The sequence below is a fragment of the Magnolia sinica genome, chromosome 18, assembly GCF_029962835.1.
Source record: "Magnolia sinica isolate HGM2019 chromosome 18, MsV1, whole genome shotgun sequence".
Taxonomy (NCBI): domain Eukaryota; kingdom Viridiplantae; phylum Streptophyta; class Magnoliopsida; order Magnoliales; family Magnoliaceae; genus Magnolia; species Magnolia sinica.
In genome coordinates, this window is record NC_080590.1 from 2,417,882 (window position 1) to 2,489,970 (window position 72,089).

The 72,089-nt window shown below is 43.2% G+C and overlaps 3 protein-coding genes across 4 annotated transcripts; 1 reads left to right on the plus strand and 2 right to left on the minus strand.

The window, feature by feature from the left end:
* Window positions 1-8,347: 8,347 nt before the first annotated feature.
* On the plus strand, window positions 8,348-13,426 carry LOC131232561 (receptor-like protein 56). Its single transcript, XM_058228874.1, has 2 exons — window positions 8,348-8,850; window positions 11,542-13,426. The coding sequence occupies exons 1-2, from the start codon at window positions 8,496-8,498 to the stop codon at window positions 13,353-13,355; spliced, it is 2,169 nt and encodes a 722-aa protein (XP_058084857.1). The 5' UTR covers window positions 8,348-8,495; the 3' UTR covers window positions 13,356-13,426.
* Window positions 13,427-15,587: 2,161 nt separating this feature from the next.
* On the minus strand, window positions 15,588-22,538 carry LOC131232563 (uncharacterized). Its single transcript, XM_058228876.1, has 10 exons — window positions 22,118-22,538; window positions 20,066-20,131; window positions 19,733-19,913; window positions 19,119-19,315; window positions 18,949-18,999; window positions 18,756-18,847; window positions 18,557-18,621; window positions 18,116-18,210; window positions 16,234-16,338; window positions 15,588-16,113 (listed from the first exon to the last, which is right to left on the minus strand). The coding sequence occupies exons 1-10, from the start codon at window positions 22,430-22,432 to the stop codon at window positions 15,976-15,978; spliced, it is 1,305 nt and encodes a 434-aa protein (XP_058084859.1). The 5' UTR covers window positions 22,433-22,538; the 3' UTR covers window positions 15,588-15,975.
* An 8,182-nt stretch (window positions 22,539-30,720) lies between these two features.
* LOC131233136 (altered inheritance rate of mitochondria protein 25) lies at window positions 30,721-43,307 on the minus strand. Of its 2 annotated transcripts, none has more exons than XM_058229741.1 (12): window positions 43,157-43,307; window positions 40,296-40,927; window positions 39,846-39,932; window positions 37,979-38,020; window positions 37,799-37,843; window positions 37,160-37,225; window positions 36,996-37,052; window positions 36,811-36,872; window positions 35,611-35,731; window positions 33,277-33,354; window positions 33,087-33,193; window positions 30,721-31,110 (listed from the first exon to the last, which is right to left on the minus strand). In XM_058229741.1, the coding sequence occupies exons 2-12, from the start codon at window positions 40,896-40,898 to the stop codon at window positions 31,080-31,082; spliced, it is 1,299 nt and encodes a 432-aa protein (XP_058085724.1). In that variant the 5' UTR covers window positions 40,899-40,927; window positions 43,157-43,307; the 3' UTR covers window positions 30,721-31,079. The 2 variants fall into 2 exon arrangements, with proteins under 2 accessions (XP_058085724.1, XP_058085725.1); XM_058229742.1 differs by having other exon boundaries at window positions 43,153-43,285.
* Between the last annotated feature and the right edge of the window lie 28,782 nt (window positions 43,308-72,089).

Consider the following 72,089-nt stretch of genomic DNA (forward strand, 5'->3'; position numbering starts at 1 on the left):
TTACCTCCACGGGTAAGAACGTCATTTAGTTCACATATGTCAGTATACACTAGGTCTAATATTTCATATGATCTCTCAACGCTAGGGAATGGTTTCTTTATTATTTTAGACCGTATGCATACTTCGCATTTATCTTTGTCACTATCATTGTATGATATTAGGCCGTTCTTAGCCATGAGTTTTATGGTACTGTAGCCAATATGGGCTAGTCTATCATGCCATAGCGTTACAGACTTAATCATGTAAGCAGAAGAATTCTTTTCAGTTAAAGAAAGTTTGATCATCCCATTACAAGCATAACCCTTACCCACAAAGTTCTCATTCTTAGACAAGATTAGCTTACCTAATTCAAATACAACCCTAATCCTAGGTTTGCTTAAGAGATCACCTGAGACAAGATTCCTCCTTATGTCTGGGACATGCAATACATTGGTCAGGATTACCTTTTTTACAGAAGTAAAGAGTAATTCCACGGTTCCTTTTCCTGCAACTTTTGATCAACCTTCATTTCTCATTTGAACCTCCTGACCATTGGTCTCATCTTCATAGGTTTTAAAGGCAGATTGATCATTGCATATATAGATTGTGGCACCTGTATCATACCACCAACCAGGAATTTTCTCTTGAACTAGGTTCACTTCTGTGACCATGGCTATGATTTCATCGTCTACTGCATTAGCCTCTTTCTTAGGCTTTTTTCGATCCCCAAAGACTCGAGCAAAATGCTCAGTCTTGCAGCAGACATAGCAAGCTCCCTTAGGTTTGCCGGTTTTCTTCTTTTGGGTTTTTTTGAATTTTCCTTAATCTTTTTTAGGTTTAAGGGAATCAGTTTTCTCATATGCATTATTTTAGGATGGTCATTCTACTGCGTTCACCTTGGATGAGGATGTACCATTAGCGTCATCCTTTTTGTCTCGGTTACGGGATTCTTTTTCAATACGAAGATGCTTTTGGATTTGTTCCAGGGTGAACTCTTCGGATTTATACAGTAGTTTCTTCCTGTAGTCTTTCCAGCTCAGAGGCAACTTTGCGATTATAGCTTCGACATGAAAGGATTTAGGAAGATCGATTTTAATGGCTTTTATTTTATTTACAATAAGCTGTAGTTTTTACATTTGGGCAAGCAGCGGTAGATTGTCTACCATCGTGAAGTCGAAATACCCGGCAATTAGAAATTTCTGTGTATCTTCCTCTTCAGCCTTGTACTTGTATTCCAACGCGCTCCAAATTTCTTTCGCTGATGTGGTCCCCGTGTACAAATCGTACAACCAATCAGAGAGAGCATTGAGGATGTGGTCATGACACAACAGTTCATCTTCTTGTCGCTTAATCCTAGCAGCAATCTGTTCTGGAGTGTCAGTATCCTTTGTTTCAGGCAGAGGCTGAAGAGTCGAATCCAGGATGTAAAAGGTCTTCAGAGCGGTCAGCAGAAATTTCAGTTTGTCCTACCATCTGGTGAAATTTGAACCATCGAATCGGTCCAATCGGATCAGATCCTAGTTCATCAGTTTAACTGATGCAACACTTTCGGTGTCCATGGAATCACGCTTTAAGATTGTTAAGAATTTACATTTGGATACACCGAAAATATAAAAAATGAATTGAAAAATATTTCACTAGGCTGAGTCACGTATAAAATACGCTGTCCTTAAAGCGTGATTCGCCCCCTTATCAACTGTTGATGGGTTACAGGTGAATTGCTTCCAGGATAAGACAAGCCTTATTTAGATCTAGCGTGTAGCAATCACAATAGGTCTACTGTGGAACAATTTTAACATAGTAGATTCCTTTTGGCAGGCTCGGACGGTGGAGATGTTCTAAGTATTTTAGTATGGAGCTATGGATCGTATCTGATTTGATGGGAGAGATGATGTGTTGATATGATGAAATCGGACTGGAATAGTCCAGTTTAAATAGGCATCAGGTATAGTACCGTTTCCGTCTGGGATTAATGGACAATGGCCAGAAACATTTTTCAAACATTCTGGACCATTGAATACCACACAGATCTATATGAAACAACCAGAGCAGTTCGAAGTTAAAAGGGTTGAGAAAAAAGTTTGCAAGAGGTCGTGGTACGACCTGTCGCCTAGGCAGTGGTTTGATTCCTTCACAGTGAGTCAGGTATTGATGTTGATGAAATGTAAATCGTCAATCATGTCATGTCTGGAATCAACGTACTAAAGACCCGGTTAAATGGGACATTCAAGATGAATGATTAGAGGGCTATAAAGATGGTTCTTGGCATTGACACTGAAAGAGGAGTAGGTTTTGGTAATTATAAGTAGAATACCTTGGGTAGGTATTGATCAGGAATGTGATGGACTAAGCAAATCCGGAGAGCGTTCCCTACGTGTTTCTTCTCAAGTTTTCCTCAGGATATGTCCTAAAACAGATGAGGAAAAGCATAATATATTTCATGAATGCGGTTGGCAGTGCATGTCATAGTTAGACCGGTTATTTCATAGGCTATCAATTTTGTGAACAAATACCCTGACAAGCAATATTTAGTAGCGGTGAGATGGAAAGAAGACTACGTCTTTCCTTTTGAGAAGACAGGAGCAAAGGTGGTTGGGCACGTGTTCTAATCCAGCAAACATGCTCATCTAGAACATTCCTGCAGAGAAGTTGAAGTTTTGTGCAACTTCTCTGGGCTTGGTGATGGTGAAAAACAACGGAGTGTACACGAAATGCTATGATGTGATGCAGAGATAAGAGAAGAGGTCAAGAAGCTACACGGTTGAAGATGAAGACATGGTGGAGATTGTCGTAAAACAGTTGTCTTAAATCTGTAATTCACTTCGCTGCTCAACCAGTCGAGGCCCGCTTGACTCGAAGTCCAGCGTGTATATATTTTGGTTGCATGGGACGCTTGACCAGTTGAGGGTCAGGCTTGACCGGTCGAGGGTGCCCTTCGACCAGTCGAAGCCCTAGCTTGATTAGTCGAAGGTTACGCAGATGGTGCACGGATTCTGTGCAAACTACGCAAATATGAAACGGTTTCAAGTAGTTGCGTAAGTGGAGTTTCCTAAACTATAAATAGGGGTCCCTAGGGCTATTCTAAGAGATTTTAAGGCTTCCTAAAGATTTTCTAAAGGTTTCTAAAAGGGTTTTAGTGTTATCAAAGGGCGTAGCAAAGGTGAGATTTGAGGTTGTTCAAATCGGGTAAGTCCTCTCTCTTTGTAATTTCTATTTCATAGTGGATTTCTGTTGCTTTGTGCCGTGTTTTTTTCCTGCAAGGGTTTTCCACGTTAAATCTTTGTGTTCTCTTGTGATTGCTTATTGCTCTTGGATTGCTATCATAGATCTAGATCTGTGTGATTCCGCAGCACAAATCCCCAACAGCGTTCTTAGATTTGGATTTACTTCATTTTTGAGGTATATGATTTAAAATGAGCTGATAAAAGGATAGACAACGTAGATATATACATGCATACATCAAGGTGGGCCCCACGATGAGGGCCCCACATCACTAGCTCAGGGTCGCAACTAAGTTGACGCAGGGAAGGACGTGAGGTCGAACACCATCTTCTTCAGGGGGATAATTGTTTCAAATCCACCGAACTTCTCTGGACTTACAAAGATTTCTCGAATCCACGAGAAAAGAAACAAGAAAATAGAAATAAATTCTAGAAAATTCGTAATAATTTGATTAATAATAAAATTAAAAAAAAAAAAAAAAACAAGATTACACCCTTTTAAATAGGGGTACTAAGCCATAGAAGAAGTTTTGGAATCAAAATACAACTAAAACTCCTATAATTCGCAACTTACATAGTCTTGATATCGTGATGTCTACTAGTGCGTCAGGTTTTTGGCCAAAAATAGTTTCTTATTTGGTTTCACCACATTGTTCTCCTAATTATTCTAAGCACTTTTGATGTTGGGCGCAACTCTTAAATATTAAAAACGAAATTAAAACATGAATTCGACCGTCGATAGGATGATATTTCGCAAAGTCAGCATGGGCAACCCGGCATAGCAGGGTTGGGTGGCTAAAGTAGCTCATCCTACCCCAAAATCATATATGGTATGTCTGATGGCTCGTTCTGGTTTGCGAGATATGTCCGTTTTAAGTTCTGACGGTCTAGATCACTTCTATCGTTGACAAAGCCTTCTTTATCCATCTTGGCCATGAAACTGTCCGTGATCCATTCTACCTCATACCTCATAAGTCGCTTGGACGAGGGAGGTTGCATTCTCTATACGCTTAGATCACTTCTGTCGTTGACAGAGCCTTCTTTATCCATCTTGGCCGAGAAACTGGCCGCGATCCGTTCTACCTCATACCTCATAAGTCGCTTGGACGAGAGAGGTTGCATTCTCTATAGGCTTAGATCACTTCTATTGTTGACAGAGCCTTCTTTATCCATCTTGGCCAGTGAAACTGTCCACGATCCGTTCTACCTCATGCCTCATAAGTCACTTGGACGAGGGAGGTTGCATTCTCTATACGCAAAAAGGAGAGTCTCTCCGTGTAAAGAAGGAAATTCTCTCCACCATTCGACCCGTTCTACCTCATAAGTCGCGTCCACGAGGGAGGTTGAATTCTCTCTACGCAAACAGGAGAGTCTCTCCGTGTAAAAAAGGAAATTCTCTCGACCATTCGACGCTGAAGTAGATGAGAGAGAGATCTCTCTCCTTGTCCTAAATTCTCTGTTAGTCCACATCCGTCAACAACAGAATCAAAATAACGAAATAAAAATTTCAAAGAATCAAATCTAATCACATCCTATCTATGCTTTCAAAGATAATAAAGAGAGGTTAAAACTGTCCAAGCGTATTGACTTATAAGGGGAAGCGGATTGACTGGTGTACCACAAACCACCGTTCGAAGACGAGAGCTGATGCTTCTCCACCTCCTAGTTGTACAAACGGTTCAAATGAAATCAAAGTTAAATTGGCCCCAAAATGTTGTATTTATTATATCCACACCGTTTATCCACTTGACGAGATCATTTTAGAGGATGACACCAAAAATGAATCATATCCAAACCCCAAGTGGACCACACAACAGATAGCAGCGGAAGCAATGATTCTCACTGTTAAAACATTCTTAGGGCCCAACATTTATTTTCCATCCAATCTATTTATAAGGTCCCATATACCTGAATGAAGATGGAAAACAAACATCATATTCATCCAAAACTTCCATAACTCCGCGAGGGTTTCAATGGTTGATGATTTTTTATTTTTTTTACACACGCACACACCTCCCCACACACTCACCCCGTGGTGGGATTTCACCGCCTGTGGATACTCAAACCCTTGACCGGGTGTTGAAACTCCTGAGAGTCTACCACCGGAGCAAGATCCTCCGATTTTTGCATTGTAGTTCACTTGATATTTGGATCTGTCTTATTTTTTTGCCTCAAGCCTTACAAGAATGTAGCCAAATGGGCAGACAGTTTAAATATAAAACATACCTCGTGGTGGACCCATAGAACATGGTGAACTTAGCACACCAGCCAGGTGTGTGTGGTAGACCAGCGAATCCGCTTCCGAATGAATGATACCTACCATCAGACCACTCAACAGTGGGCCCCAGTCCATGTCAAATACGTCTTGGACCTTCTGTCCAGTTACCTGAACGACCAAAACTCCCTAAAGTTCATCCTCATCTAGTTTATTTAAGACCTTTATTTTTATTTTTATTTTTATTTTTATTTTTTATTAATTTTATGTAAGCTCTCTCACTCTCAATATCTAACTCCCTTTCTTACATTAATCTTTAAAATCTTAACACTAACATAGACGTTGGTGGTTAAAAAATAGAATTAGCTAGATTCTGAATCCTTTAATTTCAATTCATTATTTCACTCTATTTGGCTATTTCACTTTTCTTTAGGTCTATGCCGAATAATGTTTTAAAGCATTCATGGAATTTTCATTGCTGTCTGTGTTCTCTGTTATTAATTATGGAAATTTGTTCTTCTGGAAGCTCATGGCCCAGGCTAGCTAGCAAGTTTGAGTCTCGTGCCAACCCCCGTGGATTATCTTTTTAAGCCTGTTTGACTGGCCGGTTCTTGTCTTTTGTTTTGATCCTAGTCCCAACAGTACCTAAGAAAAGAGCATTAAACCATGAAAGGTTAATTTAAGAAAAGAAAACGAAGGCCACCTTCAAAGAGTCATTAGCAGCAGTGATTTTACCAATGGGAACATTTTTAGTGGGACAGCCATCAGTTAGGACCACACCATTGATGCATGCCCCAAATGTCACCTGAACAGAATGGTGCTTACCTTACAACTTTTAGCCCACAGAGAGACAATTGTTTGAATTATTCGTGCATTGTATCCACATCGGCGACCATGCATGATGCATGATACGGTACATATTGTTTCTCCTCGTATGTAACATCCATTTTTTTAAAATAAAATAAATTAAATTTTTCTTGAAATCTCATCTCACATTATTCCAAATCTCCATCGTATCTCGTATTCTCCTGACAAACTCTCTCTCTCTCTCTCTCTCTCTCTCTCTCTCTCTCTCTCTCTCTAAGGACGTGTTTGATTTTTAAGAGCTAGTGTAAATAGCCTTGAAATGGGTAATTATTACTAGAGGTGGGCATCGAGTCGAGCCAGACCAGATTGGGTCCAACTCAACTGGATCTTATTTTTCAAGAACCTGACCCGAACTCGATCCGATCCGGGACTGAATCCAGCAGGCCTGACTCGATCCGATCCGAATCCTTGCTGGCCTAACCCGAACCGAGTCCGACTCGGTCTGGGAAACCGAATCAAGTCGGATCGAGTTGAGTCTAGGGAGAGAGAGGGAGAGAAAGGAGGAGAGAAAGAAGGAGATGTGGGAAGCTAGGAGAGAAAAGAGGAGAGAAAGGAGGAGAGAAAGAAGGAGATGTGGGAAACTAGGAGAGAAAAAAGGAGAGGAAAGAGAGGAAGGAAATCGGGAGAGAAAGAGGAGAGATGGGTGAGTGCGGCGCCTCCTTTGGGTAGAGAAAAAGGGGTTAGGGTTCGTTCAGATTTCGGATCAGATCGGTCCGAATTGACCAAGATCCGAACTCGATCCGATGTACAATCGGATCTGAGTGGTCCTACTCGATCTGCACCGATACAGGCCTTCAGTTCGGTTCAGATCAGGTTGGATTTTACCCAGCTCTAATTATTACCATTTCACCCGTTAGAAAATCCATGGAAGTTTCTACATTGGGAACCGGTCCAAAAGAGCTAGTTTAAATTTGTGCTCCCCAAGGTCGTGTATATGATATATTCATTCCGTCCATCCATTTTACCACAATATTTTAAGGCATTAGCCGAAAAATGAGGATGATCCAACACTCAAATGGGCCACACCAAAAGAAACAGTGGCCCTAAGATGTTTTTAATGGTAAGTGTTCGATTCCCTTTTTCCCGTGGCGTGGTCCACTTAAGCTTTGGATATACCTCATTTTATGGCTCATGGCATAAATTCATTAGGCATAATAGATAAACAGTGTGGATAAGCGACATGCATCATGGTGGGACCCACAAATATACTGTAGTGTTCTTGATTTTTGCATCAAAAAAGCACTGGTGGAATCAAACATTATGAGATGAAATAAGTGTATCAAAGTGAGAGTTCTCTCAAAAATGCAAAAAAAAAAAAAATCGTAAAAAAAATCAATAAGAAAGAAAGTGAAAAGAGTCTTTTGGAATTCATCTATTCAAATTAATACAATGGTATTCCGTTTGTTTTCTTTATACAATCATTTAATTCAGTATTAATGTACACATTGGATATATTGAATCAATCATTCATTCATTGTGTACGTCTAATTCAATAATGTGAAAATGTATATGTATCACAATGCTCTAGAGTTAATGTGCAGAGTGTAGGATTTTTTCATGAATGACAGCTATTGATACAATCTATATATTACGTGGGTTTTCTAAGACTCGAGCATGTAATGATTACAAGAATTAAGCCCATTCAACATCTCAATGGACCGTACCGATAATGAATTTACAAAGTTTTTCTTAATTTAAGAAAATTGAATTAATACCAGAAGAATAATTCTCCGCATAACATACAATTTGGCATAAATAATTATATAACATAATTTAAAACATGTGATTAAATCATCAATGTTCATCATATTTCTAATAACAAAATTAATTAAAATTTTAAATTTAACCTTGGATGTGCCTCGATTTTGATCTCATATCTGAAATGATCTATCAAAATGGATAGACGGCGTTCATAAAACCCATACATCACGGTGGGCCATAAGGAGCCCATGCGTGGACTGAGTCTGTCTGGGCAGGGGCAGGACGCGAGACGGGATTTCTAAAGAACAAAAAAAAACAGCGTGCCGTGTTGATTGAGGTGGATGCTATTGCTGCGGCCGTTCATGGGTATATAAAAGGAGTGTAAAGAGGCATCATTTCTACTACATCATAGGCAACCTCCCTTCCTGAGCTTCATGTGCTTAATCATGCACTAATCTCCCTTGTTAAGCAAGCTTAGTGCAGTTAATCACGTACGAAAAAAGGTTTCTATCATGGCTGCACCTAACTTAGATAATTTTCTAGTGTTGTTTGTGTGTGTTAGCTGGTGGTTTTTTGGATGTGAAGCATGTTTGGAAAAAGAAAGGGTAGCTCTCCTTCAAATCAAAGATTCTATAAACCATCCAAACGGCTCCGCTCTTTCAGGTTGGGCCGGAGACGATTGTTGCCGATGGGAATCGATTGAATGCAATCCCTCCACATCAAATGTCGTCCAAATCAATATTTTTGATACAAGGGATGAGGGATTGGGTACTTGGTATCCCAACGTTTCATTGTTTATGCAATTCGAGGAATTGAAACAAGTCCGTTTGTGTGGGAACCAGATCGGCGGACGGAATTTACTTCAAGGTATTGCTTTTCCTTTCAGATTAAATCTTCTTTCAATTTACTGTTACCTTTTATTGAGAGAGATTTTCTGTCCTTTGTGAATCCATCCATAACAACAACACTTTAAACCTGAGCAAAGAGAAGAGAGGAGAGAGTGAGTTCCATATCTCTGTCCATTTGGGTCAGATTTGATGATCCAGCCGTTGATCGTTGATCATATCCGATGGGTCATTCTAAAAATCAAGCAAAGAGTAGATCCATTAGATCCTACGAGTTTTCCTTGATTGGTCTTTACTAGCGGCCGACATCTCAGTAGTCCAAACTGACGAGGCATGAACAGCCCCTATCTGCGAAAAATCCTGACTCTTCAACTGGTGGGAAGCTAATAAAATGGTTTTAAAAGAAAATTGCATAAACGAATCCACAATTGATGGAGAGCCAAAGTTGTATGGATATGAATGTCGAATAAGGGTGAATTTTAGGGGGGCGTTTTGATCCTAAGTAAGTTACTATGGATGGATCCTTACTCTTGCTCAGGTGGTAGATTCTCGGGAGTTTCAACACCCGGTCAAGGGTTCAAGCATCCATAGGTGGTGAAATTCCACTCGCGTGAGTGTGTGGGGGTGTGTGTGCGTGTTAAAAAAAAAAAGCAAGTTACTTTAGATAAGTTATGTATGAGTTATGACACAAGTAGCTTATCTTGGTTTTTACTCATTCAATAAATAAGTATGTTTGTTAAACAGGACAGTTATAAACTAAAAAGTAGAGAAGCATGAGTTTTGACACAAGTAGTTTATCTTGGTTTTTACTCATTCAATAAATAAGTATGTTTGTTAAACAGGACAGTTATAAACTAAAAAGTAGAGAAGCATGAGTTATGACACAAGTAGTTTATCTTGGTTTCTACTCATTCAAGAAATAAGTATGTTTGTTAAACAGGATAGTTATAAACTAAAAGGTAGAGAAGCATGTTTGATTTTCAAAGCCAGGTGCATTTATCCCTCAAGTCTATTTGGTTTTCAAAGTCACTTGGAATTAAATGATACTCAACTCGAGGGTATGCAAGTATACTCAGAAAATGGTAATATGATTATAGTCGTATACCCTCGAGTCAAGGATCATTCAATTTCATATTGTGCAATGCTCGGATAGTGAGTTCTATAGCAATGGTATTCGCTTTGTGCCAGCTGGATCCATGATCCAGCGATCACGGACGTTGAAATGATGGTGCACAATGTGGATGGTCCCAAAAAAAAAAAAGAAATCCCCGCTTGAAAGATCCGGTACATCAAATACTTGGTCTCTCTCGTGGGTGTAAAACATAGCTTTCTTAATCATCTATTTAATAGGTACAAGTTTGTTGTGCGGATACCTTCGATTCTGTGAGTTTGAGAGATGAAGCAGGACTTTGTCGGTTGCAACCGAACTACGTTTAGTCCAACCTACAGAGTGTAGGATTTCTCAAGAGCAGACCAGAACTTTGTTGGTCCGAGTCAATCCAATGAACAGTGAGTTCGGTCCAACCGAAGGTGAGTTCGGTTTGACCGACAATCATCGACTTTATTACGCAGTTTTACACAAGTTAGATTATTCAAGTCCTAATTCGATTAGGGCATTAAGGAGATGAGTGTTTTCTCTTATGAGGCAGTAGTTTTACAGGTTGAGAGGGTTTTCTATACTTGTAAGAACTTAAGAACGAATTTCTCAAGGGATATGGGTTTTCCTAGGGGATGTGCATTGGACGGGGAGATCCGATTGATTCTCTAATCAAAGAAATAGAGTAGTTTAACTGGAAGGTTTTAATTATGGTGGGGATCTCCGTTGCTTTGTGCTTTGATTTTTCTTGCAAAGATTTTTCATGTAAAATCATGTGTTTGTGACTACTTTATAGGTTATTTCTAATTTAATTGTTCTATTTTCGTTGAATGTGCTTCCGCAAAAGTGAATAATTGATAATAGTATTCGATTTGAATTTTTAATATATAGAGTTTATCCAAGCTTGTTGTGGGCGCAAAATTACAACACAGTTGAAAGGGTAAGATTATTCCATGTAAGATTTGCCGTTGCAAGGGCCATCTAGAATCTTGCTGGCCGTATCAGTGGCTAGGATTGCTATAGAACCTACAAACTTAAAACCCGAACTTGTAGAGATTGTCAAGCTGAGCATTATACCACCTTTCCTACTAGAACAGATGCCACTCACGCCGTGGCAACACATATGTTGCAAAGGAAGACGATTGTACCACAGCACTTGCTTGTCTCTTGACTCCCGACTTTTTACTGAAATTACTGAAAATCTTTGGTCTTTTTCAGTAAATAAGTAACTTACAATTAATAATTAACTAAACTTATTTTAAATAAGTAGCTTTTTAATTATTGAGGTCAGTAAAAAAAAAAAAGTTACTTTTGTAACTGCATCCAAACGGGCCCTTAATGACTTAACCTAACTTTAGAGGATCCAATTTGCAACCCAACCTGTACCGAATTCCCAATCGGCTTCAGGTTGACCTGAACCCAAGTTGTACCCCTAGCTTTAATAAATCTTCATGGATCAGTCTTCAAATTACAGACCATCATGAGCTTGGATGGGCTTAGGCTGGTATAACATTATGTGGGCTTGATGTGGACTGAATCATCCTAGCCTGAGCCCAGCCCATTAACACCCAAAAAAAAAAAAAAAAAACTAACTTTTTTTTATTCACTCTTTTGCAGCATTCTGTGAATTGAAGCAGTTGGAGCATTTGGATCTCTCCACCAACTCCATCGAAGGCAGTATTCCTCCCTGCTTGGGTAACATGAATTCCCTAAGAAGTCTCCTTCTGTCTCAAAACCAATTCCGAGGGAGAATTCCTTCCATTTTCAGGAACCTGACCGCAATCGAGGAGATTGATATCTCATATAACAATTTTGTTGGGGTGCTTCCATTTTCCTTGTTTGCCAACCTCTCCAATCTCAGCTTCCTCAGCATTTCCAACAATAACCAATTAACGGTTGATACCGAGTTCCCAATGTGGGTCCCATCTTTCCAACTCCATAGCCTGTACTTGTCAAATTGCAACCTCAACAAAGGTAGCGGCGGCGGAATCCCAACCTTTCTCTCTACCCAACACTCCTTAATAACCTTGGATTTATCCCACAACTCACTTGTTGGGATGCTTCCATCCTGGCTATTCTACAATGCTACTTCATACCTGCGTCTAAGGGACAACAAGTTAAGTGGTCCATTTCCATGGCCAAACCAGAACACAACTTCAAACCTCATAGAACTCGATATGTCAGTCAATCATGTCTATGGACCACTTCCTGATAACATCGGCACCCTTTTTCCTAGAATACGCCGTTTCAATGTTTCTACCAATGCTTTGCATGGCACCATCCCCTCATCCTTTGCCGACAGAACTGATTTGGAATTACTGAACATGTCCGACAATAAGTTATCAGGAGAAATACCACATGGCTTGATGAAAAATGGCACTTCATTGATATACTTGAATCTGTCAAACAACACCTTAAAAGGGGAGATGATCCAAAGAGATTCCAATATGATGAATTTGAGATTCTTGCGACTTCATAGTAATAACTTCACAGGAACAGTCTCATCGAGCCTATCCAACAGTCCCAAATTACTACTATTGGACATTAGAAATAACCGCTTGTCAGGTGATATTTCAAACTGGTTGCCTATTCTTCCGAGCTTGGGCGCACTCCTCTTAAGCCAAAATCATTTCCAAGGCCAGGTACCAAGGCAATTGTGTCAAATGCAAAATCTCCAGTTCTTGGATCTCTCTGATAACAGACTATCAGGAGACATTCCCACTTGCTTCAAGAATATCACATTTTGGACGAATGAACCAAAAACTTCAAACTATGACAGAGGTACGGGTTTTCAACAATCCGACAGGCTTACGGTCGATTTCACCACAAAAGGTAGATTGTACACTTACGAAGGTGTGCCCCGCTCATTGATGATTGGAATCGATTTGTCATCAAACCAATTAATGGGTAGCATTCCACCTGAAATAGGAGACTTGAGAGTAATACGATCACTCAACTTGTCTAATAACCTTCTAACGAACCCAATTCCGATAACGTTTCGAAACTTGGACAATTTGGAGAGTTTAGATCTTTCACATAACAAGCTGAGTGGGGGAATTCCTCCCGAGATCATTCGATTAAACTTTCTTTCTACTTTCAGTGTCGCATTCAATAATTTATCAGGAGAAATCCCATCAGGTCTTCAATTTCACACATTTGATGAAAGTAGCTATGTGGGCAATCCAGGTCTATGTGGGAAACCACTTGAAAGAAATTGCTCATCAAACATTCCAACAGGGAAAGAAGAAGAAGAAGAAGAAGAAGAAGAAGAATCTAGATTTGTCGATGGTCATTTCTTTTTCTATTTGTTTGTGGCTTGTTCATATGCTGTTGGATTTTGGGGTTTTATCGCCTTTCTTCTATGTAATGAGTCTTGGAGGCAAACATTTTTCAGGACCATCAGTCGCTATATTGTGTACTGCTCTGAATAGATTTTGAGTCTTGACTCTGAAAAGTAGTTATCATTGATTAAATAAACATGAATATATATAGTTGCTTGTTACCCTCTCTAATAACCAACATTTCTTACTACTGTGTTTGCATTTTGAATTGTAAGGGTTGGCGTGGCATACTTCTTCTGGGTTGCCATATGGTAGGGACATCGATGCTAGGGTCCACATGGTGGACGATCCAGATCCAGATCCACCTTTCCTCTAAATGCAAGTGGATTGTGCTAGTAGTGAAAGATGGGTTTGAACCCCTCCCTCCCTTCATCAAAGTGCCGCCTTCCGAGGGATGGGCACTCTACGGTGTGTCCCTTATGTTAGATGGTCCAAATCAATGATATATCCAACCTTCTATTACAATCATATGGACAGTCCTTTATCCCACCCATCGATCAGATGGCTAGGATCATCCCATCAAAGTGACTTCTGAGAGGAACGGGCGATCACAGGTAGGTCCACATAGACAATCCAATGAATGAACCTTCTATAGTATAATCAATATGGGCCATCCACTTTCTTTATCATAGATCGAATGGTTAGGATCATGCAATCAAAATGACTTTTAAGAGCAAAGGACAATTAAAAGTGAGCCCCTCACATGATAGATGGTACAGATCAATGATTATACCTTCTTTATTATAAACCAATGTGGACCATCCTTTTTCCTAGCAATTAATCGATGGCTAGGATCATCCAAACAAGTGACTTTTATGAGTAACGAGCAACCAAGGGTGGGCCCCTTAATCCAAATCAATGAATGAGCCATCTTTAATATAATCAATGTGTACCATTCATTTTCCTAACCAACTATCCAATGAAAGTGGCTTGGGAATTGGGATGACACGCAATCAAGACAGTGGAATTCAACTGTCCAAATATAATAGAAGTGAGCCAGCCATCTTCTTAGTTATTGACAGATGGATAGGATCACTGGATTAAATACGACATTTATGAGCCACCCACATGATGGACAATCCAAATCAATGATTAGACTTTTTATATTGTAATTAATATAGACCATCCATTTTTGGAGTAATTGATCGGATAGTTGGACCATCCCATTAAATTAATGTTTTGAATGGAGTGCAATCAAAGCTATGCCTAATACAATCTAGGACGTCACTAATTAGACCTTTTCTAGTAAAATAAATAGGCAACATCCATTTCTTATCCATTGATCAAATCATTAGGATATCTAATTAATCTTAAGAGTGATCAGCATTAAACGGTAGATAGAGAAGATGGACAACACAGATTCATGATAAGAACTTTTATAGCCAAATAAATATTGGCCATGCACTTCCCATCCATGGTAAAATGGTCAGGATCATCAAATTAGAGTAATTTTTTGGGAGGGTGGACAATAAAAAGTGGGCGCCACACAGCCAATGGTCCAGACCAGAGATGAGCTTTTCTAGTATAATCAATATCAACCGTCCATTTTTTGGTTTCATTTTTTGTCGAGTTCATGGAAAAGAAAAGCAACTTAAGAGGGATGTCTAATCAAAGGTGGGCCTTACATGATAGATGGAACAAATCACTTATCAAACTTCTGCTAGCTATCATAATTATGTACCATCCATATCCTGTCCGATGATAGGATGGTCCAACCTATCATCAGATAACTAGTTGAATGTGTCCTTGATCATTCGTTGCCCGTGATTTTCAACAATAAATTTGGTTTAGTTGTTCGTCCATCTCAACAATCAATTTCGTTGATTTGAAGTATATGATTGAATTTCAAGTAAAAGGGCCGGCCGTTCCAAATTGCTTGAATCAGTCCAATCATTAATTTGAATTGTCCATCACAATAGCCCCCCATTTGATTAACTTTTCCTCTAAATTGCGAAATTGTAATTTTTGCCCAGGATACCAGACATTCACAATGTTAAAAGGTTAATAATAATAATATGATTTAAGATAGGTCAGCCATTCAGTCAATAAAACATTTATTTTATTATTTTTTTTACGACAAATATTTGTTAAATCAAGAATATGTTATATTTCGAATAAATAAAATTAAAATTATCAAAATTTTCATGCTAAATGTACCCTTAGTTTTGTTTATTGGTTTAAATTCAATAAAAGTATATGTATTTTAATCCAGTTTTCTCATTGTGTTTAAGAGGAATGCTGGCTCCGGTCAACCTTTTAGTTGGCTGCAACCATTAGGGAGACATTGGGGATGGCCTATCACATGAAGGGGTTCACGACATAAAAATATCTGGTTACCGCAAATATCCAGTAACAGATTTGTTATATAACAGGTTCGGTTCTGAATATGTTGCACCAAGATTACTCACTGAAGTTACAAACGGTCTCTCCTAATCCTTCCTACCATCACCACCATCCTCATCACCGTTTAGGTTGTCATGTTTCATCAGCATGTGGGCAGTTCCGAAAATTCTCCACAGAAGGATGATACCAATGGCCCATGATTCGATTCAAGTTCCAAGATCTGAATGCTTACAGTCTTCGAAGCTACACTTGTGACGGCTCTTGAGGAAGGGCAGTTGAACATCCAGAATCGATCATGGTAAGTTGTGATTTGAGTATGAGATCAATGCCATATAGTATGTTGCTGACAAGCCGTCAAAAGAAGCTTCTATACCAAACAACCCTTGAAGCCTTTTCTCAACACAGCTTCATCCAAATTCCTCCCTATGAATACAAGCTTGCTCATCCTTTTCTCATCAGGCCCCCATGGTTTGGCCGGGCAGCCATCAAGGGTGGAATGTACGCCCTGAAGGACCAAGGAAAAAATTATGAGATAGAAAACAGCTGTGCATCTGAGTCTATTTAACTTCCCTCACAATAATATATACATATGAAATAGCATGAGGGAGGGGAGCGAAAAGAGGACCTGAAAGACATAACGTTCATTGAAACCTTCTACAGACAAAACTCCCTTCATCCTGTACAAATCATCCCCTTTCTCATCGACCAGCCTCTCTAGCCAGTCATTAACCTGGTTAGCAAGCAAAAAATACACAATTAGTCGAAATTACGTAGTGGTGAGTTCAATAATACTCCATGACAAAACGAAATAAGAAAGAGGTGTTAGCTCCAGTGGTGATGGTAACATACAGTGGCAGCAAGCAGATGTGGGGACCACATGGTGTATGTATCCTATCCAACCCATCCAAAATTCTGGTGGGCCACAGCACAGAGAACAAGGTCGGAAGGGACGCCAAGTCATGATTCTCACTGGGGGCCACCTGAGTTGCAGAACAGCCTAATTTTTGCCCTAAACTTATATCCATGGCAGATTAAGGGTCTGGACAGCCTCGATTCCATATAAACAGCATTGTGGGCCCCCCACACAAATCAAGGGTCCGTCGGAAGAGCCTGATTTTTATCCTAACCCTTCTATCCGTGGAAAATTAAAGGTCTGGACAGTCTGGATTCCGTGTATAAACAACATTGTGGGCCCCCCATGCAAATCAAGGATGGGCATTCCCTTTCAACTTGTCCCATGTTCCGTGGCTGATGGTATAACGGAAGGCAACGTATCTGATGGACGGCTTGGATGTCGTGAATAATCACATGGACTCCTAGTTTACAGTTGTACCGGTACCACTGGACTGCAGCCCAATAAGAAATGGGAAGGACATGTAGCTGCTGACCCGGAGACAAGTGATTTGATTTAATGATGTAGAGAGATTCTATACCCAATCATAGTTATTGCCAAGATAAGTATTTTCATTGTTAGTGGCGTTGGAGTCTGGTAAGGGAGAAAAGACAGGTCTATCAACATCTGGAAGCAGTTACAGAACCCCTAACATCACTCAAGTAGTTGCAAAATGATTCATGACACTAATGTTTGTAATATTGCTTAATTCTGTTTTACAAGCATTTTAAACAAATGGGCTAGGTAGTTTTGAGATGGGAAAGACAGGGCACTGCTACCATTCTTCCTTTATGGGCTCTTGTCAAACAATGAACAACTATTGAAGAGGCAGGAACAACTGCTTCAGTTGAATCTCTGAGAATTATTAATCAGTGGATTCCAATATAGAACAAGCAGGGGGAAACTTTGGATCGATTCCCACCCTCCAACAATGCGAGATAGACTTCTCCAGGAACATCACACTTCTGCAACCTCCTCTGACTTTCATTTTTTAATAGAACCCTTTCATGTGAAACAGAAAAAAGATGCTGAGTACTACTTGTTCTTGGCCTCATTCAATTTTTCACTGAAGAATGCCACACGCTTGCCTCCCTTACTCAACATTGCACCAATTGTCATCCCCGATACAAACCATTTGACTTTGAATGCCTCATCAAATTCTGGCATCTTTGGAACAGGAGAAGGCAAAGGAGTTCTTCCGTCTCCTCCTAGGACTTCCAACACAGCGAGGCGCGGCTGCACTTGGTAAAAGATTATGGTGCATATGGATGCCCAGTTGAACTAAATTGCCAAAATCCAATCCAATATGGATAGAATTGAGCAAAGTGACGGTCACGAGTTTTTAGTAATTACAACCAAAGCCCTAATTGCAATCCGCTACATTTGAAGTTGGACCTGAAATGACCATGGTTTCGGTTTGGAGGCATACAAATATCACCAAAAAAGGAATGTAGGCTGCACACCAATTCTTCTGGGCAATCTCAGCCCCTTCTATACATAGAAATTTCTTTCTTTTTCTTAAATAACAGTGTCAGGCATAAGATCAAAGTGACTCATTGGCATAGGTAAAATAGAAGAAAAGAAATGCTCTTGATGAGAAAAGGGGGGGGGTTACCTCGTCCAGATCCAGAGTACCCTCAGAAACTATGCTGACACTGGAGACAGCAGAATCATGTACATGGCCATGATGATGGTGTCCTTCATGGTGTTCTGGTGTAAGAAAATTCCAGAATCATGTACAGTTTATTGTTATAAATTAAAAAAAAAAAAAAACAGACGGCTCGTTTTTTAATCAATTTAATGCCCTTACTTTAATGGATTATAACACCGCTTTATGCTAAAAGAAAGGCATTATTTTCCTATTTTGCCTGAAGTTTTCAATTTTCCACTTTTGCTGTTTCATAATGGCCATTACCATTATAATTTATATCATGATCACACAGCCAGCTGTTATAAGGCCATAACACCATTATTTAAACCTTGGGTAAACATAACTAGTACTTGGAATCATGAATTAAAAAAATAAAACATAATTACATTAGATATGAAGAATTACCATGACCACCATCTTTATGATGAGTTGTATCATGGGATCCATCTGCATGAACTTCGGTCCCAATTCTGCAAAACCGCAAACATCAAGCTGCTTTAGAAATTGGAGCTCATGTAGTTATACTCGCTGTAATAAACATCATAAGAAGATGCTCTTTGATGAATAACAGATTGAAGTCACTAGATAAAGCCATGTCACGGACCTATCAAGATCGTATCCACCAATTCCTAAAACAAAGTCCATGTCAACAACACCAAATTTAGCTTGTTTAATTTGTGCCATCGCATTGATATGCTGCAATGACAAACATGTATCAGGAGATCAAAGAGAGGAGAGAGCACAGTAGATTCAGCAAAAGATGGTGCGGGCGTCCATCTACGAGAAAATATACTGACCTTAATTTTGTGAGTCATTGCCTCCAAGTCAGCCTCACTTACCAAATCTATCTGCCAAAAAATTCAATAGATGGATTGAAATAGGGGCACATAAGCTCCATGCGTAGGGATGATTCCAGTGGAATCAGACAAAAAGAAGACATGGTACTTTGTAGTGCATGTATGCTCACCTTGTTCAATATGATCCGGTCTGCATATGCAACTTGTTCTACTGCCTCATTCACCACCCATCTCGGTTTCACTTCATTCAAATGCTGCATAGCATGCTTGCAGTCAACCAAAGTAACAACACCGTCAAGTTTCACATACCGTGAAACCAGGTCATCTGTACAGAATGTCTCAATTACAGGAGCTGGTTTTGCAAGGCCTGCAAAGAGGATATCATAGAATTCTATGAATCCATCAAGGTCTCAAAAAGCAGCACCTATTGCAATCCACTACTTTTTACTGGAAACTAGAACACCATTTAATGAATGGAAGAATGTAACATCACATAAAATCTCCAATGGCAATAAGACACAGGGAGGGAAAGTGAAACTCCAAGCTTCTATCACACTGAACAAACATGTATGAAACAATTTTATAATGAAGTATTTGCTAATGAATATAGTGGAGAATCTAGGTGAAATTTCAACAATACAATCATTGATCAGTTTATAAATTTGAGGTGAGAACAGAACCAGATGCTAGCCTAAACTGAACCTATGTTTCCCTGTCAAGAAACAGTTTCAATAACATACTTCCCAAAGTTTATTCCCATTGGTGCATAAAAAGCAATAAATACCTGTTGTTTCTATAACAATATGGTCAAACTTATCCTGCTTTTTCTTGACCAACTCCAAAAGCATTTTAACTAGATCCCCTCTCACAGTACAACATAGGCAACCATTGTTAACCATGACAATATCCTCAGCCACAGATGAATGATTCGCAACCAACGAACTGTCTATGTCCACCTCCCCAAACTGAAATACAAAGAAAATAAGTGTCAACATATGTATCTGTAGAAACAGACCCTATGCCAACTAGACTATAGGTGGTGAATTAAAAATAAAATAAAATAACATTTTGCAAAAGTTGAAGCAAATCTAGAAACGACGACAGGAAACATGGGTACCTCATTCTCTATGACGGCAATCCTTTTTCCATGTTGAGCAGTTAAAATGTGGTTGAGGAGAGTGGTCTGTCATAGACACTTAATAGTCAAATAACTTGATTGCATGGAAACTAGTTTTTAGTGAAACAACAGATGATGAAAATCTTTAGCTTCATGGGTTCATCGAAACAAGCATAAACAAGAAAATAGCAGGATTTATGATCTTAGAGCGAAGCCAGTCAGATTGCAGTTTGTTCAAAAGCAGACCATGGTTAAGTGATCCAGACCATCAGTCAGATGGGCACCATTATGGATGGACCAGGCCCCATAAGAATCCCACATTGGAAAATCTTAGCCTCCGACCTTGGAACATATTTTAGTTGAATGTCGATAATGCTCAGCCATTGATTTACAAGCCACAAATTGCAAGGTTTGGTTGTCCTATCAAGGTGATAATTGATTTATAGGGACGGTCATTCATGGTCAACAGACCACGGCCTAGATCACCATAAGACCCACCTGTACAAAACTGAAATCCCAAACGGACCATGCATATTGTCAGGTCAGAGATCCCATAATTCCGACAGAAAACATTTCCTTTGCAGTGCTCCCTAACACAGACATATCGTAGCTCCCCACATCCGCTATGATAACCCATGAAAGATTAGTGAAGAAAATATAAGATGAAACATCAAAATTCCTGTGGATCATCATTTCTTGCTTATCTTGCTGACTCACCATTACATGTCCACTACTTTCTCAAAATCAGGGGGAAAACATCAGAATGCATTATATCATATCTGGAATCTATCATGATCATAGTTTAGAAACCCGAAAACTTGAATGGGCACAAAAGTGCATTGGGTCAAGTTGACTAAAGACTCGGACAAAGCTCGAAAGTCAAAACTCAAAATTTTATGATTACTTTTAAATATAAAAGTATTTATAATGTATAAATTAATAAAAACATGAAAGGTTTGTCAAAAATCTGAAAACCCTAGCAAAATCCAACTCAACTTGATCCAAAAAAAAACAACAACAACAAAAACGAGTTTCTCATCAACTTGAATGAAAATCCAATCAAGCTTAAAAACTATGATTGCGATAGATTCATCCAGCGATGCAATACAAATGTTCCTCTCGTGATACAGATATGTATTAAAATTTATTGTTGTATTAGTTTGTACCATTGATACATCCTGATACACACAATAGCACCATAGTATAGTCAATATGTTCCTTCCCAGAAAAATTCAAAGCAATTCAATATCATGTCAAGGTTAATAACATCAGGATGTATCATAATGTATTGGAATGTATAGGGTTTTCAATTGGCAGGGCCTGGGGTTGTCCAAGGCCTGGATTTTGAACTGTTTGAGCAGGGCCCATCAGGCTGACCCTATTCAAAATTTTGAATGTGGAAAGTCTGGGCCTGGCCCATTGACAGCCCTTGAAATGTATTTCAATAAATTCATCCAGCAAGGAGATGTTTTTAAATGATTTTTTGAACTTTGTTCAAAATCACTAACTGTCAAATGGGCAACAGCATACATTTAAATTCCAATATGATAAATGAAAAGAGGTATAGTACAATGCTCGGCCGATAGTTTGTATAGCACTTTCAGATTTTCCCTCTGTGTAAAAGTGGGGCCGTGGTTCAGTGATCCAATCCATTGATATGATGGGTTTTATCCTGGATGGGCCGTGCACCAGACATCTCGCAGGCTAGAGATCGTAGCTATAGAATATTTAGCCTTCTTCAATTGAATGTGAACCATAGTGGCATTTTCATTTGCACCACCTATTGAATGGTTAGGAGTTCCAACTCGAAGAGTTTCCATGCATGGGCCATCCACAGTTGGTTCTGTTGTATCAATGGCTAAGTATCACTAAACCATTGGCCCCACTTGTAAAAGCTGAAAACCCAAAACTTTACAGTACAAATATTCAGCCTGAGCATTGTAGAATTTCCCGATGAAAGAAGATTTGAGGAAACCTAACCGTTGTAGTTCCGGAATTTAGAGCATGAATTCAAATTTTCTACAAATAAATGTTAAAGAATAAAACGCTAACCTTTCCGGATCCTAGGAATCCAGTGATTACAGTCGCAGGGACACGATTATCAACGGCTAGTGAGGCTGAGACGGCCTCTGTGGCGGCATCTTGCATCAGGACCGAGCGTGTGGCAACGGCCCTGGAATTAGAGGGCAGGATTCTGCCATGGTTCTGGAAATTGAATCGATCGGAGACGAACGAGTGGAGGCTTCGGAGGCATCGAGAGATTGCGAGAGGAGAAATAGAGAGATGATCGGTTGTTGGAGGAGGAGAAAGTAGGGATCGTGTTAAGGTTTTAGATGCTGTTCTTGAAATCAACAACCCGACAGCCATCGAAATTCCGATAGAGAAATGGGTGCTTAAACCCTAAAAGGGTTTTGAACGGCGGGGTTTATATAGACGGGGTTTGCCCGCTCCACAGTAGGGGAATTTCCTCCAACAGGGAACCCGTGCAGCTAAAAGCTATGTGGAGCCCACCGTCATGTGGTATGACATCCCCTCCGTCCATAATTTGGACCAGCTCATTTTACGACGTGATCAAAAGAATCAGATCAATCCAAAACACGAGCGGACCAAAAGGTGGGGATAGGGATGCCTACCATTAAAACCTTCGTTAGGCTTACCCAAGTTTTGGATCAAGCTCATATTTGGAATTAAACCTAATACTCATGTGAATCACCTTATAAACGGGTTGGATGGCATATAAATACCCTTCGCCCCTGGAAGGTTTCAACGGTAGGGGGTCCTCATCTCTATCGTGTACTTGTGGACCACTTGGGTTTTGGATGCAAATGATGGACGGAGTGATATTGCGCACACACGTGACGGTGGGCCCCACGTAGTTTTTTTTTTTTTTTTTTTTGTACGGCTTTCCCACACTTAAACTTTTCTAGGAAATTTGCGTCCAGCCCCACATGAACACCGTGGACACGCACCTCTACACGTGCCAATCTTCCGGTGCGTCGGATCTCATTGACGCGTGAAGACAGCCATAGGCAAAACGACACGCTATTCTGCTCATCGGATCTCATTCTAAAACCATCTGTTTGATTTGTACACTGTGGCCCACCCGAGGAATGAAAGGGCCTGTATATGGCAAACGTGCTCGCTCGTGGATAGAGAAGGCTGCGTGAGATGGACTGGACGCTTCAGGGCACGGATGCCATGCGTGTGGGAGGTCGAATCCACTTCCCTCGGTTAACATCCCTTGGGCCAATATTCAGACCGGTACAGTCTTCATGCAGGCGACACTTGTCTTAGAAACGTAATGACCAACGATCTGTATTCAATATACATGCATGGCCCACCTGATGATCATCCCTTATGCTTGGAATTTGTCATGTCCATGGGGGACGATCCTGTTGGAAATTATACAGATTAATGTATTTCTGTATAATGTGGAAACCGAAAAGGTAAAATAATCAGAAATCAGGACAGGCTGGAGCACGTCTGAAACGCTGTCCTTAAAGCGTTATCTGCCCCTACTCAAGTGAATTGAGTATGCTGGTAGGTTACAGACAAATAGCTTCTAGGATACGACGAGCCTGGTGTGGGTCTGCGTTCAGCGAACACGAAGGCCCACCAAATGGAACTCATTACACACTTTCTGGCAGTATTACAGTATAAAGGAAAAATCCCAAAAGAAGAAGAAAGGAAGAGAAAAACTTCTGCTCAGGTCAGTTCAAATCTTCAGCTACTGGTTCAGTTGAACCGTTCTAGACCACACCGCTGGTCTGTTCTTCAAGCTAAGGTTTAAGCCTTGCTATGTTGCTGGAAACACTAGAATATATGAGTGGAGAGGGGCTGGCTGTCTCAGTTCGTATGGGTTTGCTGGAGTGAGTTGAGATGGTTAGGAAACCCATCCAGGTCTTCCTTTTATAGGCTATGGTGGCTAGGGGGTTATGGTCCAGAGACTTAAATTCCATTAAGTCATTTCTGGCTATTGGAAAACTAGCCGTTTTCTGACTGTTGAGCATGGACCATTAAGCTGCTACATGCTGACTGTCGTGAGACAACAGCTAGCTGTTTTCTAACTGTTGAGCTAGCCATGCAGCAGTTACAGCTGGACCCTGCACTAATGGGTCAGCTGTTACAGTTTTTGCTGCAATAGCTCTTTTCAGTCCCTCTATTTATACTGAGAGATTTCTCTCCCAGTCCTTTAGTCTCTCTGTTAACCAGCCACCTGCCATAGCCACTTAGTCGCACCACGACTCGCACACGTCTCGCTCCGATTCGCTTAAGGTCACGAAGTGCAAAGTGCGCCACTAGCGCCTCTACAGCCACACTGCCTCACATGCCCATGCCCATGCCCTCGCACCGAGCCCGTGACCGTGACCGTGACAGTGACCGAGACCGAGCCCGAGCCCAAGCGCAGGTGTTCCAGTGCTACGCACTGAAACACGCAAGGTCCATAGTCCACGGACTAAGTAGGTAAATATTATAATACTCCACATCCTTCATATAAACCACAAGTTTTTCTCTTCTCTTTTCCATGTGGGACTATTCCCAAAAAATCCGTAGAAAAGTGTTTTTCAAAACAACTTTTTATATTATATTTTTTTTTATTAAAATATTTTTTTATTAAAATTAATATTTTTGCAACAATCCCCCACTTGATTTTTATAAAAATATTTTCTCGGTTAAACAATACTGCCAGAATAATTTGCTTATATGCATAAAGAAAAATATTTTTCGATTTCAATCTTTCCTTAGTGTAAGTATTTTAAAACTCTGTCGAAATGACTGGTAGCCGCAGCTTTGAACCAGTTATTCCTTGATAACAGAATTGGAAATACCACACACATATTCGCTATGTGTTTGTTAGAGTTCCCAAAATCTTGCTTAGCACAATTAATGACCATGTGCTTATCCTAATTCATGAACGATCCCGAGAGAAAAACTCTTAACTCTCATGAGAGACGGCACCATCTCTGCGTTCATATAGGTGAAATCCTTCCAGTATCTTCGTTACTATAAGATACGTGTCCTTATAGACAGGATTCCATTAAGAGTTCTAAGACTCAACCCTCTATCGTAACGCTCAACACTTATTTATTATGGATGAGGTTTTATAATTTTATTTTTTTTTTGCTGAAAAACTTTCCACATATCAGTGACTTATTCTTACCCATTAAACTCAAAATTAGAGATTTTTTGACTTTAGGTTGGGTTACCATCACTGGTGGAACTTTGGTTGAAGAGTTTCAACCCCATCCCTCTAGATATAGCCTTTACTACCTCTCTCGGTAGAGGTTTAGTGAATGGATCTGCCAGGTTATTGCTTGATTTCACATAAGAAATAACAATAATTCCATCTCGAATCAATTGTCTGACATAATCATGTCGAAGACTAATATGTCTAGACTTACCATTATAAGTCCCGCTATAGACTCTAACTAATGTGGCTTCACTATCACAATGTAGTGACACAGCCGATATAAGCTTTACACAGAAAAAAATTTCTAATAGAAGATCCCTTAGCCACTCAGCCTCTTTGCCTGTTGCAGCCAGGGCTATAAATTCAGACTTCATAGTCGAATGCGTTATGCAAGTCTGTTTCTTAGATCCTCAAGATACAGCTGCACCTCCTAGGGTGAATACTCACCCTGTAGTAGACTTGTTGTCCCCTTCACTCGATATCCACCTCGCATCCGTATATCCTTCCAATACGGCAGGAAACTCTGAATAGAATAATCCTAAGTCTTTGGTTGCTTTTAAGTAACCAATTACTCTACTTATTGCATTCCAATGTTCAGTACTGGGGTTACTAGTAAACCTACTAAGTTTACTCACAGCATATGCGATATCAGGTCTAGTGCATTGCATAGCATACATAAGACTCCCTATAGCACTCGCATATTCTAATTATGCAACTATTCTTCCAGTATTTTCTTTTAGCTTGATACTTGGATCAAATGGGGTCTTTACTTCTTTTATATTTAGATGGTTAAACTTGTTTAGTTTCTCAATATAATGAGATTGACATAAAGCATAACCCTCACAATGTTTTTTAACTTTGATACCAAGAATGGTATCAACTTATCCAAGATCCTTCATTTTAAATACGAAAGATAGAAATCTTTTTGTTTCAGTTACACCTTCCATTTTATTACTAATTATTAACATGTCATCAACATATAGATAAACAATAACGATGTAACTACCATTTACTTTAGAATATATGCATTTGTCAGCTACATTATGCATGAAACCATGAGAAAGTATTTTGGAATCAAACTTCTCATGCCACTGTTTTGGTGCTTGTTTTAATCCATACAATGATTTGACTAATCTACATACTTTGTTTTTATTTCCTGGTAGAACGAATCTTTCAGGTTATTCCATGTATACCTCCTCGTTGAGGTCACCATTCAGGAATGCAGTCTTTACATCCATTTGGTGGATGTGAAGATGATGTATGGAAGCTAGCACAAATAATATCCTAATGGATGTTATCCTATCTAAAGGAGAGTATGTGTCAAAGTAATCTATCCCTTCTTTTTGTCTAAAACTCTTAACTACTAGTCGAGCTTTAAAGGTTTGGATAGTCTCATCAGTGTGATATTTCTTCCTAAATACCCACTTACAACCTATGGGTCTAGAACCTGGAGGTAAGTTAACTAGTTCTCATGTTTGATTTGATAGTATAGATTCCATTTCATCGTTTATAACTTCTTTCCAGAAAGCTGAGTCTCTAGAGGATATGGCCTCTATATATGTTTTAGGATCATCTTCTATAGTCATTACTATAGGTATTTTTCTTATAACATTTTCTCTATCTCCTTCTACAAGATGAAAAATAACACGTTGTGAGTGTATATAGTCATCTCCTAAACTCTTCTCTATTCTTGTCCTTTGACTTTTACGAGGCTCAATAGGAGCTTTCACCATCTGTGGAGCTGTGCTATCTGGTTCTCTATTGGGAGTTTGGATTTCATTATCCTTTGACTCCAAGGATAGTGAGTTCTCAAAAAACTCAACATCTCTTGATTCTATTATTGTATTAGACTTTATGTCTAGAAGTCTATAAGTTTTACTATTTTGTGCATACCCTACGAAGGCGCACTTAATAGCTCTTGGTCCTAACTTAGTTCTTTTTGGATCAGGGGTTCTGCAATATGCAAGACACCCCCACACTTTTAGATATCGTAGGTTAGGTTTTCTACCTCTCAATGTTTCATATGGAGATATTTTATATTTTTTAGATGGAATTTTGTTTATTATATGGCATGCTGCAAGCAGTGCCTCTCCCCATAGACTTAGTGGCAACTTTGCTCTTATCAGCATTGAGTTGACCATTTCTACTAATGTTTTATTCTTCCTTTCAGCTATACCATTTTGTTGAGGTGTGTATGGTACTGTACATTGATGTATCAGTTCATGTTCTTCACAGAAATTATAGAATTCATTGGAGAAGTATTCTCCTCCTCTATTGCTACGGAGAATTTTTATTTTCTTATTTAGTTGATTCTCTACTTCTGCTTTATATATTTTAAACATGTTTAATGCTTCATCTTTACTTTTTAATAGGTACACATACACATACCTAGAGCAATCATCTATAAAGGTTATGAAGTACCGTTTACCTCCACGAGTAAGAATGCCGTTTAACTCACAGATATCACTGTGCATAAAATCCAATATTTGAGACGATCTTTCAACACTTGGAAAAGGTTTCTTTGTCATTTTGGATCTTATGCACACTTCACATTTTTCGATTTTATTATCTGTGTATGAGATTAAACCATTCTTAGCCATGAACTTCAACGTACTATACCCTATATGGGCTAGTCTATCATGTCATAGTCCAGCAGATTCAACCATATACGCAGAAGTACTACTTTCATTCAGAGAAAACTTAACCATTCCGTTACAAGTATATCCATTTTCGACAAAATTCTCATTTTTAGACAGAATTAGTTTACCTGACTCGTACACCACCCGTATGCCTGGTTTTCCCAGAAGATCCCCAAAAACTAAGTTTCGCCTCATGTCTGGGACGTGAAGTACATTAGTTAGAATCACTTTCTTTCCAGAAATGAATATCAGTTCGACAGTTCCTTTGCCGACGACCTTCGATCGGACTTCATTACCTATTTGGACTTCTTGACCATCAGTCAATTCTTCATAGGTTTTGAAGGTTGATTTGTCATAGCACACGTGTACAGTAGCAGCAGTATCATACCACCAACCTGAAACTTTACCTTGGATGGTATTCACCTCAGTGATCATAGCCACGATATCGCTTTCTTCTACTGCATTTGCCTCTTTCTTAGATTTGCGATAGTGGCATACTCGAGCATAGTGCCCAGTTTTTCCACAAATATGGCATGGACCCTTGAACTTTTCGTTCTTCTTTTGGGTGTTCTTCTTGAATTTCCCTTTATTGGGTTTCAGGGAATCGTCCTTCTCGGGATTTTTGTTATTAGTGTTTTCTACAGCATGTACCTTGGACGAGGTATTCTCGTTACCATTTTTTCTATCGCGGTTACGGGATTCTTCCTCAATCCTGAGGTGTTTCTGGATTTGTTCCAGTATGTAGTCCTCGATTTTATGCAGCAACTTCTTTCTATAGTCTTTCCACATCGGTGGCAATTTGGCGATTATTGCCCCGACTTGGAATGATTCAGGAAGATCGATTTTTATCGTTTTGATTTTGTTTACTATTAGCTGCAGTTCTTGGATTTGGGACAGCAGCGGTTTATTATCTACCATGCTAAAGTCAAAATACCTGGCGATGAGAAACTTGTTGGTACCTTCTTCTTCAGCCTTGTATTTGAATTCCAGAGCGGCCCAGATCTCCTTTACTGATGACGTCTGTTGGTACAGATCGTACAGGCGGTCGGAGAGAGCGTTCAGAATGTGTCCTCGACACAAGAGTTCATCTTAGGCTCTTTTGATGCGGGCAGCTACTTGTTCAGGTGTGTCGTTGTCAGATGCTTCAGGTTATGCTTGCAAATTTGGATCTAATATGTAATAGATCTTCAGTGCCGTCAGGAGAAATTTCAGCTTATCTTGCCATCCTGTAAAATTGGTTCCATCGAACCGGTCAAGACGTATTAAGTCCTGATTCATCAACTTGATGGATGAAACACTGTCGGCTTCCATCAGGAAATAACGCTTTAAGATTGTTGAAAATTATACAGATTAATATATTTCTGTATAATGTGGAAACCGAAAAGGCAAAATAATCAGAAATCAGGACAGGCTGAAGCACGTCTGAAACGCTGTCCTAAAGCGTTATCTGTCCCTACTCAAGTGAATTGAGTATGCTGGTAGGTTACAGACAAATAGCTTCTAGGATACGACGAGCCTGGTGTGGGTCTGCGTTCAGCGAACACGAAGGCCCACCAAATGGAACTCATTACACACTTTCTGGCAGTATTACAGTATAAAGGAAAAATCCCAAAAGAAGAAAGGAAGAGAAAAACTTCTGCTCAGGTCAGTTCAAATCTTCAGCTACTGGTTCAGTTGAACCGTTCTAGACCACACCGCTGGTCTGTTCTTCAAGCTAAGGTTTAAGCCTTGCTATGTTGCTGGAAACACTAGAATATATGAGTGGAGAGGGGCTGGCTGTCTCAGTTCGTATGGATTTGCTGGAGTGAGTTGAGATGGTTAGGAAACCCATCCAGGTCCTCCTTTTATAGGCTATGGTGGCTAGGGGGTTATGGTCCAGAGACTTAAATTTCATTAAGCTAGAAGGAGCGACCCTCTGTGACACGATGCGGACGTGCAAAGTGCGTCACTAGTGCTTTTACAGCCACACTGCCTCACATGCCCACGCCCTCGCACCGTGCCCGTGACCAAGCGCGAGCGCACTGGAACACGTAAGGTCCATAGTCCACGGACTAGATAGGTAAATATTATAATACTCCACATCCTTCATATAAACCACAAGTTTTTCTCTTCTCTTTTCCATGTGAGACTATTCCCAAAAAACCCGTAGAAAAGTGTTTTCCAAAACAACTTTTTATATTATATTTTATTTTATTATTAAAATATTTTTTTATTAAAATCAATATTTTTGCAACATAGCCTAATGCATGGCCTTGATTCTCAACGTGTTCTCCACGTCGACAGAAGCCCGCCTTAAATCTCAATAAGGTACAACCCTGATGAGAGAAGACCCGGTTGGCTTGGGCCCGAGTTGGAACAAGTACACAATTTTCCTCCACCAGGTAAGGCCACTGACAGCCCCATCCCTCGCATTTCCGTGATGGGGATGATGTTGCTGCATGATTCGGGTGATCTAAGCCACCCATTTGGTGCCACGGCTACCAAACAGATTCCCATTGTAGAATTACTCTGGCCCACCAATTTTGTACGTTGAATGAAGACTCTGGACCCCTTTTTTTAACCATCCATGGATGGACTATCGCAATAATTATCATCATGCGACAGAAGATTCCAGAATTTGCAACAGCGTGCTACTGAAGAAACACATGCACTTCTGTTAGTAATCACTGTACACATGGCACAAATATAACCAGAATGCTGATCTATTTGGACACTAACAAGAATGGGCCATTCCCTCAAATCACACGGTTTGGATGCTTCTAGCTTGCCTTGGTCGGGCATTTTACAAACCACTCATTTGTGATGCTAAAATGGTTTTCCACTCATTTGTATTTGAAAAATGGCTTCGAATGAATCTCGTTTTCAGCAATAACATTGTTTCTTTGCCGAGATGGTACAAATAACATTATTTCTTTATCCTACAAAAAAAAAAAAAAAAAAAACACTGTTTCTTTGCCGAGATGGTACAAACTACCTTCAAGCATCACATGCTGTAGAGTTATACGCTATTTTGATCATTTTGCTCGCAAGTTGGTTAACAGCATTTGTTACAGCAGCAGCTAAACCAACCCCTATACTCTCTCACAGAACTTACATGGACAAAGGTGAAGGAGATTCTTGGGAAAAACACAAGCAGACAACAGCACAAAGGAATAACTGCAGAAGCAGTGTGCCACGCACCTGTCTATTCGCCGACTGCAATGAAAGGGACTCCCCTGAGAAAATGAAGGACGGGAATTAATACTTTCTTCTAGCTAAAGTAATCAGAATCCAAGTTAAAATAAGGGGGAAGATTTTATCCATAGTGAACATGTGTGAGGCTTCCACTGAGGAAGGGCTATAGCCCAAGTTTTAGAGCAAAAATGGTGGTGACTCATCCACTGTATACATGGATATTGTATGGCAATCCAGACATTCAAATTGCTGACAGCATTGTGAGTGGTGGGTAACCTAAAACTCACATTGAGCAGATGATCATAGCCATCTTATTTTGCAAGCTGAATTTGGACACACTATTCTACTTCAAACCATTCATTTGATAGCTAACAATTGGATGGCTAGGGTTTGCTCAGTTAGTTTGCTTTTCTAGCCATGCTTCATCCACAACATGCATTTGGATAGCTGTACATTGTGCCATTTTTGTGAAGGATGAGTAAACACCATTTTCAAAATGGTGGTGAACTACCACAGAGTCTTGCCCCAAGTTTTTTGGGGACCTGTAAAATAAAGATCTCATGAACCCCACAAAAATGCAAGGAACACAGTCATTTTCGCTGCTTGGTAGAGATTTCAGATTCAAGTGAGCTACATGAGACAAGTGAATGATCAGATATACCCACAAATTACTTTTCTGACCAAAAAAGTGTCAAATGATTAGTTTCACCAAAACCAACTAAACAAATGATGATTAGAGGTAATATATGAATAAGAATAAAAGCAAGTGACCCAAAGAGCAAACTACAGACGACTACACATGTTTTGGACGACTATAAATACAGTTTGTTAATCATCCACTTAACCAAAGATTGGAGTAAAAGAGATTTGACAAAGCCCACATGTTTCTGCAGCACGTGGAATATCTGAGCAATGCACCACATGGACCCTCCGTGTAGATGACCTTGCTCAAAAGCAGGGCAATCAGCTCATAAGTGGATAACAGGCGTGCAATACAATTGAAAGTTAAAAAGAAAAAAAAAAAATCTGCTGACAGTCTGCATTCAACATGCACATTTGGCCAACCTGATGAGTTAAACCACCTGAGGCGGGTCACCTGACCTGAATGGTGAGGTCCCCCCAATGCACGGCTCATATGTCCGAAACATGCGACAAGGCTGGCAAATGTGATCACTCGTGGAGGTGTGACGTGTGGAAACTCATGTTTGGGTCTGAATGGTGGAGCCCACCCAATGCATGGCTCATATGTCCCAAACATGTGACGAGGCTGGCAAATGTGATCACATGTGGAGGTGTGACGTGTGGAATCTCATGTATGGGCACAACGAAACTCTAAATATGAATAATAGAACCCCTACACTAGGGTTCCCAAGACCACCTTTAAGTATGCTTATGAACAAGAAGCAAACTATCACTTGCATACAAATAACAGAAATGCCCTTTTAAGGATGACAACTACAGATAACGTAATCATAAAATTCAAAAAAGGGACAATAGTAGCCCTGGTCCTCTTAACAATGTTTGCCCCTATCTTCCCACTAATCAGATTTTAAGAAGTAAGTTTTGACAGAAATTTTGTTACAGAAAATCTCTGCCATCTGAAATTAATAATATGACCATGAATCTCATGCATGTGGTGGTCCCCGAACCCAACACACCCCCCCCCCCCCCCAAAATAAATAAATAAATAAATAAAAAAATAAAAATAAAAAATAAAATGAAAGGTCTGATACATTCTACATCAAACTAGGCACACATAGAGAATGCTGTCAAGAAAAGTGTAATGTAAGTTCCATATCAAGCAGCTTATTTATCGAAATCAATGGATGAGTCACCAATACATGAATATGTAATAACTATCCCTGTTTCTTCTAAGAATCAAATCATCAGAAACTGGAACAAAAAAATATACAGTGACAAAAGTGAAAATGGTACTACTAACTGAACAGTAGATTATACAAAATTTACAAAAGAGCACTTGTATATAAACTACTATGATTTTGTATACGTGTCTTACCAACCCCCATGCCTAGAGAAATAGTCGTTGTCCAATGACACAGCAAGAGCAACAGCCACAGCCCTTTCTGATAGAGTCAATGGGCGGCTAATTTCTAATTCTTGAATCTGAAGCACAGAGAGCAAGAAGGTTAGTGAAACATTGACTTAAGTTAACATACAACATTAGCATAATTAATATTGATACTTACTGCATGAGCTGGCCCAGTCTTAGAAATTGGATCCGCATGCCCAAACCGGATAACGTACTGACCTGCATCAGTGAAGAGCTGCAAGGTGCAATATCATAGAAATCAGAAATTTAGTGTGGGTATTATCCTGAGAAATCAATGCAACATATGGACTGGACTTTTAAGTCTGGTTGCAAAGAGGATGGATACGGCACTAACTGCAGAAAGTTGTTTCACCAAGCATTTAGCAATCCAATCATCTTCCTTACAGATATGTTTCTGAAGTGTTCTAACCCTGTGATCAACATAAAATTTCAGCGAGTTCACATGTCATCATATATGTATTTTTTGTGCGAAACACTTCGTACTCTTTGCTTTTTGTCCTGCCAAACACTTGAACACTCCTCGACACAAAGCTTCAAACTCTGTACTGAGAAAGTGTTCAAGTGATGTCATCAAAATTTTCATTTGTTAGATACTTTAACTGAGGTGTCTAAGCATATTCTCTGTAAAGTTTTCTTGCATTTTTTTTTTTCTATGCAGATTTCTTTGTCAAGCCAAAGATTTCTTGCTCCTTACCCACAAGTTTCCTCTATTCTCTTCATGTTGAAGAAACTACTCATATGGACTCACTCTTAACTCTCTAGGTTAAGTTCACTCCTATTGGGTGCCCAACCCACATAAAAAAATCACGTTTTGTTGTTTTTTGCTCTTTAATTTCTTTTGCCAGGGTCTCTCTGAGACTTTGAAGGGAGCAAGTGATGTTCCTTGTACTATTCATCATCATCATCATCAATACCTACTATTTCTTGAGGTGATTATTGCATGATTTCCAATGTTTGTTAATTGACTATTTTTTAGTTTAGACTACTATTAATTAGTTTTGATTAAAGTTATATGAATGTTATTTTAAAGTTCCTTTGAGTTTGTCCCCAAAAAAAATCTTTTTTATCTAATTTTTATTTATTTATGAATTTATTATTTTCATTAAAAAAATTATTATGGAAGGGTCTTTTGCCTAGATTCTGGAGTTCTCGACAAGAACACTTTAGAAAAGTTTGAACTTAGCACCCATGGCATGTTTCCTGGTAACACTGCTAACTGGGAGGAAAGCTAATATCAGAACCGACATGGAAGCCAATGTGCATAATGTCCAATCCAGAAGACAATGCAAGGTGAAAATCGATATCATATCTTAGATCATTCCTAGCAGAAGGCTTCTAATCTTCTTACTGCTTCTATTGTCATGCTACTTTTATCTTAGATCATTCAGCTTTTGTTGCCAAATGAGCAGGCGCATACTTTATTTTCAAAGAAATTCAGGACAATTACACAAAATAAGTATCAATTTTTATTTTTATTTTTGTGGAAACAACACAATTTTGAAAGTTACATGAATCCTTAGGCTTACATAGTAAGCACCCGTTTGTGCAAAGGGTAAAATTTCACCATGTCTTGGCGTTTCTATTCAAATATATCCAGGTCTCTAAAGAAGAGAACTCTGATAAGGGTTGCAGCATCTGAAAGGAGGATGAGAGGAAGACATACAAGGATTTCAGATAGAGGTCGTGCAATGGAATCTGAAGGCAATGTTCACTTCTCAAAGTTAGAACCTGGGGAATTTCTGGCGAGACCATATCGTAAAGCTGACCCCAAAATAGCTAGGGCAAAAAATGCAGAGGCGTTTTCACACCAGGCTCGAGTAGGATAGCCCGTAGGATGCAGGGACACACTCCGGGTGGGTGACCCATGTGATTTGGGGCCCACGGGGGAGGTCTCGTGTTCGAGACTCCTCACCGGGGGTGATTAATGCAGGGGCATTTCACACCGGGCTCGAATGAGGTAGCCCGTGGGATGCGGGGACACTCAGGGTGGGCGGCTCATGTGATTTGGGGCCCATGAGCCCATGAGGGGGGTCGGCCGAGGTCATAACCCATGAGATGTAGGGCCTGGGCTATGAGATAAAGGGATTAATTCGCCATACTCTAACAGCTCGAGCTTTTAGAGCAAGTGGTTAATTGTCCTGCATCAGCAAAGCTATGATGACGAGAATTCAAATTTCAAACCACTCCGACTCCAAACAGTTGAGGATGGAATCTCATTAAAAGGATGCCATTTTCCAATCTCTTTCCTTCCATCTCCCTATAAAAACAAAATGGCCAGGGGCCATCCTGTTGGATTGGATCAGAGCAACCCCATTCAACCAACCCCAAAAGACCTCTAAGAGTGCAACCAGAAAGCACAATAACTAGGAATGTAGAAGTGCAACAGGTAGCATTGGCATCACATGTATTTCACAGCCAATACAAATTACCTCACATGCTAAACACTATTCACTGAAGGAAAAGAGACAACCTCAAAGCCGATGCCCCTCCAGTCACGATCAATCTCAGCAAGCACATTCCCATCACTATCCTTTAAAGTAAATGTCCAGTTCCAAAAACCAGGATTTTCAACCACTGCAAACTGCCTCTTCCTGTAAATAATTGTAACAAAGCTTAAATGAAAGAGAGTTCACATAAGAAATATAGATGAAAATGCAGATAAGCCTTCTGAACCTAATTGCAATAAGAACATAGGGTTACATTGGCTTGATTATAAAAAGTTGTATAGAGAATGAAGCTAAGATTCAAAATTCTATGAATGAAAATCATTCTTCCTGCAAAAGTAGGTTGGTGTGTGTTGATGGGGCTTATTATGTGGTTGCCCATTGCCCTTCCAGGTAGCTTTACCTGGGTTTCCCTCTAAGAAACCCTAGCACCAATGGTGATTGATGTTTTCATCCCTCGCTTCACCAACAATAATTTCATTTTGTTTCTCAGGACTTATCTTTTCTTGCATCAAGTGGTATCAGCACAAGTTTTTCTTCAGTGGAGAGTGAGAAAATTGAGTGAATTCACAGTGCCCACAGAATATCTGCAAGACTTCAAAGAATTATGGAATACCATAATTGGGGGAACTTTTAGATTGGAAATCCTTGTATTTAACTTGAGAGCAACAAATCTTTAGTTGGAGTTACCACCAACGTGTAACTAATATCAGGGGATAAAGATTTTATAATTGCCAAAAACTTTTCTGAGTTGCAGATCTTTGATAACAATGACGAACTGCTTGAAAGATTGGTAGAGAAGGAAATCTTTGATTTGCTTGATGAGAAATACGAGGAACCATATTTGAGGTTGCATTAGCTCCCCGATGGTAGAGCTCAAAAATATCAATGAGTCAGAATGAATGCACCAAGGAAGCTTCTTGAATGGAAATAATGAAATTTTATTGAAAAGCTAAGACCAAAATTGGGAATACGAAACCCCTAAAGCCAGGAGAGCAAAAGAACATGACAATGGTCATCAGCCCATAGGGGGCCCCATCGACATTGCTGACTATCCAAAAGGCAAGGAGCAGCAGGAGAATGAGTTCATAGTTGTTTTTGTGATCCAAATATGTCCCCTGCTTATTCCTTAACCTCCCAAAATACGCCACCGAGTCTCTCTTGGCTTGTAGGGACAGAAGTTCTATTGCCAAAATATGAATAGTAATCCAAGAAAGATGTATTACCCCAAATATAAATCATACACTCTCCGCCAAAGATGCCATCGTCTATGAACCACACCAATTTCCTGGAAACAGCAGATGAATATGACATCACTGTAAAGCAAACATCTTTTCCTGCACGCCATGCAACTGTAACAACTCTTGACAAACCATGGAGTGACACCCTTATAATATATTAAATTACATACCTTACCGTCAATCTCTGCATAAATTGTGCTGTTTATAAACCAAATTGGCCTGCGAACCTACAGTTTTCACAAATGAGACATTAAGCTACAAAAGAATAACATCAAAAGCAAAAGAGAAACGATTCATGAGTAACCTTCAAGTACTACATTTTTGCAACACTCACCCTAAATAGCTCGTTACCCATCGCATCAGTTATGTATGCAACAAAAGGGCGCCTTGTACGAAGTAGCTGCAAGTTTTTTTCACAAAGACTCCATGCTTCAGATGCAAGGAGAAAATTGGAAGGGCAAAAAGTATGGGCACTTGGGAAGCATCATAACATCAAGCTGGATTTTGGTTTCTAGTCATAGCAGGTGAAATCATTTTGAAGGTACAAGGATACAACGCAAACATAAATAATCAAATCTCAATTACTTTCATGCATACATTCACAGAGCATAAGCATTTTTCAAATTGAGCAAAGGTTCCACAAATTAATTATAACACATGTTGAGAGTACATTTCACAGCCAGGAAACATTGCTCTGTAAAGATTCTCAAAAGCCAACATGAATGGCATAGCATAAGCCAACAACTGATCTCATATCAGCAAGTTAGATATGAGAATCAAAACATATATTGTAGCATGTCCACGATAACTTTTACTAATGCATTATCATACATTAAAAAAAATCAAAATCAATAAATAAAAATAATAATAATAATAAAATAATAATTTTAAAAAAAAATCTATATTAAAGTTATAAACATCCAAATGATGGAAAGAGAATTTCCCAGGCCAACAATTAAATTCAAAATAATACCTGTCTAAAGATTAGGTTACTTTGCTCACGGATAAAACCCACAGGCTGAAAAGAAAAACCAGATGTCAATGACAGAAGCTTTCTAGATCTTTAAAAAGAAAAAAAAAGTGGATGCTTCACAGTTATCTTTAATAACAGCAAAACTTTGAAACATTCTAAGGGAGTGGAATGGTAACATACTGACTGAGGGTAGCAAGCATCTACCATAGCATATCGGTTCTCCTGCCATTTTAATAAATCCAGTTAAGTCAATTTTGAATTACAACATAGCGGAAACAGCATATAGAAGAAACGTTTTTTTTTTTTTTTAAGTGTGATTGAAACAGGATCTAGAATAGACTGAAACAAATGGGGAACTTCCAAGTTTTTTTTAGTTCTCAGTGTTTTGCCAGTCTTTTTAGTACAGCACGAGGGGGAAAAAAAAAAAAAAAACTCTACTATCTAATCACATAAAATTAGCAAGAAATCAATGGTTTGAGGTACTTGATGCAAGCATGAGGTAGCAATGAATAGGTTCTCATGACCATATAATGCAGGGGCATTTTCACACCGGGTTCAAGTGGGGTGGTTTGTGGGATGTAGGGACACATTCGGGGTGGGCAGCCCATGTGAGGCAGGTGGCTTGTGTAAGGCGGAACCCATGTGATGTGGGGCCCACGATGGAGGTTTGGCCGAGGACCTAACCCATGGGATGTGGGGCTTAGGCTATGAGATAAAGCGATTGATTCACCACGCTCTATCAGTTTGAGCTTTTAGAGTAAGTGGTTAGTTGTCCTATGTCAAAGTGGTATCAGAGCGGGAAGTCTCGTGTTCAAGACTCCTCACCGGGGGTGATTAATGGAATGACACTTTCACACCGGGCCATGTGAGGCGGGTGACGATCTTTAACTTTTGCAGAAAATATCATCTAGGATTTGAACTTTACTTAAAAGCAGTTACGAAGTTTTGGGTTTTAGGGATATTTTTGGTATTTCCATTTAATTAGTTATTAGGATTAAGGGCAATAGTTTAATAGGATCAATGGTTGAGATTAAAAGATATATTAGGGTTTCTTTTAGTCTTAGTTATAACTTATAAGATGCATGGAGAAGAAAATACATAGCTTTTGAAAATTGAATTATATTGCTCTATGCAATTATGAGCTTTAGAGGGAGAATCCAGATCCAATACAAAGTTGTGTATCTTAAGCTTACTAAAGAAAATTCATCTAAGTGCATCATGGTGTGTCGTAAAGGCCGTTACGGGGCCGTAAAGGTAATGGTAACAACCGTTACATGTTATGGGGTCGTAAAGGTCGTTACGGATAAAATGACCAGTAAAGGCCGTTATAGCCCTCGTAACGGCCCGTTACGTCCCCCGTAAAGGCTGTAATGGACCCATAATGGCCCGTTACAGGGCCGATACAGGTTTTTCGGGTTTTTTTAAATAGGAAAAAAAGAGACCATAACGGCCATTACAACCCATATCGTAAAGGTAAGAATGGTGGCCGTTACGGCCACCGTTACCATTACGGAATACCTTGAAGTGCATTTAAGTACATTTTGCAAGTGTTTTTAAAAGTTCATCCAATTGCATAGATTTTGAAAATTGAATTTATATTGCTTCTAGGCAATTTTGGGTTTTGGAGGAAGAATCCGGATCCAATACAAAGCTCTGTATGTTAAGCTTAAAGAATAAAATTCATCTAAGTTCGTCTAAGTGCATATAAGTACCATTTGTGAGTGTTTTTAAAAGTTCATCTAATTGCAATGTACTTAGATGCACTTAGACGCATTCAGACTGCATGCAAACACACATAGATGAATGCCGTACATTCAACCTAACTTATAGATTTCAGTATTAGCTCTAGGTTCTTGAAGGAATTCCAAGCCATATTTTGTTGGTGCGTTCTCCTTTCCTTCTCGTCTTAATTAGACTATGATTTTACACTGGATTAACATCTTAACAGGCATACATCATAGAAACTTAGGAATTTAACCACAATACCATGTGGCTTTCATATTCATGAGCACATACAAATGAAAAGTTACAGTAAAAAATACAGTACCTGCTCAAAACCCAGCATAAGATTTGCCCACTCTATATCTCTAGTTATGAGCAAATTGGCCCTGGCAAGAAGAGGTTCTACCTTGATCTAAAAACACGAGAAAAGAAAATGTGTGTCAATTAACAGCACATCTGGCAGAAATGTAACACCAGCTATGTGATTCTGGAATAAACTTTTACAGAAGATAAACCAAAAACAGAAAGCCACAAATAGGGGGTGAGGGAACACAGTTTGTGTAGAATTGGTGTTATCCTTCCCTGTTCTTTATAAAAGAAAAAAAGAAAAGAAAAGAAAGTGGCACAGTTCATAAGAACTAATAACTAAGAACCAAGTTCTGCAAAATTACAAAGTGTTTTGCAAAATTCCTCTCTTGTGACTAAACTTTCTAATGATCAGATACTTATTGACAGACAGGTTGTTGATAACAGATAATGCTGCTAATTTACTCACCTCTTCTGGAGATGTTGGTTGCAAAAAATCTGTGGACGATTGGCTAAGGGGTGGTTGCTTGATGAGTGGTTTCTCTGAATCGTTAAATCTTTCTCCTGCCACCGTTGGGCTCGCAAACCATCTCCTGAATGGTGACTGGAAAAGGGGCTGATTTTCAAAAGCAGTCTCCCTTCTTTGGACACGTCTCACAACTCTTTGTTTTCTCTTGAATCTAGAATTTCCTGATCTCCTTTCTGCAACCCAAAGCTGCACGAGCCAGTCTCTACTTAAGCAGGGTTCTTGCTGAACAATTTTCCGAAACTGACGGAACATAGGCAAAGGACTTCCTTTATCAGAATGCAGTTCAAACCCCTGCAATGCATTGTTGGCTGTGATTGGCCTCTCCCAAATTCCCATAATCCCTCTCCGAAAGCCAGAATGCTGAAACAGGGACTGAGAAATACAGCCTGTTTGAGGATGTCTTTGAGGACATACATGGTTCATAATCTTTTCAGCATTATGGCAGTTGTCAACTGTGTGATACCAAGGTGAACCGAACTTAGCAATCTCATTTGTGCATTTAATATGCTTCAGGAAGTGATACCACTCTTTTAACCACCTCATCTCATTAATGAGCTAGAACATGAAAACACCTGTCAATTGCCAAACGTAGAGTTAATAATGACGAGGCATAGGTCCAAAAGAAAAAACAAGAAACATGCCACCTACTTGCAGGTTTCAAACAGAACAAACCCCATAAAAAATCACAAGAAATGGAGATTGATAGTTGATACAACAGAATAAACTCAAGAATTTGAAACTGATTTGGATATTTGAATATTAAGTTCTGTAAATGTTAACTCTCAAATTCACACATTAATTATCACTGCCCTAATTTCAACATTCCACTTGAAAAACAATGAATTCCTGAAAGATCAATTATCCGAAATTCAGATCTAATTCACAAAGCTATGAAGAAGAATTATGTGATCATCCAATGCAATGCATGTCCTTGGAACCGAGTTACTCCAAGCAGGACCCATGCTTCAGTGAACTAGGGCGTTAATACAGTGGGTCCCACTATAGATGGGCTCAAAAATCCTCCCAGATTGGAAGATAATAACCAAACCAATGAAACTGAAGGTGAATTTTATAGGATAGCTATAAGACTAAGCATGCTTTATGGAACAGAATGTTGGGCGGTCAAGGAACAACATGTTCCTATGATAAGCATAGCGGAAATGAGGAAGTCGAGATGGATGAGTGGCAAGACGAGGATAGAATTAGGAATGAAATTGGTCGAGGGAACTTAGGAGTAGCGCTAGTAGGTGATAATATGAGGGAAAGTAGACTTAGATGGTTTGGCCATGTGCAATGGAGTCCAAGAATTGAACCAATTAAAAGTGAGTCAGATACAGTTAAAGGCTATAAAAGGGCAAGGGGAAGGCTCAAGGGGATGTGGGTGGTGGTAGTAAGAAAAGACTTGAGGACATATGGTTTAACCAAGGATATGGTCCGTGATAGAGTGGAATGGCATGACAGGATTCATGTAGCTGACACCAATTAGTTGGTATAAAGCCTTGATGATGATGATTGGAAGATCATAACCACCCACATTCTGCTGAAGGTGGATTGTTATTGTATATTTTCCCATAGAATTGCAGAACACTGATAGAAGGGACAAGATTGCCCCACCAAGCAAATTTTTGAGACATCACCTAACGAAGCAGGGCCATAAGATCAATAGTCTAAAATATGAAAACAGGGCCTCATTAGGTGATGACTTAGTGCCCAAGGAAACATGTCATGTAATTCCTATCTGAATAAAACCCAACAGTATACCCAATCAACTAATGACAAAATTTAAAGAATCCTAAGCTAATCAGAAACATCACTGACATATGCAGAGAAATTAGAGATCCAAAAAGCTCGCTCCACTAACTCCAACATAAAGTCTAAAACCCTGAAGAGCAAGAAACACATCTTCTTCTTCTTTTCCTTTTCTTCTTCTTCTTTTTTATTTTGAATGGCAGCAGGGACGGCAACATTTCAACCTGGAAAATAAAGTGGGGGGAAAAGAGGAAAAAAAACGGTGGCAAAAAAAAAAACCCTGAAAAGGTTGTAAAGTACCAATTGAGTTTTTGGTCCACGCAGATGTGGCCCACTGTTCCATGGTCCAGACTAGCCATACACCAGGCCTCACTATGAACAGCCTGTGAGATTGGAAGTTCCTAGCTGTATAATATTTATCCTTTTCTTTGTTGTGAACCATCGCGGTATTTGTCTCCTAACCATCTATTTTTTTACCAACTATTGAAGGGTTATGATTGTTCCAATCTGGGGGGAGTTTTGGTGCATGTGCCATCCAAAGAGGGTCCCACGATACCAACTGCTTAGATTAATGAATCATGGGCATCACTTGCCCCTACTTGCACAAACTGAAAACCCAGTTTGCGTTGTAGAACCTTTTTTATTCACATGAAAAGTTGTCCTCTTTTCCCCCCCAAATATCAAAACCAGTACAGAAATGTTCCAATGCCTGCGTAATCAAGATACGAAAAGATGGACAAGCCCTTTTGTATTACTCCAATTCCCAATATGGAAGACGGAATATGCATGGAAATCAATTATGGCGGGTGGAGATATCAATTCCCTAATAAAAATAAAAATAAAAAATCGTAAAAATGATGAAAATTGCGGAACAGTAGATTGGCAGATTTCTGATGAGTTTTTGCCGCAAAGATCGACATTCTTGCAGGATCATGAATCATAACATTAAAGAACCCTAGAAACCTCATGAATTGAGCAACAAAACCAGCCTTGAACGGATTAAAGAGAATGAGGAAGAATCGCATAAAACAGAGGATTGAGCGCGTACTTACCAATGCGAAATTTGCTGGAGAAGGAAAGATCAGTGAATGCAATGGAGCTTCTGAGAGTCTTTTTTACGAAGGAGAGAGACAGTTCGGAGGGATTTGAGTTTTCGAAATCCAGACACGGAAAATGTCGGCCGATGACGAGAAAAGAGGGGGCTAAACAGACGAGGAAATCGGATTACGTGCTGAGTAACTCAGTTGGGCCCACCTTGAATGCATGTTGTCTATCCACGCCGTCCATCCATTTTTCCATCTAATATAAGGGGTTGAGCCCAAAATTAAAGCATATCCAAAGATCAAGTGGATCATACCACTGAAAACAGTGGGGATAATGATTTCCACCGTTGAAACCTTTCTAGGCCCACAGTGATATCTATTTGTCATCCAACCGGTTCATGAGATTATAAAGACAGGGAGAAAGGGAAAACACACTTATAAACTTGATCCAAAACTTCTGTGCCCCCAAGAAATTTTCAACGTAAGTCAACTGTTTCCTGTGGGGTGGTCCACTTGAATATTAGATATGATTCATTTTTTTTGGCTAAGCCTTAAAATTATCTGGTCAAATGAATGGAAAAAAAGATACGGTGTTTCTCATATAGGAGTGTTTGGCACATGGTATTAGGAAGGATTAGGTGGGATGAGATTTAAAAAACATAATTATTACACATGATAGGGATGGTCCCTTGTTATATTGCGATAAGCTCAATTTCATGCTATAATTGTAATACGGTGGTACATTGAATGGACATACCCATCATCATTTAAAACTATTTAAAGTTTTTGAAAATAACATATAGGTATTATATCCAAATCATTCATCTATTTTGTAAACTCATTTAATGGCATGTGCCTAGAATTGAGGCAAATCTAAAACTTATGTGGCCCTAAAGAAGTTTTCAATAGTAGATATTCAATCCCCGCTACTTTCTATAGTGGGGTCCATTTGAGCTTTAGATCTACTTGATTTTTTGGCGCATGATCTTGAAAAAAAAGAATGGATGGTGTCGATATAGCCCACACATCATGGTGAGACCTACATAACTTGCTAACATTGAGTGGAATTGGCACGGACCCAATGCAATTCCATATAATTTAATTCCTAGCTTTTTCATTCTTCCCAAGTTGAATTGGCACAGGGCCAAATGCAATTTCATCCCACTTAATCTCAGCTAATACCATGCGCCAAACACCATGGGGGTAAACATAATTATTACCCATGGCAGGGATTGTTCCTGTTGCAAGGGGGATAAGCTTAATTCCATGCTTTGTTTGTAATATGGTGGTACATTGAATGAATATACTCACTGTTGGGGGCAAAAATACAAGTCCGAAGACTCGGACTTAATGCCTCGGGACTCGGACTTGATACCTCGGGTCGCCGAAGGATGCGTCAAATCCGAGGCATGGTTCGCTAAACCGAGACAATGGTTGAGTCGGTTCGAACGACTTATCAGCGTTCCGGGCATGTGTCGAGCGGACCGCCTTGCAAGACCGACCGTCGCTAGGTCAGATCTCATCCCGGATATCTTGGGATAAGATCTCCGACCCCGAAGCTCACGGGATCGGATGATGGCTCAAGATGGGCACGATCCTATCTCCGTGATACCAGGAGAAGATCCCGCGCTCAATATCAGGAGGACCCGAGAAGACCCAGCAGCTATAAAAGGAGGACCCTTGTCACCTTGAGAGGTACGAAACGAATCCCTCCTAAAAACCTTCCAATACTTTGAGACCCCGAGTCCAGGCCTGACTTTGGCATCGGAGGGTCCCCTACTCGAGCCAGGGTCTCCTTTGTTTTCTTTCTGTGCAGGCATACAAGGGTCTAGGAGGACGAACCAGATAATCGCATCAACAGTTTGGCGCCGTCTGTGGGAACGTGCAAAAAGCCATCCCGTACCTCTATACTGAGTCCAATGGTGATGACTAGAAGGACGGTCCCAGAAGAAGATTTGAATGAGAACGCGATTACAGGCCACCGGCCCAATCGCTGCTCTCCCCTAACGCACCTAACAACCGCCGACGAGGGGCGACCGGAACAAGCAACAATCAGCGGGGTCGCGACGATGGGCGGTTGGACAAGGAGGTTCAAGAAATCCGTTCCGATATGAATACGATGAAGCAGATGCTGGAACGAATGTATCAGCAGCAAATGCGGCCACTCCCGCATCTTCAAGGGGAGACAGCACGCGTACCAACGGCGGCGGTTGATCCTCAACCTTCTGCGCCGCAGTCTTTCCGGCCGAGCCAACCTCAAGGCGGGTCAGAACCATCTCCAGCGCATTCAGCCAACGCCTCCCTCCCCCCGACTGATCTTCGGCACGAAATAGAGCGAAGAAGGCGCAATCGCCCTTCCATGGAAGGCACGGCAGAAAGCAGTGAACCTTGGAAAGCCGACATTCAAAATTTCAAAAAAGAAGTGCGGGAAGAGATGGCAAAAGAGATGGCGGACATAAAGCACGGCCGGAACGTATATTCAACCGAGTCCGAAGCGAAAGCATCCCCCTTTGTGGACTCGGTATTGAAAGCCCGATTGCCCGAGAGGTTTCGATTACCTCAAATCGCTCCTTTCATCGGCAAGACTGACCCGACCGAGCATATTGAGTGCTTCAGAACCTATATGGAACTCCATGATGCCTCGGATGCAGTAATGTGTCGGGCCTTTTCTCTTACATTGACTGATGTAGCTCGACTGTGGTTCAAACAGCTGAAGCCAAAGTCCATCAGTTCATTCGTTGAGCTGAGCGACGCCTTCCTCACCAACTTCATCGGCGGAAAGAAAAAATTAAAGCCCCCTGCACATCTGAATAACCTAGTCCAGAAGCAGGGAGAGCTATTGAAAGATTACATCAAGCGTTTTAATTTCGAATCCCTTCAAGTTCGAAAACATTCGGAAGAAACGGCCCTCAATGAACTCATGCAATGAGTTTGTGATAAGCCATTCCTGGCATCTCTAGACAAAACTCCGCCCGATACTCTGGCAGAGTTTATGGCACGGTCCGATAAATATGCCAACGCCGAGGAAGCGCGAATCCTGCGTGAAACTAAAACCTCGGCCAAAGAGTCGGCCAAAAAAGAAGCCGACTCGGCCGGGGGAAGGAAACGCAAAGAGGATCAAGCGCGTGACGAGCGAAGGTCAGGAAAACGGCCGGATCGAAAATTTTCCATATACACTCCCCTGAATAAGACTCGGGAAGAGGTACTGATGTAAAAAACGAAGGCTTTGTTAGCTGGCCCAGTAAGCTCAGGAGTAATCCTAATCGGCGGGATAAGGATAAGTACTGCCATTATCACCGCGATCACGGGCATAACACAAGTGATTGCCGTCACTTAAAAGAAGAAATCGAACGACTCATAAAAGACGGCCGACTCAGAGAACATATGGTCAAAGCTGGGGCATCCGAGGCGCGCCCGACCGAGAGTCAGCCTATGGAAGAAATCCGGACGATTATCGGCGGTCCACAATGTGGGGGCGACTCAAACAACGCGCGAAGGAATCACGCACGAAAACTCAGTCAGCCTCGGTCCGAGCTCATGATTATAGATCGGCCATCAAAGGAAAAGAAAAGAGAAAGGTATTGCATATCGTTCACTGAAGAAGACGCCCGAGGTATCCATCACCCCCACGATGATGCGCTGATCATCTCCTTGGCGATCGCTAACCGAAAAGTGTTTCGGATACTCGTCGATACGGGGTCATCTGCAGACGTGTTATTTACTCAAGCGTTCGACAAAATGGGGATCGAACGATCCGCGTTACGCCCGGTTCGGACCCCACTGATCGGTTTTTTCGGAGGACAAGTATTGCCCGAGGGGACTGTCTCATTACCACTCACTGCTGGCACTGCCCCACATCAGACGACGATGATGGTTGACTTCCTGGTCATCGATCAACCCTCGGTATACAACGCGATACTCGGCCGACCTTCATTGAGTCTCCTCCAGGCCGTGGTATCCACATACCATCTTACAATGAAATTCCCGACCGAGTCAGGAGTCGGAATCGTTAAAGGAGACCAGCAAGACGCGAGGCGATGTTACATGATAGCTGTAAAAGGAGCCGCCGACAAGAATCCGACCAACATATTAATAATCGAATCGTTGGACCCTCGGGGCGAGAATTATGAACGAGGACAGCCGGTCGAAGATCTTGTCTCAATCGCCTTAGTCGAAACAGATAGATCCAAGACAGTGCGAATTGGCTCATCTCTGCAGTCCCCTTTGAGAGAAAAGCTGATCGCCTTGCTCCGAAAGTACGCCGACGTATTCGCTTGGAATCATGAAGATATGCAAGGGATCGACCCCTCCGTGGTGACTCACCGACTTAACGCCGATCTGTCATATCGACCGATCCGACAGAAGCGACGACCGCTCGGCCCTGAACGATACGCCATCATCGAGAAAGAAGTCAACAAACTACTCCAGGCTAATTTCATAGAAGAAATACACTATCCAGAGTGGGTCGCGAATGTCGTGCTTGTAAAGAAGTCCAACGGGAAGTGGCGAGTCTGTATTGATTATACCGACTTGAATAAAGCCTGCCCCAAAGATAGCTTTCCGCTTCCGAGGATAGACCAGCTAGTAGATAGTACAGCCGGACATGAGCTCCTTAGCTTCATGGATGCTTATTCGGGATATAATCAAATTGTAATGCATCAAACAGATAAATCAAAAACTACCTTTGTCACCGACAAAGGCCTTTATTGTTACCGAGTGATGCCATTTGGTCTAAAGAATGTGCAACTTATCAAAGGTTAGTTAACAAAATCTTTGCTCGACTTATAGGCCGAACCATGGAAGTATACATCGACGACATGCTTGTCAAGAGCATACACGTGGCGGATCATGTGAATGATTTGGAAGAAATGTTTCTAATCCTGCGGAAGTTCGATGAAGCTAAATCCAAGTAAATGTGCTTTTGGAGTAGGCTCAGGAAAATTCCTCGGTTTCTTGGTCAGTCAGCGAGGAATAGAGGCAAACCCTGAGAAGATAAAGGCTCTGATTGATATGGAATCCCCCAAAACCATTAAGGACGTCCAAAGGTTGGCCGGACGAGTCGCAGCACTTAATCGGTTCCTGTCCAGAGCAACGGATAAGTGTCTCCCTTTCTTCAAACAATTGAAAGGAAGACAAGCGATGGGTTGGACGGAAGAATGTGAAGCAGCATTCCAGCAATTAAAATTATATCTCGGTTCTGCACCTCTCTTATCAAAACCTGAACCGGGGGAGTCGTTGCTCCTCTATCTAGCTGTATCCGAGGCAGCGGTTAGCTCGGCTTTGATACGAGAATCCGAAGGAAAGCAACTACCGGTTTACTACGTCAGCAAAGCGTTATTGCCAGCAGAAACGAGATACCCAAGCTTGGAAAAAGTGGCCTTGGCTTTAATAACTTCCTCTCGGCGACTTAGGCCGTACTTCCATGCCCACACCATCATTGTAATGACCAACCTTCCGCTTCGCCAGGTACTGCAGAAACCAGAAGCTTCCGGCCGACTCACCAAATGGGCTATCGAACTGAGTGGTTTGATATTCAATATCGACCAAAGGCAGCAATCAAAGGGCAAGCCGTAGCTGATTTTATCGCCGAGGGAACGTCTTCAGCCGAACTTTCAGCAAATGATACACCGAAGGACGGTGTAGCTCCGACCTCAACCGCTTCCCCTTGCCCTATTCCATGGAATCTGTATGTCGACGGTTCTTCCAACTCGAAGGCCAGTGGGGCTGGCGATCACACCTATATACAGTATGCCTTACGACTTAGATTTCAAGCGTCGAACAATACGGCGGAATATGAAGCGTTGCTACTCGGCCTCCGACTCGCCGCTAGCATGGAGGTCACGCACCTAAGCGTTTGCGACTCTCGGTTGGTTGTTAACCAAGTTACCGGTGTATACCAAACGGAAAGACCGGCTGAGGGCTTACATGGAGAAAGCGAAAGAACTTATCAAGATTTCAATGGCTGTAACCGACCTCGAGGAAACAAGAAAGCCGATTGCTGCAACTCGCCTACCAAGAAGACGATATACCTGTGTCCGTCCCGCGAATACGCCGATAAACCAAGTATAGACGAGCCAATTAGCGAGGCCGTCAATACAATCGACTAACCATCCTGGATTGATCCAATCCGCCAATTCCTCGACGAAGGAAAGTTGCCAGAGAATCTCACCGAGGCCCGACGAATTAAGATCCGAGCTTCCCGTTACACCATACTCAACGGGACCCTTTATAAGAAAGGATACTACGCCCCGTTGCTGCGGTGCCTCAAACCCAGCGAGGCAAACTATGTGTTACGGGAAATTCATGAAGGAATCTGCGGAAACCACTCTGGAGGGCGATCCCTCGCCTGCAAGGTCCTACGACAGGGATACTGGCCCACTATCCAACATGACGCTCGTGAGCTCGTTCAAAATTGCGACAGATGCCAACGGTTTGCGGCAATTCCGAGGCAAGCACCCGACGCCGATGACTGGTCCCTGGCCTTTCGTACAATGGGGCATCGACCTCATAGGACCGCTCCCTATGGGAAAAGGGCAGACCAAGTTTGCTGTGGTAGCAGTGGACTATTTTACGAAGTGGGCCGAGGCAGAACCATTAGCCAAAATAACCGAGCAGAAGATCACCGAGTTTGTATGGAAAAACATTATCCGCCGATGAGTACCCCGTACCATTGTCACAGACAATGGAAGGCAATTTGATAATAGGAGCTTTCGTGAGATGTGCAAGAACCTCGGGATCATGAATATTTATTCATCACCGCATCACCCTCAAACCAACGGACAAGTCGAGGCAGTTAACAAGATTATCAAGCAACATCTTCGGACCAAGCTTGGCCGGGCCAAAGGAGCATGGGCCGAAGAGCTCCCGAAAATTCTTTGGGCTTACCGAACTACAACCCGAACGGCCACAGGAGAAACTCCGTTTTCACTCGCTTACGGCTCGGAAGCAGTCACTCCCGTCGAAATCGGATTACCTTCGGCTCGAATCACCTTATTCAATGCAGAAGAGAATGAAGAACTCCTTGCACTCGGACTCGACCTTCTGGACGAACAAAGGGAAAGGGCGAGGCTGCGCACGGAGGCTCGACAACGACAAGTGACTCGGTTCTACAATACCCGAGTTAAGATTAGAAGATTCCGAAGGGGAGATATGGTTCTTCGGAAAGTGTTTTCCAACACTAAGGAGTTTGGGTCAGGTACACTGGGACCCAATTGGGAAGGACCCTATATCGTCTCGGGCACCATTAGACCAGGAACATATCGGCTAGAAGACCTAAACGGACAGTCATTGCCTCATCCTTGGAACGCTGAACACCTCAAGGTCTACTATCCTTAGCTTGCTATTTGATGTTTAAAGACCCTGAGGAAGAGTAAAGCCGAGTCAAATGAATAAAGACATGCTTTTCTTTTTCATTCGTCCGAATATGTGTAAGTACAAAAGCAACCGAATACATCGGAGCAAAAGAAAATATATACATATAAAAAACCAAAGTCTTCATGCGTCGGCCCCGTCCCCGGCAGTTGTGCCTTCAGCGGCGGCGTCCGGATTCTCGGACTCTAGGGCTGCCCCGCCTTCGATTTCTGAAAGGTCAAGGTCAGGAAAAGACTTCTTTATATCCTTGACGCATTCCAGATATCCGCTCTGGAACAGGCGATCCCTCTCGTCCTCAAACTCGGCCGACTCAAGGAATGCTTGGACGGCTTGGTCCCTAGCCGTCTCGGCCTCCCGAGTCTTCTCCTCGGCCTGTTGAATGCGCTCCGCCGCCTCAAGCTTAGCCCGAGCTAAGTCATCCGCGCACGAAGCATGGACTGCCAGAACTCGCTGATTCTCCTCTTCGGCTTTGGAGAGTCGAACCAGTGCCTGAGCGACCTCTGCCTTCGCTTCGTCCAGGGCCCTTCTGGAAGAAGCCGCCTCTGCCCTCGCGTCTTCGGCAGCTTTCCGAGCAAGGGACGCCTCGCCTGTCAGGACGCCGACCCGGATCTCGGCCTCAGACCGAAGAGCCTGCAGCCGAGGAGGTGAGGATTCCTTGCTGGCCTTGATTAAGCAAGGAGCGAGTTCAAAAAGCATCCGGGCAGCGTGGCTGACGGTCTGCGATGACGGGGCGTTGTAGAGTTTCACGAACTCTCTTTCACACCCATGGGCCAGGGCCCAAGGAACCATCCCCGACACCACTTGCTGCAGGATTGACGGTCCCTCCTGGTTCGTCTCTTCCCCTCGGGAGGACGCAGTCCTCGTCTCTTCTTCCCCCCTTGAGGTCGCGGCCCCGGTCTCTTCTTCCCGACTCGGCACCGTCGTCTCAACGCGTGCCGAGTCAGGTGCCGCCTGAGGATCCGAAGCAGCAATCGCCGTCTCTTCCGCCCTTTCGTCCGGGTCGGGAATCACGACGACCGGAGGGGCAGAAGAGCTCGCTGGCTCTTTCTCCTTCCGCGGCACCCTTTGCCTCTTCGGTGGCCGAGGCTCTGAAAGAAGAACTGACCGCGGAGGAGCCTTCAACTTCGTGACTGGTCTAAGGGCAGGACGAGCTCCAGTCATCTCCGGTTCGGGGACAATCCTTAGGTTGGGACGAGCTTCGGGCAGATCTGCAGAAACAAAAAAAGGAGGGGGAGAGTAAGGCGAAGTAAGTCGGGGGAAATTTGGAAAATTCAGAAGATTCGTTCTTAATTACCTGTAACTTCCGAGTCCAGACCTGCAAGGTGAAGGCGCTCCGGCTGTAGAAGCACCTTCCAAGACCTGTCCCTCGGATCCAACGACTTCAACTCTTTGATCCGAGCCGAGGCAGTGCTGCCGAGCTTCGGCTTCTTCTTCGGAATATCTGCCAAACATAAGTTCGTCAACTTCAGGGTATTATAAAAAAAAAAAAAAAAAAAACCCAAGTCACCTGCTCTTTGGAAAGCCCGAGGGACACGAGCCTCGTGGGACCCGGACTCATCCGTCTCCCAGCGACCACATGCCCAAAACCAACGCTCTCTCCAGTGTTTGTTGGAAGTGGGAGGGTCGGTTATCAGGGAACCGCCTCCGCCTCGCCAAGCAGCGAAGACGTAGAAGCCGGGGTAGTTCGGATTTACCCGCACCTGATACAGGTGGAGAAATTCGTCGACTGTAAGTGGTGGCTGTTCCATCTCAGCCCACAACACTGCACATCCGAGTAAGTTCCTCCACCCATTCGGGACTATCTGCCCCGGGGCAATCTTTATGCGAGACAAAACTCCCCGGACGATGGTCCTGAAGGGGCAGACGCAAGCCGCATTGCATCGACACTTGGTAAATCGCGATCGCCCCAGCAGGAGGGTGATCATAAATCATTTGGACGGGGAAGATAGGTGATGACCGACTCGGGAATATGGTATCCGACTCGGATTCTGTCCAAGTCCGTCTCAGTCAAGACTGAGGGAACCGGACCGCTTAAATCTTCCCCCGATCCTTCTTCAGATTCGGCCTGCGCCGACTCACTAACAGGAGCAAGATCAGGGGTTCCTTCGGCGATTAAAACTTCATCTTCTTCCTCCTCATTCTCCTCCATATCCCTTGGCAAGTTAGGCCTTCCCGGGCGGGTTAATAGAGACGACCCGCCCCGAGAAGGAACGACGGAAGCAGGGCGCTCCGCCGGAGCTTCAGTGACTCTCTCCGGTAGACAAGCAGCGTTGGCGTCCACTGCTATCTCCGTCAGTAAGGAAGGCGATTCCGCAACGTTCCAAAAACGTTGCGCTTCGCCTTCATGCTCCCCTGGGACTTTGAGAACTCCTATCCGCCATTATTACCAAATAAAGAGGAAGGAGAAACTCACCGAGGGAGAAAGGAAAACGGAGATGGCGGAAAGAGGCACCGACGGTAAAGAAAAAGAAAAGGAAGGAGACAAAAGGCTATGTAAACCCTAATGAAAATGCGGAGCGGGAATGGCAAGAGCAGAAAAGTTTAAAGTGCGGGGCCCCGGACGTTATATAATGTCACCAGACGGCGGAGACACTTAATGAGGAAATGAGTCGGCGCCTGCATCGATTCCCTCGCTCGACACGTGGCGCACGTCAACGGGCAATAATAATACCTTCGCTACGTGTCCAATCCTCATTGGCGGGATGTGTGATTTGACGGCCGACGGCGCATGCGATGTCAGAGCTGAACCGTCCCCCATCAAAGGCCTCATGGAATGCATTTAATGATCACTACTCATCTAGAACAGAGTTACGAACCGACACCAAACACGCAACTCATCAGTGTCATATTCCAACCTTCTATTAGATGCCCACTGTTGGGGGCAAAAATACAAGTCCGAAGACTCGGACTTAATGCCTCGGGACTCGGACTTGATACCTCGGGTCGCCGAAGGATGCGTCAAATCCGAGGCATGGTTCGTTAAACCGAGACAATGGTTGAGTCGGTTCGAACGACTTATCAGCGTTCCGGGCATGTGTCGGGCGGACCGCCTTGCAAGACCGACCGTCGCTAGGTCAGATCTCATCCCGGATATCTTGGGATAAGATCTCCGACCCCGAAGCTCACGGGATCGGATGATGGCTCAAGATGGGCACGATCCTATCTCCGTGATACCAGGAGAAGATCCCGCGCTCAATATCAGGAGGACCCGAGAAGACCCAGCAGCTATAAAAGGAGGACCCTTGTCACCTTGAGAGGTACGAAACGAATCCCTCCTAAAAACCTTCCAATACTTTGAGACCCCGAGCCCAGGCCTGACTTTGGCATCGGAGGGTCCCCTGCTCGAGCCAGGGTCTCCTTTGTTTTCTTTCTGTGCAGGCATACAAGGGTCTAGGAGGACGAACCAGATAATCGCATCAACACTCACCATCATTTGAAACTATTGAGAATAACACGTGTTATATAAATTGTTCATTTATTTTGTAACCTCATTCTATGGTATAGGCCTAAAATTGAGGCAGATCTAAAACTTTTGGGGCCTCAAGAAGTTTTCAACGGTGAGTATTCAATCCCTATTGCTTTTTATGGTGGGGTCCACTTGAGCTTTAGATCTACCTAAATTTTTAGCCCATGCTTTAAAATGATCTCAAAAATTGGGTGGACAGTGTAGATATAGCCCACATCATGGTGGGACGTACACATCTTGCTGACATTGAGTGAAATTGGCACAAGACCCAATGTAATTCCATTCTTCCAAACATGGAGTGGAATTGGCACAAGACCAGATGCAATTCCATCCCACCTAAGCCCATCTAATATCATGCGCCAAACGCCCCCTACCTGTTTAGCCCACCTATCCGAGGGATGGGATCCTGATATCCCGGGAGAAGCATGATGAGCCAAGCAGACCCGGTGAACTTGTCCTAGGATGACATCACCATCGTTACCTTGAAATTGATCCCATCCCTTGGTTGGGCGGATTGGAAGGTAAAATCGCGGGATATGCCGGGCGTGCCAAACAAACCCAGTGAACTTGTCCCAGGACATAACAATCCCATTGATCTTAAACCAATCCACTGACACCACCATCATTACCATCAAATCCATCCCACACCTCTTAATCCCATGGTTTTCACCCAGCCAAACAGGCCCTAAAGCGTAGTGAGTGACTCACCCCGCAGTTGCTTCCACAGATGAGTAGCCTAGAGCCCGTATATTGGCATCATGCCAGCACGTGTAAACCACAAAGTCGCACGTGTGAGTCATTCATCAGCTTAGACGCCCCGTTATGCATCTACGGAGGCAAATGGGCTGGGCTAACCCAGCTGGCCATGGCCAGCCCACTCTGGTCCGGTTTCCTCCTCATAAGTCATAACTGATTGGTCTGGGCCTGGCTAGCATCTTACAAACTAAGTTGAGTAGGCCCGAGAGGCCCGACCTGGCCCGATGAATCTGACATCGGTGGGTTGAAAACTCTGGTGGTTGGCTCAGAACACATATAGGCCGGGTCGGGCTTGGGCTCTTGTCTGTGGCTAACGGGCAGTAGTTGGATCTGCAGTGGATGGCGAGTGGGATCCATGCTTCTGTAATCCAGACCGGTGGACTGTTGTTTCCTGGACATGATGGGACAATTGTGACCCTTGAAGCTGTAGCCTAAAGAAAGACTGTTAAGAAGAGAGATACAGCAACTGTCCACGTTCAATGGAAAAGCTCCAAAGATTGCTGTGTACATCCATCCACAGTGGGACACAACACAACAATGGCTTGGATTACTCGGATATCCTCGTTTCGCTAGAGTTGAAAATCTGGACATAGTGTGAAAAGCCTCTTGCTTATGGAAAGCCATTAGCGAGGTGACCTAGCCGGACAGACTAGCCTGACCCACCTATCAGCTTGGCCCATGGGCTAACCTTTGGATTGGCACGCCATATCAATTTCCCGTTTGGTCTTGCCAGACGATACATGCCATCGTCTTCATCATCTTAAGCCTTGGCCCAATTTGGGTTCGGCTCTGTGGCTCAGTGGTAGACAAATACTGTCTTAATAAAAGAAGATAATTTTTTTTTTTTTAAAGCTTTGTCCCAACTAATTGACCCTGATAGGGTCCCGCCAACTATATATGCATGTGTTCCTAAAACCATGTATTATAAGGAACCCATTCATTTTGAATGGGGACAGTTGATTTTTATCCTCTGGTGTATACATCATTCAGCATGTGTGCTCACCTGATTAATAAATAGATTAGGAATATTCATATGGAAAATAGCAATATTATCAATTTCTAGGCAGGGTATGTCACGCCCCAAACTCGGAAACCGGGCTCACAAAATTCCCGATCGCCGAATCTGGCACCGACAGCCTCCGTAGAACTCCATTCTCGGCTCCCAACGCCCATTCGCCAGGTTCCGATCCTGGGATGCTACAAGGAGGATTTTCAACATCAGTTTAATTTGTAATAAGTATAACCAAAGGCATAACCCACAAACAACAACCAAAAACTCCATCACATTTTCACTATGATCAAAAACTTTACAAGTACAATGAGTATAAAGGGAAATACAATGAAGATAGACAAAAACTCCAGAAAAGATCTGCCACGCGTCCAAGCCTCAGCGCTGTTGCAATCCAACGTCACCTGCACGCAACGGTCGTGCATAAGCTTATAGAAAGCTTAGAGGGTGGTGAAAGTGTATGCTCAAGGTGGTAATGCAGCTATGCAGTATCAGAATAATGCGGAACATACTGATGAATGCCAAGAGTACTATAGCCGTACCAAGGCCATGCGGTGCAAAGCATGAATGATGTCGGCCCTACCAAGGCCATGCAATGCGAAATGCAACTCAAGCATACAAATCCTCATCTAAGTCCACATATCGATACAGCTCAAAATCTGGAATATCACCGGGCTCTAGTACACTCCAAGCCAGATTGCCGCCCCATCGCGCGCAATAAGGTGAGTGGAAAAAACCTCACTATTCGCCTGCCAATATCGGGCTCGGTTCGTCAATAGCGGACCCATTCCTCGAGCTGGTCAGACTCAGCCTAGCATTGCCCCCTACTCTCAGGCGGGTAAGGCCGCACCCCCTTCCAACCGACCACGACACAGTGGAAAGCGCAACCGTCTGGTAATCGACACTCAGCGCTCATGCACCGACTCGGTCTATACGTTGGAGCAACCTCTTAGTACCATAAGGGTTTAGGGACTTTCACCCAGGGATATCTATCGCACCCCATGTAGAACAGTATTTTCGGTATCCAATCCTGCCAACCACGATACGTCTGTGGAGGCTACGGCCCTGATGTCGCTAAGGCGTACAGTAACCATATCACACAATACAATTGCATGAATCACACTATCCAGTCATACAGCAATCCTGCGCGTATCGTGCGCTCATGTAGGGTAACACCCCCTGTACGGGAGCCCCTAAACCATCTGCCCAAAGGCATATACTATGATCAGTCATTTCTCATATCAAGCATACGTATGATGCATATGATCATGAATCATGGAACTAAACATGTTATATGGGATAGATGATGTTCATAACGAAGATGGGCCTAGACGGCCTACACATGACACGTATGGGCCCAACAATGGGCCCTAGGGAAAGGCATAATGCGGACATTTAACCAACATTATACTTGCAATGTGGACGTCAAACCAACATTGCTCCCAAGGCACGACTGTCATAAATATCATTACATAAATCATGTTAGGATTGCACATTGCAATGGGCCTTAGGTATATCCCATTGGGCTTTCAATACATCAAATGGGCCGTATCATATGGGCCTTATGTGCATTGCAATGGGCCATAACCCGTGGGCTTTAGAACGTGTCAAATGGGCCTAATCTTATGGGCCTTATATGTGTCAAATGGGCCTCGCAATTGGTCCTCCATATGTACATCAAATGGGCCTCAACCCATAGGCCCTAATACATCTTAACGGGCCTTAACCCATGGGCCCCTAACACATCAAATGGGCCTCGACCCATGGGCCCATAACACATCAAATGGGCCTCGGCCCATTGGCCTTACATATAAATCAAAGTGGGCCTCAATCATGGGCCAAAAATAACTGAGATGGGCCTCCCACCACCATTATATTATATATATAATCTAATATAATATATATATATATATATATAATACATAAAATATTATATACAATATAATATTTTTTATATATATGTATATATATATATATATATATATATATATATACACACACGCACGCACACACCCATACGCACCCACACACCCACACGCAGGCACACACCCACTGTAAATATCACAGTGGGCTCCACATATCACAGTGGACTCCACCGTCTAGGCGGACGGTGGAAATGAAACACATACATCTATGTGGGCTCCATGTGGGGCCCACCATAATGTTTATATTCCATCCAAACCCTTGATAAGGTCGCATGGACCTAGGTGAAGGGTGGGAACAAATTTCACCCTGATCCAAAACTTTTGTGGACCCCAAAAGGGTTTCAAAGGTAGAGGTTCAATCTCACTGTTTCCTACGGTGTGGGCCACCTGAGTCTTGGATCAGACTGATTTTTGGGGTGGGCCCACGTCAGGTACTGGCCCACCCTATGAACGGATTAGATGGTGGATAAACATCAAGGTGGGGCCCACGGCTACAGCCGTGGGTGGCTGCCCAACTGCCGTCCGCCCAGACGCTGTGCGCAGGCAGCGCCTGCTGCTGCTGCTGTAAATTTTTTTTTTTTTTTTTGTTATTCTGTGGTTTTCGCAGGTGGGGTCCATATTTGGACAATCCACTCCGTCCAATGGGCTTCCATGGCTCAACACGAGCAAAACAAGTCCAATATTGGACATATTTTGGCATATTATAATTGCAGGGAAGGCTTCAATGGCGAAAACCACCATTTGATATGGTGTGGCCCGTCAGAACCTCGGATTGACTCTGTATTTCGGTTCAACGCCTGAAATGGGGTCAAGAAGGGAATGGACGGCGTGGATTGAATACATGCATCAAGGTGGGGCCTACATGAGTGGACCACCCCAAGGCTTGGGAAAAAGCTGATATTTGTGTTTCTTTCTAGCAACGTCCAGCGTCCCTGGACGCTGGACTTTCCATATTCGGTGGAGGTGGGCCCTGCTTAGGTGGGCCACCAAGTGATGGATGTCATGGTACTACACATATAAGGTGGGCCCCACTTATAAATGGTTTGGATAAAATACCTACCTCATGGTGGGGTCCATTCAAGTGGGCCACATAACCTCATTATCATAAAAATAAATAAATAAATAAATAAAATAAAAGGGAGAGAGATAGAGAGTGAGACCCGCGTGATGGAGGGACCCCGGCACTATGGGCCCTCCCTTGCACTAAATCATACATCAAGTGGGTCCCATTACATGTGGGTCCATGAAATTGAAATCCAACGATGGAGATCCCTTCTCCACTAAAATAGACGGTCTAGATGACCCTAAGCATGCAAGAAAATAAACATCATGATGGGGTCCATGGAGAATGGCCCCATCATGGAATGATCATGATGATCCAAGTGGGCCATTGGCCACATCTTGGGGTCCAAAGTGAGATCCAAACCATTGATCGGTTGGCCTCACTTGGCCCATCTTAAAAGCATTAAAAACTACCCTATCAAGACACCCACCACTTGATCTTCTTGCTCCCTTGGCTTCCTTAGCTCCTTGTGCTTCTCTTAGATGGAGGAAGATGAGAAACGGATGGTTGAGATGAGAGATCTAAGGATGGAAAGGTGGGCCACACATGTAGCTTGGGAGGAATGGGAGAGGCTCATACGTATGGGATTTTTGCTTATGGGAGAGTTTGAAATGAGAGAGAGACTTGTAAGGGAGAGAGAGAGAGGGAGTGATGGGTGATGGAGTGATAGATGGGAGAGAGGGATGGGTGTAAGAAGCTTTTTTGACTTTTTGGGCAAAAGTTGTAAGAGAGGTATGGGTGGTGTAAGAAATTTTGACTTTGGGGCTTGCTTGGGAATGGGTGAAAGGTGATGTGTACTTGACATGATGGGATTGATTGATGTGACACCTTGTAGAGATTTCCTCGTAATTCGCACGCGCGGTGTTTTCCTGGCACAGAACGCTGGCCCACATCTCCCAACCAGGGTATCGCCTCGGCGCGCAAGTCGCGGCATCGGAACCGTGGCGACGACGCGGTCGCTAAGGTATAAGTCCTGGGTTGAGTCGACTCAGGTTGACGGCACGAGAATCCAGGTCGCGCGCAAATACCGGTTAAGGGTCGAAGGTTGACGGAATTCGACCGGGAAGACCGCGGAAGCCTAAGGAACGGTACGGTCTAGGATACGGGGCTTACAGCTCTCCCCTCCTAATAGAAATTTTATCCTCAAAATTTACACAATCATCGCAACTAGGCAGAACTCAAGAGGGAGAAGAAACATAACATCACTATATAAAATCAGAGATAACATACAACATACAACACATAATCAATCATGAAAAAGATGGGGATAACGCTCTCGAATCTCAGCCTCGCGCTCCCAAGAAGCCTCCTCAACAGAATGGTGACCCTACTGAACCTTCACCAATGGGATGACCTTGGTCCGGAGGACCTGTTCCTTCCGATCAAGGATACGGACTGGCTGCTCAATATAGGAAGCGTCCTCACGAACCTCTAACGGCTGTCAATCGATAACAGGAACGATGTCTGACCCACACTTCCTCAACATGGAGACATGAAAAACGTTGTGGACGCCAGACAACTGAAATGGCAAGGCAAGCCGATAGGCCACGGCGCCAACGCGCCCAGTGATCTCAAAACGTCCTATGAATCTCGGGGCAAGCTTGCCCTTCGCTCCAAATCGAACTACACCCTTCATGGGCGAGACTTTGAGATACACATGGTCCCCTACATCAAACTCCAAGGGACGACGCCGACGATCAGCAAAACTCTTCTACCGGCTCTGAGCTGTGCGCATTCTCTGCCTGATGATATCAATAGCCTCTGACGTCTCCTGCACAAGCTCGGGACCTAGGAGACGACACTCTCCAACCTCGGTCCAACAACTCGGTGATCTACATGGTCTGCCATATAGTGCCTCAAAAGGGGCCATGCCGATGGTCGCCTGATAGCTGTTATTGCATGCGAACTCAGCCAATCGCAGATGCTCATCCCAGCTACCTCCGAAATCAATCGCGCAGGCCCGAAGCATATCCTCAAGGATCTAGTTGACCCTCTCGGTCTGGCCATCGGTCTGCGGGTGGTACGCGATGCTGAGCTGCAAATCAGAACCCATCGCTCTCTGGAAGCTCCCTCAAAACTGAGACGTGAACCTCGGGTCTCGGTCAGAAATGATCGAGACTGGAACGCCATGCAGTCTCACAATATCCTCAATGAATAATCTCGCAAGCTTGTCCAAAGGCCAAGTCGCACGTATCGCAATAAAATGTGCCGACTTCGTCAGACGATCCACAATAACCCAAATGGCGTCATGACCGCGCTGAATCCTCGGCAAGCCCATAATGAAATCCGTCGACATGTGCTCCCACTTCCACATAGGGACACTCAACGGCTGCAATAGACCAGGGGGTCTCTGATGATCGGCCTTGACACGCTGGCATGTGTCATACTCGGTCACAAAACTGGCGATCTGGCGCTTCATCCCCGCCCAAAAATACTGTCGCCTCATGTCGTGATACATCTTCGTCGAGCCAGGATGGATAGAAAACCGCGATCGATGTGCCTCGGTAATAAGATCTCTACGTAGCTTAGGAATATCCGGGACACATAATCGGCCTCTGAAGCGAAGTCCACCATCTATACCAATCTGCCAATTTGCCTGAATCTCAGATGCTGCCTCTGCTCGGTAATCCTGTAACGACTCGTCTGCCTGCTGAGCCTCGATCACCCTTGCGATAAGAGATGGTTGAATCGACAGGCTCGATAACTGCACAATAGAAGACTGCAAGCCAAACTCAAAGTCGTACTCTGCCATATCCTCGAGCATCCGCCACTCTTAGATCATCATATGCGCCACCAGGCCTTGTGGCTGACGGTTGAGGGCATCCGCCACCAGTTCGCCTTACCCGGGTGGTACTGGAGATCAAAATCATAGTCCTTTAGGAGTTCCATCCAACGCCTCTGCCTCATATTCAACTCAGACTGCGAGAAGAGGTACTTCAAGCTCTTGTGGTCAGAAAAGAGCTCGAACCTAACCCCATAGAGATAGTGTCTCCACACCTTCAGTGCGAAGACAACTGCAGCCAACTCTAAATCATGCGTGGGGTAGTTCAGGTCATGGACCTTGAGCTGGCGAGACGCAAAGGCCACTGGTCTCCCGTGCTGCATCAGGACAGCACCCAAACCAATATGTGAGGCATCGGTGAATACAATAAATCCGTCACTCCCAGAGGGAAGAGTAAGGACAGGAGCGGACGTCAGACGGTCCTTTAACTCCGTAAATGATTGCTCGCAGGCGTCACTCCAAATAAACTCTGCGCCCTTCCGAGTCAACCTGGTCAACGGGGCTGCAATACGAGAGAAGCCCTCAATAAAACGCCGGTAGTAGCCCGCTAAACCAAGGAAACTGCGGATCTCGGATGCAGTCGTGGGCTGGCCCCACTGACGCCTGCCTCAACCTTCGAGGGGTCCACTGCGACACCCTCCCTCGTCATCACGTGACCGAGGAACTTCACATCCTTCTACCAAAACTCGCACTTCTCCAGCTTTGTATACAGCTGGTGTGCGCGGAGGGTCTGCAACGTAACCTCCAAATGCTGCTCGTGCTCCTCACGGGTCTGCGAATAAATCAGAATGTCGTCGATGAAGACTACAACAAACTGATCGAGATACGGATGGAAGACCTCGTTCATCAGCTGCATGAAGACCGCGGGTGCATTGGTCAGTCCAAAGGACATGACCTGAAACTCGAAATGACCATAACGTGTCCTGAATGCTGTCTTCGGAATGTCCTCCTCTCGGACCCGAATCTGATGATAACCGGAACGCAAGTCAATCTTCGAAAAGAACTGTGCACCCTGCAGCTGATCGAACAAATCATCAATCCTCGGGAGCGGGTACTTGTTCTTGATCGTGACCTTGTTGAGCTCGCGGTAATCTACGCAGAGCCTCAACGAGCCATCCTTCTTCTTCACGAAGAGTACCGGCGCTCCCCACGGTGAACTGCTCGGACGGATAAAGCCCAACTCGCGCAACTCGTCCAACTGCTTCTGCAGTTACCGCAACTCCAATGGTGCCATGCGATACGGGGCCTTCGAAATGGGTGCAGTACCGGGCACGAGATCAATCTGAAACTCGGTGAGTCGACGAGGCGGTAATCCCGGAATCTCCTGAAACACATCGGGAAAATCGCAAACCATATGCAACTGGTCGACGCTCACCGCTATGGGCTCCTCTATGGCACATGACATCAAACAAGACAACGGCTCTCATCTGGGCTCAGCAATGAACTGGAACTGCGGCAAGCCAGGTATACAAAACGTGACTGTCCTCGCGGAACAATCCAATATGGCGTGGTACTCGGCAAGCCAATCCATGCCCAGGATGACATCGAACTCGGACATAGGCAAAGCAAACAGATCGGCAGGCAAAAAGATATCCCCAACCAGAACGGGGCAAGACGAGCAAAATCGGCCCAACACTGCAGTCTTCCCCAAGGGAGTTGATACAGTCAACCCCTCACGAGCAGACTCCAATGGCAAACCAGTCGATCGGCAAAAACTCTCGGCCACAAAAGAATGCGATGCACCAGAATCAAACAACACACGTGCAATGCATGCAGATACTGGAAGTATACCATCAACGACTCCTCCAGATGACTGAGGATCCTGCTGAGCCGCTGGCCCGAGTTGGCTGGGAGGGAGGCCCCTCCAGCGTCCTGCTGGGGTGGCTGAGGCGGTCGAAACTGCTACTCTCTGCTGCTGCGGCTCGGAGGCTGGTGCTGATGCTGCTGCTGAGGTGGCCTCGGTGGTGGGGGCTGCTGTCGCTGCTGCTGTGGGGGCCTCTGCTGCTGCTGTGGGGGTCTCTGCTGCTGCTGTGGTGGTGGAGGCTGCTGTGGACCTCTCTACTGCTGCTGCTGGGGGCGAGGACACTCCCACATACGGTGTCCTGCCGCACCGCACCTAAAATAAGTGCCGGTGAACTGCCTCGGAGGTGGTGCTGGAGGTGTTGGAGGTGCTGCTGGCGCTCGGAAGGCTGGGCGACCTGTGCGCTTCTGCTGTGGTCGACCCTGCTGCGTATCACTGGAAGAAGCCTGCTTCTTCCGGTCTCTCCTCTGACCGCCATCAGACTGAGAACCGTCCCACTCAGCCTTAAAAATCTGGGCCTTTCGCACCACTTCTTCGAAGGTAGGGAGCTCATGCCCAATAACACGGCCTCGAAGACCGTAACGTAAGCCGCTCTCAAATCGGCGGGCTCTCCGCTCCTCATCATCCACTAAGTAAGGTGCAAATCGGGAGAGTGCTATAAAACGAGCTGCATACTGAGCCACTGTCATATCACCCTGCACCAAGGCCTCAAACTCCAACGCTCGCTGCCGTCAGATGTGATCAGGAAAATACTGTTAGTCAAACTGATCTACAAAATCCTCCCAAGTCCATATAAAATTAGCATCCGCTGCTCGGGAGACTGACGCCCACCAGTGCTCAGCCTCACCATGGATAAGAAATATGGCTAATCGAACTCGCCGCTCGGTCACGCATCCCATCGTCTCAAATATCTTCTCTACGTCGGCGCGCCATCTCTCAGCCACGGTCGGGTCTGGCTCACCCTGGAAATGCGGGGGATAGAGGTGTCGGAACTCTCGAAAGAGGGCACTTGAGCGCTTCTGCTCTGCCTGTGCTGGAGAAACGACTGGGGGTCTGCCCTGCCCCTGAAGTGCGGCCGTCACAGCCTGCAGCATCTGCTGTAACTGGGAAGCACTCACAGATACGGTCAGCTCCGCACCGGTCTCTGGTGGAGGAGCTGTACCCATAGGCTGGGCAGCATGAATCCCTGGTAAAGGAGCGGCATTCTCAGGCTGGGCAGTAGGGATCTCGGGTGGTGGAGCAGGAATCATAGGTGGTAGTGCGGGAGCCGCAGGTGATGGAGCCGGAGTCTCAGGTGGTGGTGCGGGAGTTGATCGGGTCACTCTCCTGCGCGCCATGTCCTACAGGAAAGAGCGAAGGTGCCTAATCAACTTTGAAAACTCACGGAGGCACGCTCGTTAAGGGTCGGTAATAAAAGATCGCTAGGCTATCCGAACTTAGGACTTAAATCATTCATAGCAGACATGTAATGTTGTTTTTGGTTATTCTCGAGTTATGCTCTGATACCAACTTCTGTCACGCCCCAAACTCGGAAACCGGGCTCACAAAATTTTTGATCGCCGAATCCGGCGCCGACAGCCTTCGTAGAACCCCATTCTCGGCTCCCAGCGCCCATTCGCCAGGTTCCGATCCTGGGATGCTACAAGGAGGATTTTCAACATCAGTTTAATTTGTAATAAGCATAACCAAAGGCATAACCCACAAACAACAACCAAAAACTTCATCACATTTCCACTATGATAAAAAACTTTACAAGTACAATGAGCATAAAGGGAAATACAATGAAGATAGACAAAAACTCCAGAAAAGATTTGCCACGCGTCCAAGCCTCAGCGCTACTGCGATCCAACGTCATCTGCACGCAACGGTCGGGCATAAGCTTATAGAAAGCTTAGAGGGTGGTGAAAGTGTATGCTCAAGGTAGTAATGCAGCTATGCAGTATCAGAGTAATGCGGAACATGCTGATGAATGCCAAGAGTGCTATAGCCGTACCAAGGCCATGCAGTGCAAAGCATGAATGATGTCGGCCCTACCAAGGCCATGCAATGCGAAATGCAACTCAAGCATACAAATCTTCATCTAAGTCCACATATCGATACAGCTCAAAATCTGGAATATTACCAGGCTCTAGTACACTCCAAGCCAGATTGCCCCCCCATCGCGCGCAATAAGGTGAGTGGAAAAAACCTCACTATCCGCCTGCCAATATCGGGCTCGGCTCGTCAATAGCGGACCCATTCCTCGAGCTGGTCAGACTCAGCCTAGCATTGCCCCCTACTCTCAGGCGGGTAAGGCCGCACCCCCTTCCAACCGACCACGACACAGTGGAAAGCGCAACCGTCTGGTAATCGGCACTCAGCGCTCATGCACCCATTCGGTCTAGACGTTGGAGCAACCTCTTGGTACCATAAGGGTTTAGGGACTTTCACCCAGGGATATCTATCGCACCCCATGTAGAACAGTATTTCCGGTATCCAATCCTGCCAACCACGATGCGTCTGTGGAGGCTACGGCCCTGATGTCGCTAGGGCGTATAGTAACCATATCACACAATGCAAATGCATGAATCACACTATCCAGTCATACAGCAATCCTACGCGTATCGTGCGTTCATGTAGGGCAACACCCCCTGTACGGGAGCCCCTAAACCATCTGCCCAAAGGCATATGCTATGATCAGTCATTTCTCATATCAAGCATACGTATGATGCATATGATCATGAATCATGGAACTAAACATATTATATGGGATAGATGATGTTCATAACGAAGATGGGCCTAGACGGCCTACACATGACACGTATGGGCCCAACAATGGGCCCTAGGGAAAGGCATAATGCGAACATTTAACCAACATTATACTTGCAATGTGGACGTCAAACCAACATTGCTCCCAAGGCACGACTGTCATAAATATCATTACATAAATCATGTTGGGATTGCACATTGCAATGGGCCTTAGGTATATCCCATTGGGCCTTCAATACATCAAATGGGCCGTATCATATGGGCCTTATGTGCATTGCAATGGGCCATAACCCGTGGGCTTTAGAACATGTCAAATGGGCCTAATCTTATGGGCTTTATATGTGTCAAATGGGCCTCGCCAATTGGGCCTCCATATGTACATCAAATGGGCCTCAACCCATAGGCCCTAATACATCTTAACGGGCCTTAACCCATGGGCCCTAACACATCAAATGGGCCTCGACCCATGGGCCCATAACACATCAAATGGGCCTCGACCCATTGGCCTTACATATAAATCAAAGTGGGCCTCAATCATGGGCCAAAAATAACTGAGATGGGCCTCCCACCACCATTATATTATATATATAATCTAATATAATATATATATATATATATATAATACATAAAATATTATATACAATATAATATTTTATATATATATGTATATATATATATATATATACATATATATACACACACGCACGTACACACCCATACGCACCCACACACCCACACGCAGGCACACACCCACTGTAAATATCACAGTGGGCTCCACATATCATAGTGGACTCCACCGTCCAGGCGGACGGTGGAAATGAAACACATACATTTATGTGGGCTCCATGTGGGGCCCACCATAATGTTTATATTCCATTCAAACCCTTGATAAGGTCGCATGGACCTAGGTGAAGGGTGGGAACAAATTTCACCCTGATCCAAAACTTCTGTGGACCCCAAAAGGGTTTCAAAGGTAGAGGTTCAATCCCACTGTTTCCTACGGTGTGGGCCACCTGAGTCTTGGATCAGGCTGATTTTTGGGGTGGGCCCACGTCAGGTACTGGCCCACCCTATGAACGGATTAGATGGTGGATAAACATTAAGGTGGGGCCCACAGCTACAGCCGTGGGTGGCTGCCCGGCTTGCTGCCGTCTGACACAGCAGCGGCAGCTGCTGCTGCTGCTGTAATTTTTTTTTTTAATTTTTTTGTTATTCTGTGGTTTTCGCAGGTGGGGTCCATATTTGGACAATCCACTTCGTCCAATGGGCTTCCATGGCTCAACACGAGCAAAACAAGTCCAATATTGGACATATTTTGGCATATTATAATTGCAGGGAAGGCTTCAATGGCGAAAACCACCATTTGATATGGTGTGGCCCGCCAGAACCTCGGATTGACTCTGTATTTCGGTTCAACGCCTGAAATGGGGTCAAGAAGGGAATGGACGGCGTGGATTGAATACATGCATCAAGGTGGGGCCTACATGAGTGGACCACCCCAAGGCTTGGGAAAAAGCTGATATTTGTGTTTCTTTCCAGTAACGTCCAGCGTCCCTGGACGCTGGACTTTCCATATTCGGTGGAGGTGGGCCCTGCTTAGGTGGGCCACCAAGTGATGGATGGCATGGTACTACACATATAAGGTGGGCCCCACTTATAAATGGTTTGGATAAAATACCTACCTCATGGTGGGGTCCATTCAAGTGGGCCACATAACCTCATTATCATAAAAAAAAAATAAATAAATAAAATAAAAGGGAGAGAGATAGAGAGTGAGACCCGCGTGATGGAGGGACCCCGGCACTATGGGCCCTCCCTTGCACTAAATCATACATCAAGTGGGTCCCATTACATGTGGGTCCATGAAATTGAAATCCAACGGTGAAGATCCCTTCTCCACTAAAATAGACGGTCTAGATGACCCTAAGCATGCAAGAAAATAAACATCATGATGGGGTCCATGGAGAATGGCCCCATCATGGAATGATCATGATGATCCAAGTGGGCCATTGGCCACATCTTGGGGTCCAAAGTGAGATCCAAACCATTGATCGGTTGGCCTCACTTGGCTCATCTTAAAAGCATCAAAAACTACCCTATCAAGACACCCACCACTTGATCTTCTTGCTCCCTTAGCTTCCTTAGCTCATTGTGCTTCTCTTAGATGGAGGAAGATGAGAAATGGATGGTTGAGATGAGAGATCTAAGGATGGAAAGGTGGGCCACACATGTAGCTTGGGAGGAATGAGAGAGGCTCATACGTATGGAATTTTTGCTTATGGGAGAGTTTGAAATGAGAGAGAGACTTGTAAGGGAGAGAGAGAGGGAGTGATGGGTGATGGAGTGATGGATGGGAGAGAGGGATGGGTGTAAGAAGCTTTTTTGACTTTTTGGGCAAAAGTTGTAAGAGAGATATGGGTGATGTAAGAACTTTTGACTTTGGGGCTTGCTTGGGAATGGGTGAAAGGTGATGTGTACTTGACATGATGGGATTGATGGGATTGATTGATTGATGTGTCACCTTGTAGAGATTCCCTCGGAATTCGCACGCGCGGTGTTTTCCTCGCACCGAACGCTGGCCCACATCTCCTAACCAGGGTATCGCCTCGGCGTGCAAGTCGCGGCATCGGAACCGCGGCGACGACGCGGTCGCTAAGGTATAAGTTGTGAGTTGAGTCGACTCAGGTTGACGGCACGAGAATCCAGATCGCGCGCAAATACCGGTTAAAGGGTCGAAGGTTGCCGGAATTCGACCGGGAAGACCGCGGAAGCCTAAGGAACGGTACGGTCTAGGATACGGGGCTTACAGGGCAGGGCCAGGCTTTGGATCTTAAGCATAAACTAGATAGGACCGTTCACTTGTTTCTATAATCATGATCTGTATAATAAGTTGTTCATTCCTATTTCAGTCAATTCTTACAAGAGTCAATCAAGAAAGAATACATATAATCATGAGAGAGTTGCCTAGTATATTAGAAGATCTTAAAAGATATATAGATAGTATTTTGCGGCAATAACAATACAACTAGTGTTTATTGAGTAGCACTATATCATCCGCTGATGCGAAAAATCTAGTTCACCCGCGCGGAGCTTCGAGCACCTGCACAGGAGAGGAATAAAGGAAACCCTGGCCAGAGCAGGGGACCCTCCGATGCCAAAGTCAGGCCTAAAATCTGGATCTAATAATGTAGAGGGGTTCAGGGTGAGAGATTTTGCGTACCTGTCCATGTAGATGGGTTCCTTATTTATAGTGTTCATAAAACGTGAAGGTCTGTTACTTTAGGCACAATCTCAGCCATAAAGGGAGAAGTGCGCGGGCGGTAATGTTGTTGGTTACTCTATGATTGTGCGTAAGGAAGTTATTCTCATCGTGCGTTATTGGAGTGGATTTAGCTTCGCTGGTTGGCTGAGAATTATTCGAGCCGAGCTTGCCTTAACCGGATTTCGTGAAGCTGCCGAGGATGACCTGAACTGAGCTTATCCACTCCGAGCTTCGTCAGTTGGTTGAGGACGGCACATTCCAGCTTGGTCAAGATGAGATTAGCAGGGACTTCAGTTCGGGCTAGTTCTCTTTCTGGTCTGCTCGTTCTAGGAGGCTTCTTAATTCTGATGAGCCACTTGGCCTTTGACGGGTGACTCCGAGCAGGAGCTCGGTATTATGTATTCCTCAGAACTGTTCTCGAGGGGTCGGATGTCGGCTGTACATTACTTCCTCTAATCGTAATATTGCCAAGCCAATCTAAGAGTGGTCGGACTACATTCCCCATAACATCATCCATTAAGAGAAATTGGTCGAGCAAAAAGTAATCATGTTGAAGTAATTATCAAGATACATGGCATGTTTAGAAACAAGGAAAAGCAAATGATACTGAAACAATTATAACAACCGTTAATGCATGAGAAGCATCTAAATAAGCAATCTAATGCTATAAATAATGAAAGAAAATCAATAGAAAAAATCATCTCATGCTAATAAAACCAAACCAAAACAATTTTATCTTTTAATTATCAGTCAATTACATTTTTTGTGTATTCTTTATCTTTACCTACTATTTATTTTCCTTAGTGTAAAATAACAGTAATCAATGTAGCTTTTAACTTTAGCTATAATATGAGTCTATGCTCATACGTTTGATTCAATTTAAGTATCAAGTAAGATTCTCCATTCAGATAGTCATTCTACGGTTGTCCTCCTCTAGGCAGAGGTGTCACTCATTTATAAAGGATGAATATCACCTTCTAATTATCGCTTAATCATCACTGAGCAATGTTGTGCAAGTAGCTGAATAGATGACCGATCTTATTAGAATTTAGTCATATACAGTCGATTTCCGATGTATATGACTATATTAGCGCTTAGGGTTATAGTTGTTCGATTTGAATTGAGCGGCATTCAATCATGGCACGCCTACATTAATCATGTGACCAACTTTGAAATCAAACCACAACATGAGTAAACAAACCCAATATTTGGGTCAGGATACATTAAGGTTCGCCCACCTGGTGGACGGCTTGGATGTTGGACCTGACCCTGTGCTGACGCATATACAGCAGCGTGTGTATAGTATACCCTGCACACGCGTGTGGGCTCAGCAAACCACTACCAAGGGCGGGCACAGCGTGTGTATGATTTCGACGTAACGAACAGCTTAGAAGCATATCCGTCTAAACTTGGATTCGATAAATCATTCTTATTAATAAAATCATTAGACTTCAACTAAATGAAACATCCTCAACTGAAAAAACGTAACAAACATATGAATAAAAGCTGACCCTCATTTGAACATGTGCGATCCTATAACACGTGTGGTCAGAGCCGTCCATTGGGTTGGTCCCACATGTACCTTCCCTGGCCACAAGCGGTAATTCATCAGGTGGGCTACACTGTACGTGACAGAATGGAGCAGTCCATATCCATGATACGGTCAGAGCCGTCCATTCCTTTCGTGTAATATGATTGGCTTGATGAGCTGAGCGACCGTCCTAAATTTCGTGCAGGGGCATTATCGTGGTGGGGCCTGCCTAATAGACGGATCAAACTTTCCACACGTGTTATACGTCACACGGTTGGAAGCGCGTCTTGGGGATGGGCAAGACGCGTGGGGATGACAAGGAAACCTTAGCGACGTTCTCCTTCAAAGAGACACGAAATTATCCATTAATGATCCCGTTCTACTAGTACAGGGATTAGATCACGCATTCCACGCCGTTTGAGTAGTGGGCCCACATCCGCGTTAGATACGTGTGGGCTCAATGGAGTATGTCTGAATTTGAAAGTGGTTGGCCAGCATCGTGTGTTCGAATTCAACATCCTCCGAGAATTTCTCTTTTCTGTTCTACAATTGCAAGAGGATCATGTATATATACGCTAGAGTTGCAAGAAACCGATACGTGGCAGGATCATGTGTCAATCAAGACCGTCTATCAAGTTGGCTTTATCAAGGACAACCTAGCTAGTACACAAAAGTTACGTCTATTAGACAATCCTCACCATACAAATTCTTCAGTAACTTGCAGGGAATCCTCAACCTTTAAACTTTGATACATAAACAAACACTGTACTGTGAAATGATAACTGCGTCATAATCCCATACTTGGGCTCTATCGAACCATCATCTCCCTTTGCAACGCCCATTCCTAGACGTGGAAAGCTGGAAACCCCACATGAGGCCGATGGAGTTGTTCAGTTGAATACGTGCTCCACCGTGACCTCTTATCAGACGGCCAGCACGTCTCCCATAATCACATCTTGCCATGTTATAGAACCACTGACCTTAGTAGTTCTCTCTATCCACTGAATCTTGGTCGACCTCTTAAACCTTACTGGTGCGGGAAACATATTTTCACCCAAAAGAAGAACGTCAAACGGCACAAATGGTACAAATTGCCCGGTTCAATGAGTTCTATGAAGTGTGGGCCCCATTGTATATACATGTAAGAAGCATCTTTTGTTTATCCAAGTGCCTTTAATCCTAGTCCAGAAAAGACGACCCGGATTCATTGATTTGACTGAATTAGCAG

Bases quoted from the DNA above. Each gene is read 5' to 3' on its own strand.
- LOC131233136 (XM_058229741.1), bottom strand. From the start codon at position 40,898: ATGAGGTGGTTAAAAGAGTGGTATCACTTCCTGAAGCATATTAAATGC. The intron at 35,732-36,810 runs GTAATACATCTT...AATTATTTACAG, and splicing joins GTGTATGATTTATATTTGGG to GAAGAGGCAGTTTGCAGTGG. The intron at 31,111-33,086 runs GTAAGACACGTA...TCATTTTCTCAG, and splicing joins TTCTCTAGGCATGGGGGTTG to GGGAGTCCCTTTCATTGCAG.
- LOC131232563 (XM_058228876.1), bottom strand. From the start codon at position 22,432: ATGGCTGTCGGGTTGTTGATTTCAAGAACAGCATCTAAAACCTTAACA. The intron at 20,132-22,117 runs GTTAGCGTTTTA...TGTCTATGACAG, and splicing joins GATTCCTAGGATCCGGAAAG to ACCACTCTCCTCAACCACAT. The intron at 18,848-18,948 runs GTCAGTATATTT...TTGTCATTGCAG, and splicing joins CAATGACTCACAAAATTAAG to CATATCAATGCGATGGCACA.
- LOC131232561 (XM_058228874.1), top strand. From the start codon at position 8,496: ATGGCTGCACCTAACTTAGATAATTTTCTAGTGTTGTTTGTGTGTGTT. The intron at 8,851-11,541 runs GTATTGCTTTTC...ACTCTTTTGCAG, and splicing joins CGGACGGAATTTACTTCAAG to CATTCTGTGAATTGAAGCAG.